This window comes from Strongylocentrotus purpuratus, unplaced genomic scaffold (assembly GCF_000002235.5).
Source record: "Strongylocentrotus purpuratus isolate Spur 01 unplaced genomic scaffold, Spur_5.0 spur5_scaffold_17, whole genome shotgun sequence".
Classification (NCBI taxonomy): domain Eukaryota; kingdom Metazoa; phylum Echinodermata; class Echinoidea; order Camarodonta; family Strongylocentrotidae; genus Strongylocentrotus; species Strongylocentrotus purpuratus.
Window position 1 is genome coordinate 29,500,355 of NW_022145602.1, and position 72,089 is coordinate 29,572,443.

At 37.2% G+C, this 72,089-nt stretch overlaps 1 protein-coding gene across 1 annotated transcript; it reads right to left on the minus strand.

Moving 5' to 3' along the window:
• Positions 1 to 17,891: 17,891 nt before the first annotated feature.
• On the minus strand, positions 17,892 to 32,902 carry LOC115925125 (sphingomyelin synthase-related protein 1-like). Its single transcript, XM_030988358.1, has 4 exons — positions 32,610 to 32,902; positions 24,759 to 24,876; positions 21,638 to 21,788; positions 17,892 to 18,375 (listed from the first exon to the last, which is right to left on the minus strand). The coding sequence occupies exons 1-4, from the start codon at positions 32,900 to 32,902 to the stop codon at positions 18,056 to 18,058; spliced, it is 882 nt and encodes a 293-aa protein (XP_030844218.1). The 3' UTR covers positions 17,892 to 18,055.
• Between the last annotated feature and the right edge of the window lie 39,187 nt (positions 32,903 to 72,089).

Here is a 72,089-nt window from a genome sequence, read left to right on the forward strand (position 1 = left end):
TATACAGACAAGAACAGACAGAGAGGCGGAGACAGAGAGACAACCATACAGACAGACAGACTGACAGACATACTAACAAACAGATATAAACAGGGGGAGTTAAGATGTGGAGTGGTCGGCAAAAGCCAGAGAGACAGAAAGACAGAAAGACAGGCAGACAAACAAAGAGGTATGGATGGAGAGAAAGATAGGATTAGTTAAAGAGTGGAAGGATTAGTAAGAACATGGAGGGTAAGAGCGAGATAGAGAGATGAAACAAACAGACAGAAAAAGAGGGGCAATAGTGACAGTGAATGAGAGAGAGATGGGTAAGAGAGAGAGTTGGAGTGTAAGGATGGATGGAGAGAAAGAGAGAGAGAATGGAAATAAATGAAAATAAAAGACATCATAGATAATTTGTATGAGAGTAAAGGCAACAAGAGGCGTGGGAGTGGATCTCAAGAACGAGAGGAGCATAACAGAATACTCCATGGCTATCTAGATGCCCGACTATTTTAATTGAACGTAACAACATCTTCACTTACACGTGATAATTTTGACAATTATTGGCTTAAGTTAAGCTAATAATTATATCAAATTACACGATACCATAATCTGTCCTTATTTTGCTGAATGGTTCTACTGCTATAATTGCCCATGTTACAACTATTTTCCTAATGCCCAAATGGTATCATATATCACTAATCCTTAAATTACGCAGTCCTTGAAACAGGTCCAAGGTTTAGGTGAACGTTAAACCCCGATAATGGACCACTTTTCGAACAAACACGAAAAAGCATTAACAGGACTATACGTATTGACTCTGCGCTTTTCTTTTGCGATTTACTACAATTAACGATTATGTTGATTTTCGCGTAGAAAGCTCACGTTCACGTTTGCTGAAAGTCTTTAACCCTAATAAGGCCGGGCTATTTGAGGTCTTAGTAGGGCCGGGGGGGGGCCATTATGGCCCCCCCCTTAAGATCTCGGCCGCGAAGCGGCCGATCGCCGCGAAAATTTGCACGCATATCAAGTGAAGTGTATAGAATAATATGATAATTTCAATTTTTTGAAATTTCACTCATTTGCATATTTATGGTAATTTATGCAAATAAAGTCATAAAAATCACATTTTTACCCATAAATCATATATTATTCATATTTAAGCATTCTTTTTCACTACATATATTCATTAGACCATTCTGAATAATAATATGACAAAAAATTTGGAAGACCAGCTTATTTCTTATGTTATCCCTTGTTTTGATAATTTCTTATGTATTTCATTGTTTTTTTAAGTTATGTATTTCATTGTTTTTGTTGTTTTATTTCATTTCTTACTACAATTCAACTATATTGACTCCCAAAACAACCACCTAAACTTTAAACAAGACCCAATAACCCATGTTTGATCTGTTTTTAGGAAAAATGACTTTTTCATATGTTTTATACACAAATCACGAAAATGAGCGATTTTCGGGCTGACATGCAATGACAAAAGGTCACGTGACCTTCTAACCGTAGGTCCGATTTTCAAAAAAATTCTTTTAAAAGTTGCGCAAGACTCGAAAGAAAAAAGTCAGCGAGCGGCGGGGCGCCATCCATATGCGTTCCCGAGCAATCGGAAAAATCGTGGAGGGGGGGGGCCATAATGGCCCCCCCGGCCTTATTAGGGTTAAAAAATTATAATTTTACCGTTGAACTGAGACGCATAATCAAGTTAAGTTGGTTTTTAGACATAGCTCAAGTCGACAATAAACATGCCCGGTTTTCTCCACATTTATATGAAAAACGTGGAAGTATTGCGTAACTGTTACATGTCACTGCCACACAAGAAAACAAATTAAAAGCAAGAGAATATAAGCAAATAAGGGAGTCTTTTATGACTCACTTACAAATTACGTAATTCCAAGTTCATTGGCAGACGTAAGCAAAGAGCTATGTATAAATGATTTGGGTACGAGGGTATTCCACAATGACTAAATTGAAAAGTATGTTACGTAAAGGTGTTAGATTTGGACGCCCAGTAGGCCTGTCTTCATCAGCTCGAGTTTGCCAATAGCCTGCTATTTTCAGACTCGGGATATTATCCCGAAGCTCGAAATTGCGTCTTTAACAGACCGATAGGCTCATCACAAACTAACTCGGACGGGCGCATATTAGCCCGCTATTTCCCAAATAGTGGGATATTTTGGAAACAAGACCAAGATTACTCGGGATATTTTCTCGACCAAATATCCCGCTAATTGCAACTGCAGGCTGAGAAAAACGCAAATTAACTGGCGATCAGGAAAGTTAAAATAGCGGGTTATTGGTAAACTCGAGCTGATGGAAACAGGCCTAGTGATACAGAATTCGTTTGCCTAGTCAACCTAACTATGCTGTTTTGAACCGTTTTATGGAATATCAATGTTTGGTTATATACAGATTATTTTATTATCATGGTCTTCTCTTATTGTTAGTGTACCTACACGTTACGATTGTTACGATGGTATATATTTTGTACTTTTCCCCTGAAAAAGATTACTCAATTTGGCCTTCGGCCTAAAAAACTCTTTTGGCGAGCTTTTTAGTTGTCGAGAAAACTTTTGTTAAAAGACAGTGCGTAAAATTAGTAAATAGGGCCCATATTTATGAATTCTTACTAAAGTTACTAGCTTAGCAAGGTTTGATAAATGGGCATTGGTCTTTTGTGTTAGCTCTGGTGTTGGTCTCATGGTTTCAATGGGGTATTCATGACAAAGGGTTTTGAATAATTTAGGACTCGCGGTCAGAGATGATTGTTTGATGGTTGTGATTTCGTGCTCGCGATAGCTTCAGTGGACATCACCCACCGTCCCGAGACGGGAGCGTGATCCCGACACCTCGTGGTCCAAACCAAGCTCGACGCCGGGCAGCAGACAATGTCAACGAGTCGGCCATCTTGAATTCGCTTTTTACCATTGTGCAAGTGGCGGATGCAGGGTGTTGAAAATATAGGGGTGCCTTTTCAGACCCATTCGAGCGCTTATGGATGAATAACCAAAAATTAATATATATAGAGAGAGAAAAAAAAAAATTTACAGTGATTATTTACATCAACAAGAGTAATAATGGACGTAATCTCAGAGAACACTGAGACATTCTTCCTTTTATTTTGATTTTGTTACCACCGTCTATTTTTCATTCTCTTCCCCCCCCTTTTCTCTCTATCTCTCTCTCTCTCTCTCTCTCTCTCTCTCTCTCTCTCTCTCTCTTTGTCTCTCTGTCTGGCTCTCTCTCTCTCTCCCTCTCTCTCTCTCCCTCACTCTATCACATTCTCTCTATCTCTCTCAGTTTCTATATCTATCTCTCTGCATTCATATCTTTCTCTTTTTCTTCTTCTTCTTCTTCTTTTTCTTCATCATCATCATCGCCCTCAGCTCCATTTCAATGGTCCCCTTCTACTCTATCTCTCACGTTAATACACCTGTTTAACAATTCTTTCTAAATCTAATCAATCTCACTAGCTTAATTAGATAATAAGCGTCTTATCAACTTGTCCTATCCGAAAATTGGATTCCTGTATCTCCTGTTGTGATTATTCGGATTGAAATAGAAAAAACCCGATGTTCATGATAGAAAAAAAACCACACCCCCACAACAAAAGTAAAAGGGATGCCCTGCCTACTAATCAATTCAATACATGACGACCGCAAAAACCATAATTATGCTTCCCTAAGCATCTCATAAACAGTAATACCTGTTGCGCCAAATTATTCCTTGCAATTTCTGGAAATTGAATCACCTTTGTTCGGGTTTCCGTTTAATTGAAAACATCATTTTCACAAAGCATTCTGTCGATTTAGGTGATGGATTAGAATCTGTAGACGCGGTAATAATACAAGGCGAGGTCAAGTTTAGTTCGTCTTTTACATCAAATATCTCCACCAATCTTGGTCATTTATAGAGGTTAATAGTAGAAGAAAATTGCCTGTACTATTAGCAATGCTTCCATGATAATAGGTATTCAATTTCTACTTCGTGCACTCTGAATTCAAATATATAGGCCTTGAATGAAATAACAAGTTAAATTGGATGTGTTTTACCCCATATAATTTCGATTTATTTAGGTTAATATTTGTTCTTTCTCTCTCCCTGCATTTTCTCTCCTCCTCCCCCCCCCCCCCCCCCCCCCTTACTTACTTTTTTTTATTTCACCTCATTCCTTTTACCTTTTTAATCTCTTTATTTCCAAAATTAATATATTATCAACTATAAAAATGAAACCAATCTCACCTTTCTTTTGAATACCCAAAAATGGCTCCTAATTTTGATTGTTATTAATCCATCCAGTTATGCTGGAATCAAATTCCTTGTTAAGCTTACCTTGCGGGATGATCAACACCTTCCCACAAAGGCCTTTAATTAACCTGATATGGCACTAATTGAACTTCAATTGCCCTGCTTCAGGCCTTTTGATATGAGCTATTTTTCTTTCAAAAAGTTCACCCCCAAATATAAGTCTTTTAATACCCACGCTTATCCTTCTCAAGGAGTGAGACCTGCACGCGGTCAAGCTCCACAGGGACCCACCCGGTATGCGAGCTTTAAGAGTCTACCCCTTATACCAACCCGAAAGGGGGGCAATTTCTTCACCAATAACAATTGGTCTTGAAATTTATTAATCATACACGAATAAACAGTTCGAGGTGCTTGCTTCATGGGTATAAAGAATGACGGAGAGGAAAAAAAAACTTGGTTATGTTTTGTAAACTAGATGATCCCTTGAGTAAATTTATTCTTCAAACTGTGCCGTGCGTTTGTTTGAGTTAGAGTAAAGCGAGGGCAAATACCCAATGGCGATGGGGGTATAATGGTCATATATTTTGGGTATAGTTGCTTGGGTATAGCGGACCACGAGAAACCCCCTTTTGTTTGGGTTTTGCCCCCGTTGCGGATAGGGTTATATGGACCCCTAAGAGTCCGCTTGGACCTGAACACCAAAAGGTCTCTTCAAAAGCGCTTGGTGACCTATAATAAACATTTTTCCTTCGATTCTTTTCTTTCTTTATTTCTGTTGTGAAGCTTGTTGGTCAATGGTGGTAGAGGTACTGGTGTCAATGTTGGTAGGGGTACTGGTGTCAATGTTGGTAGGGGTACCGGTGTCGATGTTGGTAGGGGTACCGGTGTCAATGTTGGTAGGGGTACTGGTGTCAATGTTGGTAGGGGTACTGGTATCAATGTTGGTTGGGGTACTGGTGTCAATGTTGGTAGGGGTACTGGTGTCAATGTTGGTTGGGGTACTGGTGTCAATGTTGGTAGGGGTACTGGTGTCAATGTTGGTAGGGGTACTGGTGTCAATGTTGGTTGGGGTACTGGTGTCAATGTTGGTAGGGGTACTGGTGTCAATGTTGGCAGGGGTACTGGTGTCAATGGTGGTAGGGGTACTGGTGTCAAGGGTGTTAGGGGTACTGGTGTATTGTTTCGAATCTTCTATATTGAGTAGTGTTTACGATGACAACATGCAGATTAAAGATATCAGTTTGTTAGAATATATTTTATATTAACCAATGTAATATTAAAGCATCATACATCTCACATCAAAACTACACTCAGGAGTATACAGTTTTCATTTGGGGGCACTAAGTAATAATTGCTGGATGTGAAAGAAAACGCTGAAGCATGTGCCATGGAATTTCAAGTTTCAAAGTTCAGTTGAATTTACGTAGTTTCTTAAAAAAAATCATTAATGACATTAAAAGTAGCACATAAATGTATATCAAACTAGGCATGAGAGCATTACAATATAATTATATGTAATGTACATAATGTATGAGTAGATGTATAATACAGAAGGCAACAATATTGTTAAGAAGGACAAACGAGGGGACTTCATTGAAGCCTGGTTTGTGAGATAAAGTCGTTCGGCCCCTGTATGTTCATTATACTTCACGGTTGTCATGTAAGCCTACCTATATGGTTACCGATTGGATCAATGTGTTTATCAGGTATTTGTGAAACGCCCCCGAATAGTGCTTATACCCGTTTACTCTGAACCAAGCAGCTCCAGTGGTTGAAGTAACCGATCGATAAGGGTGACAATCTACAGGCGGCTAGAGCCGGACAAAGGGCATTCCTGGGTGCCGCCTCGGTGCTTGACAATGGAAGGATTAGGTGCTCAAGCTTGAGACTCGTATAGGCACGCGACTTGGCTATTATTTTGAGATAACGAGCAAATAGTTTGTTGGTATCTCTCGTGTCCAGGGCATTTCTATTGTAGTTGCCCCTCCCCTTTTCCTCTCATTATTCTTTCTATTGACCTCTCTCTGTCTAAACCTCTCTCTCTCTCTCTCTCTCTCTCTCTCTCTCTCCCTCTGTCTCTCTGTCTCTCTCTCTCTCTCTCCATTTATCTATTTACCTCTGCTTTCATCTTACCTCGTCCCTCACTCTGCGCTTGCGCTTCCCCTCTCTCCTATACTATACTCATCATTCGTGTGATATTCGTACGTTCTCTCTCTCTCTCTCTCTCTCTCTCTCTCTCCTTCTTTCTCTATCCCTCTACCCCTCTATATCTCCCCCACCCTCTCTCTCTCTCTCTCTCTCTGTGGCTTTTTACCTACCCCTCCTCTCTATCAAACTCTCGCTCTTCCCACTTTTTGTTTCGCCACCCCTCCCCATTCGCTCTCTCCCTCTTACTCCCTCTCTCTTTCAAAATTGTGATATATTGCTTTAACAATGATAACACTTTACTTTATTTTCCATGACGACGAGTTATCATGGTCATGGTTCATGTTTGCTGTCTGCTTTTACGTTTCCTCTCGTTTCTGCTGCTTTTTTTCAAATGAGTCATAAATATCTTTGCTTTTATTTCTGCATGTATCCGGTCTTCATTTGACTTGTTAAACGACCATTAATTCTAACATTGGCCTTTTGATATTTACTGAAAGACGTCACTCCGTATGAGTACAAACTGGTGGGGAGTAAACAAGATACATTTAGGCAGGAGGTTTGGGAGTAATCCATTCAATTTGTATTGATTAGTCTGATAGTGGTGGTAGAACTGGCAGTTGTTGTAGTGGTGATGGGGTGGGGCTGGAAGTGGTGGTGGTGGTGATGATGATGGTAGTGGTGTTGGTAGTAGCAGTGGGAGCGACGCGTGTCACATGCAGTAATAGGGTCAGTACTAGTAGTGAAAATGATAGAAGTAGTAGTAATAGCAGCAGCAGCAGTAGTAGTAGTAGTAGTAGTAGTAGTAGTAGTAGTAGTAGTAGTAGTAGTAATAGTAGTAGTAGTAGTTGTAGTAGTAGTCGTAGTAGTAGCAGCAGCAGTAGCAGGGGCAAAAGTAGAAGTATTAGTGTCAGAAGTAGTAGAAGAGGTACTAGTAATATAAGTAGTAACAGTAGTAGTAGTAGAAGTAGTAGTAGTAGTAGTAGTAGTAGTAGTAGTAGTAAAATTATCAGTAGTATTAGTAGTGGTAGTGGTGGTAGTAGCAGTAGCACCAGCAGCAGCAAAAAATTAGTTCCTAAGACATATAGTTCGTAAGAACAATAGCCCTTAAAACATGTACAGAACTTCATGTATTCGTTCTGCACTCTTCCTTCTCATTAGAACCGTGCTTTATCCTACTAGATGACATTTCGGAAACGATACTTGAACCTATGAATAGCTAATACCAAAAGAGAATTGGTCGCCGCCATCCATAGTTAATAGTTTCCATTTACCTCCTTAATTTCGTACTGACTTTTCCCAATTAATTCCCGCTTCAAGCAATCAGACGTTAATTGACGAAGAAGCCACAACGAGGCGTCGCCACACGCCCAAAGCAGCTCATGTAATAGACTTGTCGCAGGGGTAATCCTCCACCTACAAAGGAGCACTTGAACTCTGAGGGGGGTAAGAAAGCCCCCCTTTAGAACCGCCCTGATTGCCAGTCGGCCTGAGGTTGGCAATACAACGGATCGCTCAGCCAGCACCCCGGGCAATATCTATTACATCCGGTGGATAGGGGATTGCATCGCTTGTTCTTTGAAGATCAGGATAAGAAGATGGGGTTCTAAACGAGGATAAAATAGACATCATCACAACTCTCTCTCTCTCTCTCTCTCTCTCTCCCCTCTCTCTCTCTCTCTCTCTCTCTCACTCTCACTCTCTCTCTCTCTCTCTCTCTCTCTCGGAAGGAAGGTCCTGTCATTAACCCATACCGATTTCCTCCTCAAATTGGCAGCTAATATCTATATTTTCCATTCTTTCATAGTCAAACAAAATAAAAAGCCGTATATTCAGTGCGAATGAAAATTCCTTAATATCAATTTAAAAAAATGCCAATTTATGCACGGAATTAGTGAATAAAAAGTTTTAGTTTGCGTTGTCGAATTAGAGAATTCAGCTATTACTTTCGATTAAGTCGCTGTTATTCATTAACAGCACAATAGACTGCAACTTAAAAGGATCAAAAGATAAATATGTTATATCACAAAATGTCTCTAAACACTGTTATGGGTTAACATCTTCAAAATCACCTCTCCCGATGACTACAGTACTACAATAAAGACCTACTTGAGTGGAAACCGCTTTGTTGCGAATTTTCATCCAGGGTCGTGACAATGGTCGTGACAATTCATTATGAAAAAAACTTACTAGACGTTATTGGAAGATTGCTTATGAAAAACAGAAGAATAACAATGTATTGTCAATTTTATAATCATGAAAATGCTACGAAACGTTAGCCCCAACCGTGCTAACAGCATATCGATCGAAATGATGCTGTAAACACTTTTCAGAGTAGTCACTTGTTTTGCAGGCACTATGGATTTGAATTAAGAATTATGTTTGTTTGTCTGCCCTCCCCCATCCCTTCTCTCTCTCTCTCTCTCTCTCTCTCTCTCTCTCTCTCTCTCTCTCTCTCTCTCTCTCTCTCTCTCTCTCTCTTATCTTTCCATCGTTCTCTCTTCTCTCTTCTCTTCTCTATATCCTTCTCTCCTCCTTTCTGTAGTATCTCTCTATTTTTCTCCTCTCACAAAAACGCAATCAATTCTATAACACAAACACACTCCCACGCACACACACGCGCACATATTCTCTCTCTCTCTCTCTCTCTCTCTCTCTCTCTCTCTCTCTCTCATTATCTCTTTTTTCACAACCCGATCTAAATCTTTTCTTTCTTTTCTTTCTTTCTTCTTCTAATCCTCTCAAAGGTAGGCACGCGTCTGAGGCCGGGACCATGTTTGCGGAACGGCTTAGAGATTGGTTGTTCCTATTTGCTCAAGAAAAATAACACAAAGTAGAGACGACCTATGAACGGCCCACTTCCATAAAATAAAAACAGGGGATATGCTGTTCCTAAGATGTCTACGATTTATAGATCCGATCGATATAGTCTCTTCTCTATTTTCTAAGGATCCCATTTGTAAGTAAACACGTACGTCATTGTGAAGCTATCCATAACTCGTTCACTGACAAGTACGCTTTTTGACCCCAACATTGAAAGAAAGATATGATTCATGTGTTTGTACGCTACAGGTTAATTTTGTTCGCTTTGTAGTATGTACATCCGGGGTTTTATCAGACATTTTTTTGTTTTTCCTTAAATCGGGTGCTCCCCCTTATTTACATCATAATCGTACTCTTCTCTTATCTTCCCTCTCTGCTCTCATATCCATTGCCTCTTGTTTGTGATTTTCTCATTTCTGTTCTTTTCTTCCTTTCCTCTTCCTCTCCGACTTTTTCTTCAAATGTGTTTCTTTGAATCTTCCTCTTCTTTCGCTATTTCATATGGGATGGGACGAAACAAATAAATAATTCAATTTGATAATTCTCATTGTTATCACGACCGCTGTATTTCTCCCGTTTATTTCTGTATTGATGTTTAACAGGTCAACGTAAGCTGGCGCTATGTAAATAAAAATCCCCAAATCGTCTTTAAATATAAGTTCGAAAACTTCAAATATATTAACTCAACACCAAATATTAAAACTATTACAAGACTTATTTGGGTAAATGGGTGTTTTCATACACATAACGGTTTCTAATGCATAATTTTACTAAAGGTTTATCAATTTTAAACTGTATATTGTATAATTTTCCTAAACAGTGCATCGCATAAGTAATTTGTACATTGCACCTAATGTAATATTGTGTAGTGCGTTTTCTCAACCTAAAGCAGACTAAAACTTTGGAAAGAAATCGCTTCATATCTTTTAGCAAACAACAATTTCAAAACAAAATAGGCATATATAAAATAGTTTGGAACATAAAATTAGCGACAAAGAGTTAGCAAAGACATGAAATATGGACAAAACTGATTCGGCTCCGATAATTTAAAAAATAGATCAGTTTGGCGCGAAAAATCGTCTTATGTAGCAGATGAAAAAATTATTCATTCATCAATTTGGGTTTGGTCTACGCTACAATGTCGAGACAAAAAGAGGAATCAAATCGCACCAGATCTTTAGGGCATAAAGAAACACCATCTTGAAAATAAGAAGGTCACTTTTGTAATGACCTCGCAAAGTCTTTCTTTTGCTAAGCTTCTTTTAGAATCTTCTTAAGTATGTTCCGGTGTGGTCGTTGGGGCCGCTATTTACTCTTTATGATACAACATTCATAGCTTAGAAGATAAAGGTAAGTTCTGGTCATGTCATTGTATTGTGAAAGAAACTGTTTCAAAGCTATTGGAAAAGTTGATTATGTACCAAATAAGTATTGATGTTTAAAGGCATCTTTTAATAGTGTTACATCTGAGATGCAAGGCGCTTCGTGTTATCAGTGTCAGTGATGTGGTGTAATATAATTTTCTCTCTCTCTCTCTCTATCTCTCTCTTTCATTTGTATCGGTCCTTTTTAAAGGTTATTTTAGCGAATTACTCCGTCTTCCTGCATTGAAAATTATATTTCATGTTCATTTTTATTTCAAGAAGGAAATAAATGTATATTGAATTGATTTGCGGTGGCTTACCTCACGTAGAAAAGTTTTATAAAACATATCAAGTTTTGTCAGTAATGATTTAATGTTTTGAAATCAAATAGTTAGAACTGATTACATACATCCTTTAAAGGAATCATACCTTTAAATAGATTCAAACTATGGATTTAAATGTTATTACTCCCCGTTGAACCGTACGTATTCATTTATATTTGACGTACACTAAAGAAGTACATGAACTTTACATATCATTGTGCTTTGCTCATTCAAATAACTTTGTATTAATATGTAGGGTATACGATAGGTTCGGTTTATTCTTGATACTCATTCATAATAATTTGTAATCGACCTTAGTCCTTCATTTTCAAGTAACCACATGTAGCTACAAGCAAACCAACTTTGTATATGATTATTCAAAACACCTTTGTTTGTTACCATAATTCTTTCAACACTGGAAAAGTAAAAAGTGTAATATGAAATATGAGAACATTAAATAAAATGAAGTTATGTAAACCTTTCTTTATATTTCGAATATCGTTTCAGTCAGGACTCATTGTATAAATGTTATACAAGTTTCATTTAAATTATGTCTAACATATTTTTATGGCAATTGTAAACAACCGTTTGTGAGGGGAAAACAATATACATGTACACTTACTTACACATCTACCACGCGAAGGAATTCAATATATCACAGCTATTCTCTTTACTCAATCAGCGTGTTAAACCACAAAGAGTAAAATGTAGTTTATACTTAACGAGGCAAATACTCATTACAACCGTGATATATTGGTACGAACATGATAAATTAATCTTCATATTGAAGCAATGCCTTATTCAATCTTAGAAGTGCATGATTTGTATTAATTACACGGGTTATTACTTTTGACAAATTAGTAATGAATTTTGAAGTTTCAAACCTTGTTAGATCTACACTCCAACGGAAAGAACTGTAAAGTTGCGGTTATCAGGGTGAATGCCGCAAACATGACGCATTTGCAGAACTAATTGTATTTTACGTCATTAGCGTAACTCTTTGCATTCGGCCATTCGAAGTCGAGACATCATTTTTAAAGCGAAACAATTCGATACGGCTCAGGGATCACAAATCTGAACAATCAAATTGTAAGGCCTTGAAAACAAAAACAAAAAATTGCACTACAATGATTTTTCTTATAAATGTTACTCTTGTGAACTAATTTTCTACCGTTAAAATCAGTACCAGGAGATTATGCATGCCAGGGAGAGGGGGGGGGGGGGGGGTAAATAATGAAATGCTCTCCGCCCAAACGTATCAATGCTTCTTTACAGACAAGGGAGCGAAACCATCGAGCTTTAGAAATTTCGTATTTTGAAACCTCAACACTTCAATTTTTATTTCAATTTCAATATCAATTTGTTTTTGTTTCCAACAAAACATTACACATCATTGTTGCGCAATATTAATTTGTAAAAATGCTGATGATACTTATGTTATATAGAGCGAAGTTGATACTTTTTATCATTGTAAACTCCTAAAGATCAAAGGTAAAAACAAAACATATCTTGTTGTTAGAAAAATGATTGCTAATTTGATTTATATTACCTATTGGGGCGCATAGATATAAACTTTTTCTTCTTCATTTTCTCTCCTTTCTCTTTCTCTCTTTCCCTTTCTGTGCCCCCACTCTTTTGCATTTTGCCCCCCCCCCCCACCCCTGCGTCAAATCAAGTCTATTATTTATGTATATGGATAGAAAGAACAAGTCTTTTGAATTTAGAAGGAAAAACAATTCCAGAAGAGTAAGAAATAGTGGAAATACCACGAATCAAAGACACGTCTCAAAGAACAATTGTTTCTGTGTAATAAGTGGACGTAGATGGAGCTATTCCACTGTCTGTCATTCTTTGAGTAGCAGGGCTTGGGCATTTTTTTAATGATAACCATAGTAACCAAAGGATCAAAATCAGCCGACCTATTTTGCTTTCATAATTGCCGATAAGCAGTTTGCATTAATACGGCTTGATAAAGGAAACTGTTCAGATGTGATCTAAATATGAGTTAAGATATATTACTTATCCATGCCAAATGCTAATTGCAATAAAACACTGTCTTCATCCGCGTACTGAATTGAAAACGATCCCTGGACCACAGCCGCTATCATTCTATGAAAAGTATATTCACCAGCGGAATTATTTTATGGGAATTTCTGAAAGATAAGGCCTCGTTTTGTAATGGTGTTAAGTTGCCATTTCCCCCCTACCTCTCCCCCATTAAAGATAAACTTTAGTATTGGTAATGCGATTGCATTGTGAAAGAAAAGGTGTGGAAAGGATCATAAACAGTTGATCATGTAGCATGTAAGTATTGGTGTGCACTGCAAGGTTCTGGAGTCATCAAAATCATAATAAATTTGACCGAGTCTTGGTAAAGTAACAAGCACTCACATAGAAAGCTATATATGGGACAACACACATGGTGTCGGGGCTAATACTACCTTGATTTCCTTGTCTTTCTATGCTCATTACTCAGCCAGTATACATTTTCTTCCAAAATTGTTTGGCACATGTCATTTATTTGTAATCTTGAAAATTCAGTGTAAGTTTCGTTTGATTCTGTGAGAATTTTTTTTTTTTTTTTACCAGTACTGGAGTTTATCTTTAAATGTTATGCCTACGTCGGGATGTTACGGGCGTACGTGAGGAATACCGCTATTATTCACAGTGTTTGTGATAAGTACCATTTATACAAAAATTGAAATCCATCGAAACAAATACTGGATTCTTGTTTTTGACAGTCATGTTATCATTATTCATTTATTCGCTGGTATTCTCGATTCACTGGTGGAAATATTGTTTTCAATCAAAAGGTATTTATTAAGCAAGTCCATCACATTGGTGATTATTATTCTAAAGATGCCCATAGTGGGATATCTCCATGTGTAAAGGATCTGTGGATATTTTAGGTTCATTTGTAGCAAAGCTAAATACGAACTGGTCTTTTGAAAGTAAATCGTGTCTTTCATTTTTCAGTGGCCCTTGTGTCTTTGCATGTCTTCCCATCTTTATATTCCGTCCTCCTTTCTCCTCCCATTTTCTTTTCTTTTCGTGTCTTTCTTTTATCCTTCACGATTTAATCCGGTTTTTGTGGGAGGTGCATTTACAATGATTCGCAGCACGTGCCCAAACATTAACGATAAACCTCAATCAGAAAAAGCTTTTTCAAAGAAAACTAGAGGAGAAAGCTCATCAATTCGGCTGCCCGCATGAAGGCCGTAAGAGCTAGTAACAGCTACAGCCGTCTTGCGGGCAGCCGGCGAGACAGGGCATCAGTAGTGATTGATATAATTCAACGTCTTACTTTATCTACCATCCATCATCTAATTTCAAACGAAATTATCTCCAAATTAACCCGTGCATATTTCATATGTAGAAAATACGGATACTTCTCGATATGACAAACTTTGTCTCTTTTTTTTAATTCCGTGTTGGTAATAAGTTGGGTGTTTTGTGTATGAGATATAATACAATTAGTTGCAGTGAAATGCTGTGAATCATTTGATTGGAAGAGCTCACAGTGAGGGTCTACTCTTTCAGCACATTGAACGGTCTCGTAAAATGTCTGGTGACGCTACTGTTCACATTTTGCAATTTATATTTTCTAAAATGGATTGACAGATTAAATTATAATATCGACCCAAGTTTCAATTTGTGAAAAAGAAAATATACTTTATGTACATTTGTTTTATTTGTTTACAGTTATTGGTTAGGCATTATCTTTCATTTCTATGTACGTTGTTTTCACAAACAAGTAACAGTCTTGCTGATATTATTATTGGTATTATTGGAAGAGGGATAACTTTGAGTTCGTGCGTGTAGAAATTAGCAAATGCCAGGAAAGTAAGTGCAATGCAAAAACACAGCGCACCCCCTCCCCCCCCCCTCCCCCTCTCTCTCTCTCTCTCTCTCTCTCTCCTCTCTATTATTTAAAATGTATTCAATACCAATCTATGTCAAAACGTAACTATACATCTCATTCCCATTCACACGTTTTAACTACTTTATGGACACTGATGGACTTTAACTTATTTCACCCCGTTTACCCTGTCTGCCCTCTCTCTCACCTTATCCCTTTTTCTGTTTCATTCAAGAGATGGTGCATTTGGATGGGTACTAATTGGTAGATTGGCCTTGGGTAAATAAAACATCTTACAGAAAACTTACAACAATTTAATCCCCACATTCAGCAGACACATGGGGCGTCGATAAACCAAAGGGACTGAGAGAAGAACAGAGAAAATCTTAATCAACCCACAAGTATGTGTGCCCAGTAAGTAAACCCGTAGCAGACTAGCAGTTAAGTGTTACCTCTTTAGTTTTATCGTCTGATCGAGAATGCTCTGAATTACGTGAGCAGAGAGTGCAAAGACCATTACAAAATTTGAATCCATATCTGTACAATGTGCCGTTAACGAATGTAATCGATAACAGTCATCTATAAAGTTTCCAAAGTGAAATTCATGAGCACTTTTATTGGGTACGAAATGATAACTTCTCGTTGACTTGTTTAATTTATTTTCATTTAATATTCAGTTTTACTTCTAAACTATGAAAGGGAGGAAAAACAAACAATTTGTTGCCAACTTGATTGAATGGGAAGGGACAAGGGTAGATCAACGATGGTTTGTCCCTTTTGCAGACCTAAAAACCTGAAGCTCCATGAATCCAGTGGTATATAGAAGAGGTCTATTATTAGGAACCTCTCACCAATAAACAAAAAGGGAAACTACCTTTCAACAAATTTACCTTACATATAGAATCCCAGATATCAATCTTCTAGAGTCGAACAAATAATCGTACTTAATTAAAAACTAGTTCGACCTCTTTTTTATTTTTATTATATTTTATTGCCTTCCTCATAAAATTCACATTACAAGAAATTATCGCAGTACGTAATACAAAGCAAGATCTTCTAAATAAAACACTTCATGAATTACATCAATCAATGAACAATGAACATAGAAAAATCTCCAATTAATTATGATTGTACATTTTTTCTTTCATATAACAGTTAACTTTTTTTTGGTCCAGAATTTGATGTGAAATTTTGCAACGAAAGCGGGAGGGGGGGGGAATGAGGGGAGAGCACATTTTTTTAATTTTTTTTTTTTATTATTAAGTAAGTGCCTGAGCTCCCCCATGGCAATATGAAAACAGCGCTAGAGTTTTATTTCATACAAAGACGTTTGAGAACCTATGACTGTAAAATTTCACAAACGATATCTGAAGGAAATATTTTAAATACTCGCCAAATTTCATGGAGTATGCATAAGACTACGAAGGAGACCTACTGCATTTAAAGTCCGTCTGTACTAGTTTGGCTAGGAGGGGTTAGACCTCCCTGCATGGTCACTGACAGGTGGTTACCTCATCAAATCAGCTCTCAATTAACATAAGAAAAAGGGGAACATGGGGACCAATGGTCATCGATTAGGCATTGTTTGCTATATAGAGGGCGCAAGTAGCTATAAGTAGTATAGTAGGGCTTTAACACCTTGTTCCATTAAGAATGTAAGCATCCAGTGAAGATCGAACCTAGGACCCTCTCGTATCAGACTCTCGTAGCCTTCGACAATAAACCAGTGTTCCAAAATGCAGCTAAACGAAAGCTTGATCACGCATCTCGTTGGTAATTACTCAATGTGGCCAACAAATAAAATGTATCATCTGCCCTCTATTGGGCAAATATGTCACATGTCTATTGCTGAAGAGCGCAAACCAGTACCAAGGAGTAGCCAGTAATCATTAATCAATGTAAATGTTTAAAAATCACGAAAGTACCTTAATTTCTGTCCCCTTTCCGCGTACAAATATCCGTTTGACTCTACCCATAAACCATCAAAACGCGTTCCAAGATAATATACTGTGGCCACCCCTCTATAAAAAGAAATCCACCTGTTTATTGTGGCCATGTAATTGGTCTGCCTCGAAAAAGAAATATATGTTGTAGAACCTGTCTAGAAAGGCCACCTGTCTACAGTGGCTTCTTTCTCTGTTTCATGGGGTGGCCTTAATGGACAGGTTTGACTGTAGCTAAGAAATGATAACATGTTTAACAGATGTCTTGGCATATTTATATTTCTCTAATTTTTGACTCACACTGTATATTACTTTAAAAGTAATATACAGTGTGAGTCCAAAAAAAAATACACCTAGAAAATTGCTAATTATTTTAAAAATCATCTATGAACAGTAAATTATTATACATCTTGTGAAAGAGTTTTTTATCCCAAATCATTCGGTATCATTTTTGTGTGGAATGTGTTCACGCTTGGATGAACAGGAGGCATTGTTTGCGAGAGTGAAAAAAAAACTTTTTTTTTTTACTCACACGGTATAACCAAATGAAGACGACACCAAGTCACCAAGTATCAAGGCACTACAAAATATGAAAAAGAATTTCAGCCAAAGTGTCATTTACTTACGGGTGCATCTAGTAATCTACTTACAAGTCACTTTACGTTAATTGAGAGTGTATTTAAACTTGCAGTATCTCTTTATTAGCAGCAATAATAATTGAAGCACGCCCTCTGTATAGTATAGCCACATGGGACGCCTAACATACATGTACAGCACAAAATATGTCTGGTGATGTGTGCATCACTTTGAAAAGAAACTTTCTTATGGTTTATCCAGATTCGTTCAGACATTCACGAATCTGTTTGCAACCATGCTTACAAAGAAATCAACACAATGGTTCTTTCAATGCCCTATAGTACTGCTTAGCGAATTAATGGTCCGATTATGTAATATGTCAATTCCATGTTCGCATATTTCAAGAGATAACAATAATATAAATAATGATAATAAATTTATATAGCGCAGCTTTTATACAAAATATATTCAGCTGCACACAAGGCCATTGCAATCGCCTTAGGTTTTTTTATATTCCTTTATGATAATGATAATAATAATAATAATAATAATAATAATAATAATAGTGTAGACTTATAGAGCGCACACTCCGTGCAGGGACACTCATGGCGCTAGCTCAGCAACAGTTCTCTTTGATACAAGTAAAGTAAACAATTTTGCAATATTTATATAACCCATTTCATTCCTCAGCTCTGCCCGGTGGGGCCCGGTGCCCTCCTTTAGTCTTTGCGACAGTGCTTTTTTTATCTAGCTTTTTTCGCTGGTTCCCTTTTATCAAAGTTATATGTTTCCTTTAAATTTCCCTAATATAGTACTAAGCAAATTGGAGAGCTGAGGGCTTTCATACTCGTTTGGCACAGTGAGGCATACATTACGCTCAAAATACAAAAAGAACGGAAACCATTGAAGTTTTTCGCTGCTCTTTGTTAAGACGTAAAGGCGTGTGAGTGAATGATAATATTGAAAGACTATGAAAACGAGGATGATTGCGATGATGACGTCGACCGTGTAATGTCCCCTACCGATAATGATCACGATGGAGCCTGCGATGTTGACAGCTGTAGTCAGGTAGCGTATAAAGAATAATCTACTCGGTGTATCTGAAGGAAAAACAAGATAGAGTAAAATTAGTTTAGGGGTATTCACATGCTTGCTATTTAAAGGCCCACTGCACTACTTGTAGCTACTTGCAGGCGCGGATCCAGGATTTCTTAGGGGGGGGGCCCAAATGTGAAATTATGCGAGCCAAATATTGGTTCGTAATGGTGACCAGCAGTGACGTAATGCGGGGAGGGGGTGGGTGCATGCAGGGAGGGGCGAGTTCTCCCTCCCTCTTGACGTTTCATTGAATTATTAGAGAAAGAAGACGTTTCGTTATACCGTTTTCGAAAATAATTCTCGTCTAAATTCAGTTTTTCCCCGCCCGCGCAAAGCGCGGGAGCTTTTACGATTCATTAAACCATTAGAGAAAAAAGACGATTCGTCGTACAGTTCTCGACTCTAAATCCTCGTCTGAATTCAGGTTCCCCCCCCCCCCCCCACTCCCGCGCAAAGCGCGGAATCTTTTGCGATTCATTAAACCATTAGAGAAAAAAAAGATTCGTCGTACAGTTCTCGACTCTAAATCCTCGTCTGAATTCAGGCCCCCCCCCCCTCCCGCGCGAAGCTTTTAAGTTTCATTAAAAGCATTAGAGAAAGAAGACGATTCGTTGTACCGTTCTCGAAAATAATCCTCGTCTGAATTTAGTTTCCCCCTCCCCCCCCCCCCCCCCCCCCCCCCCCCCCCCAACTCCCGCGCGAAGCGCGGAAACTTTTACATTTCATTAAATCATTAGAGAAACAAGACGATTCGTATTACCTTTCTCGACTCTGAATCCTAGTCTGAATTCAGTTTTTCCCCTACCGCGCGAAGCGGAATTTTTGACGTTTCATAAGATTATGAGAGAAAGAAGATGATTCGCTGTACCGTTCTCGACTCTTAATCCTTGTCTGAACTCAGTTCCCCCCTCCCCTCGTGCGCGAAGCGCGGAAGCTTTAACGTTTCATTAAATCATTAGAGAAACAAGACGATTCGCTGTACCGTTCTCGACTCTTAATCCTTGTCTGAATTCAGTTTTCCCCCCCCCCCTCCCCTCGTGCACGAAGCGCGGAAGCTTTGACGTTTCATTAAATCATTAGAGAAACAAGACGATTCGTTGTAGAGTTCTCGACTCTTAATCCTCGTCTGAATTCAGGCTCCCTCCTCCCGCGCAAAGCGCGGAAGCTTTTAAGTTTCATTAAATCATTAGAGAAAGAAGACGATTCGTTGTACCGCTCTCGACTCTTAATCCTTCTCTAAATTCGTCCCCCCCCCCCCTCCCGCGTGAAGCGCGGAAGCTTTAAGTTTCATTTAAATCATTAGAGAAAGAAGACGATTCGTTGTACCGTTCTCGAAAAATATTTCTCGTCTGAATTTAGTTTCCCCCCCCCCCGCTCCCGCGCGAAGCGCGGAAGCTTTTAGGTTTTATTAAAATCATTAGAGAAAGAAGATGATCCGTTATACTGTTCTCGATAATGCTCCTCGTCTGAATTCAGTCCCCTACCGCGCAAAGCGCGGAATTTTTGGACGTTTCCTAAGATTGTGAGAGAAAGAAGACGATTCGCTGTACCGTTCTCGACTCTTAATCCTTGTCTGAATTCAGTCCCCCCCCCCCCTCCCCTCCTGCGCGAAGCGCGGAAGCTTTGACGTGTTATTAAATCATTAGAGAAAGAAGACGATGCGTTGTACCGTTCTCTACTCTTAATCCTTGTCTGAATTTCAAAGATGTTCTTTGTCTGCTCCTTTTTATTCCTACGCCCTCTTTCTTTTCTCTCCTCTCTTTTTTTTATTTTGACGGCGATTTTCGGGGACCGCCCCCACAGCCCCCCCCCCCCCCCCCCCTGGCTACGCGCCTGCGGTCAGATAAACATATTTTGATAACTTTTCCGACCCCAGAAGCTCAGGGGCTATAAATTACGGTCAGATAAGCATTCAGGGGCCCGCCTTAGGGCCCCTGGTGGGGTCGAGGCGGTGGAGCCCCCGGAGGCTCAGGAGTTTTAGACATTAAATTACCGTCAGATGAGCATCTAAGGGCCCGCCTTAGGGCCCTAGTTGGAATCCAGGGGCCAGCAGAGCCCCCGGAAGCGCGGGGGCTTTAGGCATTTAATCACGGTCAGATGAGCATATTTTGATGCCTCATTATTTTTTGACACTGGCAGTTAACTCTTTTTTCTTTCTTGCTCTCTTTCTTTTTTTATTTTTCTTTAATATACCTTTTCAAAAAAAGTGGGGGGGGGGGCTCGAGGCTCTCGATCCCCGCCATTCCTCGGGCCCTGACATGTAGGAATCTCAAGAATCACATTTCTTGCCTGGCTGTAAATTTAGGAATTTGTCACATAAAAACGTATAATTTACTAAAAAGTGAGGAAAAATCTCTGAAAATTATGTCATTTCAGCATTATTTGTAATCTACCGTTATGGAATTAGAAATAAACCACGTTTAAATTTGATTTTCCACAAGCCCCCTACCCCCTATCAGTTCGCCAGTATCTCCCCTTTTTCTTTTTTCTTTCCCTTTCCTTCCTTCTCTCTTATTTTTGTGATGGGGGAGGGGGGGGGGGGCAACAGCCTGGGAGACAAGGCCCTTTCGGCCCCCGATCTTTTTCTTCCCCCTTTTCTTTTCTTCTTCCTCTTCTCTCTTTCCCTTTCTCTCCTCTTTCCTTTCCCTTCTTTTCCTTTCTTCTCTCTCTCTCTTTTTTTTTTTTTTTTTTTTTTGCGGGGGGGGGGGCCAAGGCACGCTCGGCCCCCCCCCCTGGATCCGCGCCTGGCTACTTGCGCCCTCTATATAACAAACAATGCCTAATCGGTGACCATTGGTCCCCCATGATCCTCTTTTTCTTATGTTAACTGAGAGCTGAGTTGATGAGATAACCACCTGTCCAGTGACCTTGCAGGGCAGTCTAATCCCTCCTGTAAACTACGGCAGATAAGCTTTAAGAGTAAAATTCTGATCGCGATCAAGGGCCCTGCTGTTTTGAAAAATAAAACATTTCATTAAACAAATAAAAACAAGTTTAATGAAACGGTCATATTAAAGTTGAAGCTCACCCACAGATTTTGCCTTCTTTATTACCCTGTTTGTTTGATCAAAACTCTCTATCGTTATGTAACTAAGTTATAGGAGCTTACAATGTCGAAACATCTTAAACCATAACATCCCAAGGGTAATTCCAATATCCTTCTGTATGTCTCATAGCAATCAAGTCCGGATTACGTTAAATGTCGTTGTCATGTTCGCGCATTATGATGTATTTTTATTTTACGAAAGTATTTAATATACTTACATTCAATAATAAAGAGATTTCCAAGGGTGAGGGAAGTTATATGTCCACTAAACATGTAGTCTCCACACATTTTGATGCCACTTAATCGAGATCCTGATTTCATCCATACTGCAATGGCGATGTTCAGTCGGTTAGCAGCGGTGTCCATTTCCTTTATGAGCATAAGAAAGAAAATAATAACAACAAATAATAACTATAATAATAATATCTATAATAATAAAGATCATTATAAGGAAAATGATGATAATTATAATGATAATGATAATAATGAAAATAATAATCATAATACCCAAAATGAAAATAACAATCATAATACAAATAATGAAAATAATAAAAGTAATAATATTTTTGTTAAATTATAATAATAATTATAATGATAATAACAACAACAACGACAACAACAACAAAATAAGATGAAGAGGAAAGAGAAGAAGAAAAAGATGACAGAGAAGAAGAAGAAGAAGAAGAAGAAGAAGGAGAAGAAGAAGAAGAAGAAGATGATGAAGGAGAAGAAGAACAAGAACAAGAACAAGAAGAGGAAGAAGAAGATTCTTAAGAAATATCTGTTTAATTTAGCTTATAATTGATTGTCATAACCTTTCATGTCTGTACCTTTCCTATCGCACTTTGTATAAATGTATCATGTATGTATTTCATCTCTTGCACAAGCTGCACCTTGATTTGGCGCCTTATAAATCATATGTATTATTATTTTATTATTAAGAAGAAGAAGAAGAAGAAGAAGTGGAATTTAATGAATGAGAAGAGGAGGAGGAAGAGGAAGAAGGAGGAGAAAATAATAAAACTTAAATTTCAAATAGAGTCATTGATACAAACTGCTCACATTCCCGTGTATCTAATGTTTATATTTTTGTGTAAGCCCTTATGTCAGAGTAGTCTACCTGCCCTTAATAAATGTTTATCTTCGGTATTTCAAGATATACGTTGCCTGAAATAATGACCGTTGCGATAGTGCGCATTAAATGTACTTGTCAAGTACATTTAATGAACATTATGCACTCAATGAGTGCATAATGTTTCTATTATTTTTTTACTCTATTGAATTTGAAGCCCAAGTACAAGTGAATATCATAACTAAATGTGTCAGATTTCTAATTCCTGCAATATTCATATTAGGGACGTCACTGCTGGAGCATATTGCTCCGGTTGTCTCATTTTCGCTCGCTGGACGTTTATAGCAGACGGCAATCGGCGGATTAGACGACACGTGGTAGTGATTTTGTGTATGAGATTGCTTTGCTAAATATAAAATACAAGAACATTTTGCATATCTTTAAACTATGATTGATATCTGATAATTAAACAGTTTTTAAAATAAACCTACCAAACTACATAATACAATGAAATACTTGATTTAAAGTAGGGGAGTTTGTTGTGGTGCACAATTGCACCCCTCTGTAAATAATCGAATAGTCCATGGCGATCATGAATATTCATGTTTTTGCTTACCTCGGCAAAATGCTTGCCGATACTAAATGGAAAAATTACGGTGGGGGTTGGCTGAAATGGACATAATGAACCGATCAGAACTGATCTATGATACTTCATGCTTATCCTTCGTGTGCTTGACCTATTACAATCGGGTGTCAAATTGCGTCCAAAGTTCGACTTGTTTCACATGAGTTATATAGGCAATGGCGAGTTAGCGACCTATTTTGACCAAATAACGGTGGGTGAACTTTCAAAAGTCAATGGGACATGAGGGTTCCAATGAAAGAGCTAGTGTCAACGTACGTTAGGGTGGATGTGCTTTTCGTTTAAACAAAAAATGAATTTTTAACGATTTTTGGGGGGGTAAAAGGCAGGAGGCTAACATGTTAGGGTGTGGACTCTGATGATAGGGGGCGTTGTCGAATGAGACTATTCGGAGCCATAAGCAAATAATTATGGAATATTGTTGGCGAAAATACCGCCATGGCCATTTTCGCCCCTGTCCCCTCTTTTCCAGCCGTCCAAACTGCCCAGCCACCTCTTATTTATATCTATGTTTCAGTGTGGTGAAGAGAAGTTACAGGTGAACATCATTTAAATACATACAAATGGGGAAACAACATTTTCTAAACTTGCCTTATGTCCCATTTCAATTGTCCATGTTTATGTGGTGGATCGAAAAATTTCATAGGGGGCGTATATTTGAACAGATGAGTATTTAAAGATGAAGTTGAGTTCTGGTCATGCGATTGCATTGTGAAAGAAACGGTGTGGAATCGACCAGAAAAGGCTGATCATCTAGCATATAAGAATTTGTGTGTATTGCAAGGTTCTGGAATCATCAAAATGATAAGAAATTGGCCAAGTCTTGGTAAAGTTACAAACACTGTACACAGAAAGATGTATTTGGGACTACACGAACACGTGGCGTAAAAACCTACCCCCCGAGTTTTACGCTGTACATGACATATTTAGAATATGAAGGCATTTGAAGAGCCATGCTTTTCAGGGAACATGTCTTATCTGATGTTCTTCCACACTTGCATAATAAGAATGATAACGCTCACAAATTATTTTTCACCTCTTCCCAGAACTCAACCTTCTCTTTAATTTTGTTTCATTACATTTAATTCCACAATAACAGCAAATTAATTTGCATTGACTTTCAGTTTACACAATCATTATGAGCATTACAAAAAAAAAATAGGAATGATACAACCCGAATTCCTTTTTTTTTTTATTGCCATAATATTTATCATTTAACAGGTAAGTTATTGAATGCTAGCTGTACTGAGGAGGACACCTCGGTAAGCATAAATTTTAATTAAGGTGTACATCCTATAACCATTTCTCATAAAGACGGACAGAATTGGGTTAAACACAAATAAACAATTATATGCCATTTAGGGGTGGCACCAAGGTTTGGTCTTATCGAAGGACGGCACATGGCTCAGAAATTTCTGAAATTAGAATAGAAATCTCATAAATTCTGTAACGTTCTAATAATATGTATGCTAAATCTCTGGAAAACGATTTTTTTCAATAGCGTTTAGGGATATATGTTTAGCAAATCAAACGGGTGCAATTATCCATTGCCTGCATCGCCCCTCCTCCATAACACCCTCCCCTCCCCTCCCCCCCCCCCCCCCCCCCGTATTTTCAGACTTACCATTGTGGTACATTCACTTGGGGGCGGTAATACAGGCAATGCAGTGGATAGGATGGTAGCGATCCGCATGATGTAAATAGTTGCCATTATAGCACAGAATCTTCGACAGATAATGGTCCTGCAAAATGAAATAATAATGGCTACTTATACATCACAAAACAAATGAAGATATACTATGTTCCAACCAGGTCCATGTTCTAAACAACTGAAACCAAGTTGGTCAAACCTCGTTTATAGATGAGTCTCTATACGACCCAGTCCATACCCTGCATACCTTGCCACACTCAATGTCACAATTGTTTCGCCTTAAAATCTTTCTAGTATAAATATAAACCATCCCTATAAACACCAGTGTCTTCGTATGGCTGGCATCACGCTACATAACTGCCAACACCATAATCATCTTTAAGGCGAAATCGTAATAAGGCACAACCATAATTCTTCGAGAGAAAACAGAGCTATTTTTTTTGGGAATGAAAGAATTCAAATTTGATGCCCATCTTGATGAGAATGGTTAGAATTCTATGTGTACTTAGGTAAAAATCCTCCTATGGGCAGATGACATCATAACTTGATGAGTTATTTTAAACAAACTCCATTACACATCGCCACAGGTATAATGTTCCTCTGCATCCCTCTTTTGTATTTTGGAATTCAACAGTTTCAGTTTCAGTTTCAGTTTATTTTCATATTTCACACATGTTGTATAGTACATCATTAGGATGCGTTTATACAAAAAAAAAAAAAAATGATACATAAGACTAAGTTGAATGAGGGAAGAAATATGATGGAGCCTAAAGAGAAAGCAATGCTTGTAGGTCATAGGCTCCGGAAGTTACAACAATGACATAGTCTTGTGTATATTAAAAAAACGTAATTTAATTAAATTGAAACTTATTATGAAGAAAAATAAACAATATTCATATGCTTAGCAATATTTGTCTAACATTTTCACTACCCGTACGCAATGGCAATTCTCATAGGAGCATACCAAGATGTCGGCATCAATTGACAGGGAGTGTCGCTGGCTATGTACCGGTAAAGTACGATGTTGTAGAAAATTTAAGTGTAGCCGCGCTGGCGAAAGGACTGGTTGTCAATGACGCCAGCATCTTGGTATGATGGAACAAAAATGAATAGAACATTTTTATATATATTTTTTTTATACACATTTATGTAAAACTAAATATGTTAGCCCGATGAGAAGCCGCCATATCCACCTGTCGTAATCACTGAAACTCAACACCAGTCCATCCTCTTTCTCTCTATCTTTCTCTCTCTCTCTCTCTCTCTCTCAATTGCAAGCCATTCTCTCTCTCTCTCTTCATTATGTTTCATTTATACTGTAAGCTGTTAGTTTAGTTTAGATTGGTTTAGTTTAGTTTAATCGAGGGCTGCAAGCATTTCAAGGTTCATGCTAATTACGCTATATCCCTCCTATATCAATTGTAAAAGTGAGTAATGTTCTCCTATGTATTGTCTATGTTCTATACAGTATGAGTATCATGTATGGTACTTTGAAACGTAAATTATTACACTGATGGACATTATGTATGTTTAAAATATATATGTTTAAAATATGATATTTTTTTTTTCTCTTTGCCTCTTAGAGGTGTTTATTCAATATTCAAACAGTAACATAATTTTGCTTACAATTTAGCAAATCAATGGAACATCAATAATACACAAGTTATTTACTCAAATATAACTAAGCAAGTTCGCAGGAAATTTCATATTTTGTACTTTCAAATGTTCGTTTATTTCTATTCTGTCAGTCATTTCTCTCTTAAATAAGTAAATCAAACTCAAATCTCTATTATCATATCCATACTTATTACGAAAAATAATCATTTTATAAATCGACCAAAAAGCAATAGTCATTATCAAATCGATTTCGGTTTGCGAATTCATTTTGAGTAATAAAACAATATCTATCTCTATTCTAAGATTGAAAGCACGTAAAACTAAGTCCTTTAAATACTTAAAATATGATATAGAAATCAAAAAATCAAATCAAATCAAATCAAATTTGTTTTTAATAGAAAGACCGGTCTAGGAGCGATTGGGAAAGATTGGATAGGTAACCGCTGGTGTATCGTAGAAGGCCAATTAAGCCGTCGGTCATCTGGTTGCTTACTAACAAGCACTCATGTTTTCTCAGCAGTCAGGCAAAATAACCACCACTACACATTCTGTTTACTGTGTGATTTAGGAATCATCAAAACGACAAGAAATTAACTTTGCTGAAAGTCATCTGCATGAGACACAGTGTATATGGGATTACATACACATTTGACGTAAAGTTTGGTCGAATCTTAACGGCTATTTCTCATCTTATTTCGCATATAAAGGTATTTGGAGGACGGTGATGCGACCTTTTCAAGGGACATTCCATTGATGATGTTTTACCAAAGATAAAGAAAAGTAAGAAAGCTCATAAATTATTGCCATCCTTACCAGCTAGATCTCAACCTTTCCTTAAAAAATGGTAATAATAACTAAAGTACTTTCAAAGGTTATGCTGAGTAAAGTTGAGGAAATTGCGTGGTCGGTGAAACCAAGAAGTTACTAGATAACAGTAAGATTAACGTGGATGCTGAGGTTTCATATTCCACATTATGTAAACAGATTGGGAGAAAATGTAACGCTAGTAATAACAATATTCTGATGAAATACACGGAACTTTTTCATATCAAATTTCAATTTCCTCAAACATGAATTCGATATGATGGATAAGTAAGAATTGAAAAGCAATGTAATTTTTTTTTTAACTCTTCAGGAAACATGAAATTGTGTCATCACAATCATAACGCTCGTATTTCTATTTTAAACTCATGGGGATTTTCAAGATTAATGGATATCGGTGCATTTAAGGGATAGAGCAACGACGATCTGGCGTTGCTCAGTGGCTGCCGGGCTCACGATTAATTGGGCAAAAAGAATTTCCGTTTCGGTTCAATAAAATTTGGAGTGGACTATTAGGCTATTATTATTATTATTATTATCATTTATTTAATTTTGTTTGCACAACCTTCGTTTTGAATGGAAAATACATTATATGTCTGGTCGACAGACCATCGTTTTTCCTCATATTAGCTTCCTTTGATGTTAAATATCTTTGAACCATGAGGAAACACTATTAAAAAGTCATTCCCGCTAAATCTATGACCTTGCTTAATTTTTTCTGTATCACCTTTCGTTCTAAACAGTTGAGATCGACACATGTCTATCCGTCCCCCCCCCCCCGCGATCAAATGGCCCAAAAAGGGAAATGAGAAAGGAAAGGAGATGGAGAATGAACGTGAAATAAGACTACCACCACCACCACCACCACCACCACCACACCAACCACAACCACCACCACCACCACCCCCACCACCACCACCACCTCCTCCTCCTCCCTTTCCAACACCCATGCCCGCATACAAAAACAACGGCCCGAATTCACAAAGGAGGTTTGTCGACAAACCTTGGTTTTCGTACGTCATATGACGCGTTTTTACGCGTTTTTTACAAACCTGGTTTGTAAAGAACAAGAGGAGGTTTGGCGAAACAAAAGGAGGTTTGTACAAACCTCCTTTGTGAATTCGGGCTACTATATCCAAAATTTCGCACACGCCACACTTCCTCGCAATAACTCACACTTCTCATGTCCATGCTTCTGCGATTATTTCACGTGGGGGAAAAAGGTGACACGAACCTTCTTTTAAAAATATCCTCAGATTTATCCTTGGTCTTCTCGTTAAACGCATCGTTTAACAATGTAAAATCTGAGATACACGGCCCTACGTGTTATCAGTGACTGTGACACGGTGTGATATTAAAGCCCTAAAGAAAATTCGCTTCAAAATGATAAAGTGCCTCAAAAAAAAATAAAAGTCTTTGAGTGAGCGGTTTTACCATACTCATTTCCCCCAATAGACTGTAGTGTTATGAAAACCGTTAGGAGAACGCACAATTTGAATTCGATTTGAATTATAAATATCTTGATAATCAGACAGGAGATCGGCTTGTAACATTAATGGGGTTCCTGACTGACCTAAAGGTTTATAATTATCCTTGTAGGATGAGCTAAAACCAGGATTTTGTTTCAGAATCTGATACACAGTTACACGATCCCTTTTAAAGGGATATGATTTTTCATGACTGTCGAATCATTCTCTTCCATGAAATGTTCATTTCGATTTCTTTAGCTATGTCCACTGATTTATTGAGCTGATTGTTCACCATACACGCTCCCTGTGTCACTCTGGTTTCCATCGCGTGTAATCCTTCAATCTCGTGTTCGCCGTATTTTCACTTGTGGTAATCCACAAATAAGTTCATATTGTGAGGACAATTTAAACATAACATGTTATGTGAATTTCCAAATAATTTCCAAAGCTCTTTGGAAGCGCATAGAGACGTATTATTGATGGGATATGCGCTATAAAAGAACTGAAGAAGAAACAAATTTCAACTGTCAATATTTTTCCTTATTTTATCATATTCATTATGCTTTATTTTATTGTATATGCTAATAATTTGTTGTAAGAAAATTATTTCTATAGGCAGTACACCTTCAGTTGATTCTCTCATATCGATCGTGTTATCTACGAATTAGTTCAGGTTAGGTCCCTCTTTTTCTTGGACACTCTGTACTCGTGAGTCGATTTTCGAAACATAAAGGATCCATTCTACCATATACAATCAATGAGGTAGAATCCTTGAAACAACATACTCGTAAATATTCATTGTAGACATGGTAGAACTGAGCCAAAGAAAAAAATATATTTCAATCCTCAGCTCTCCCACGTTATGTTGCTACACATACACACACACACACACACACACTCTCTCTCTCTCTCTCTCTCTCTCTCTCTCTCTCTATTTATACTGTTTCGCGCCGTTTATTTTCATTGGTGACTTGTTCATTTATTGTCTTTTTTATCAGCATTTAGTCAAGGTTTTTGATTTCTAACTTGCTACCACGTTCTTTCTTTTCGTGTACGGCATCTGCCTATTTCTATCAAAAAAGTATAACAATGTGTAAACATTAAAGATTAGCTTTAGTACTGGTAATGCGATTGCATTGTGAAAGAAAAGGTGTGGAAAGGATCAGAAACAGTTGATCATGTAGCATGTAAGTATTGGTGTGCACTGCAAGGTTCTGGAGTCATCAAAATCATAATAAATTTGACCGAGTCTTGGTAAAGTAACAAGCGCTGTACACAGACAGCTATATATGGGACAACACACATATGGTGTCGGGGCTGGTACTACCTTGATTCCCTAGTCTTTCTATGCTCATTACTCAGCCAGTATACATTTTCTTCCAAAACTGTTTGGCACATGTCAGTTACTTGTAATCTTGAACATTCAGTGTAAGTTTTGTTTGATTATGTAAGAATTAATTTTCTTTTTTTTACCAGTACTGGAGTTTATCTTTAACAGTTTTGCTTTTATCCAAAGAATCGTTTGCATTTTTTTATTAAGTAGATTTCAGAAACCAAAAGTATCTGAATAGTTATGAAGCCGTATTAATTGCTGCTGACTTAATTGCAGCCATTCAAGTTTCCCTTTTTTCAAGTTATTTATTTTAAAGTGAGTTTAAGATCGGAATACAGTTATAGTGCCATTTCACTCATGATCATGGTAATGAATACAACTAATGCGGTGGTCACATCCCGCCGTACTTGCAAGTGCGTGCTGTCTACGTGCAAAAACGTGGGCGAAATTTGGGTATCCGTACGTGATGAGTACCGCCTCCGTACGGATTTGGGAGCACGCAGACACACCGTAGCACTTTTAGTGCGTGAGGAACTTTCGCTGCGTTCGGGCTGCGTTCGGGCTACTGATTCACCCCAGTGCGTGTGACGTGCGTGCCCGGTACTGCCAACGAGCGCACAACGCACTGACTCCGTGCGTCTTTTAAAGGCGCACGTGATAAGTGCGTGGTCCGTGCTTACTCGCCACTTCCCCAGTTCAGCTATCCAATGAGCACGCATAACTCACGTGGACCGTACCGAGTAAGCACTTACAACGCACGTTGTTCGCACTGACTTATGCAGTATATAGTCTCTTCAGTGGAATGGGCGGCATCTTGAGGCAGCAACAGCTGGGACTTCTGGAGAACATCGGAATGTCGTCCTATATAAAAAACCGAGTTCATCGCACGTTCACGCACTTACAACATGCGAGTGAGTAAGGACACCGTACGTGAGCAGCACTTGTAAGTACGGCCTCCGTACGATAACGTGGCAACCGCACGGAGACCGTACGTTGTAAGCACGTTGTAAGCACGTACAACGCACTTACCACGTGCGCAACGTACGATGCACGCAACCGTTCACGGCCAGGCGTGGCGTGCGGGCCACGTACTTACACAGTGCGTGTGACGCGCGTTGCCGGTATTCCCTCCCTGCCTCTGCCACTCCCTCCCTACGTTTTCAGAAAAACGTGGCGGCCGTGGCCTCCCCAAAAACCGTACGGACTAAAAACACGCACGGTGGGATGTGACCAACGCTTAAGTCAGTACACGCAAGCGTATATCAACAACATTCATACACACTTTTTAACATTCCTGAGGTGTGTTATGATAATGTTTTTTATTATAAATATTATTATTGTGGGTGGTGTTACTAATGTTATTTTTGTAATCAATATAATTGTTTTTGTTAATATAGTCATTTCTTTCATTTTCATGATTGTTATCTTTATGATTATTATTATTGTCATTATTATTATTATCATTATTGTTATCATCATGATGAAAATTATCATGATGATTATGATTATGATTAATGTTAGTAGTATTATCATAATTATTATTATATCATTATTATCATCAGTATCATCAGCATAATCATCAATGTATATTATATAGTATATTTCATGTAGAAGTACTGTAGTAGTGGTATCATTCTGATTCTTATTATCCTGATTATCTTTTGCAATACGTCTAGACGATAAACTCAAAGGCATGACAACTGACAATTGTCATGAATCATTGTCTTTAAGCTTACCATTATATGTATCTGGCTCGAATTTTGCTTAGGTATTTGGTACTGGATGATTAATAGCAAAATGAACTTGTGTCTTATTTATTCTAGTCTTATTCATTCTAGATCTAATGTTTTCTGACTGTTTTCAAAACATATCTTTGTTGTCGATCATAGTTTTATGTAGCTTGATATCTCATGGTAATTTTGAGGCAGAAGCAATCCCATCAACGATTTCTGAATTGTAGCGACAGACAATCGTTCGTCTTCGCTGCTCTACTATGACTAGCAGTATTAAATAATTTTCCGGATAAATTCGTTGTACAGTTGATTCCCCTCGGTTGATTCTTTTGTTCAGATTATTTGGCGGGGAGAGATAGAAGTGAACGGTATCACGCTTAATGACGTTAATGTGTTTGATCATGTTTTCAATAACAAGATCAAACACATGATAATAATCTATTATGTGCTATTCTATGTGGCGTACACATGGCAATCACATGGACGATGAATGATCATCAGTACTGGGTCTAATGAATTAAAGGTAAAGACCAGTTTTGGAAACGCCCCCCTCTCAAAAATGAAATGGTAGCTCTTATTACCAATCATGTAAAAGAATATGTTTTGACTAATACGTGATGATATAATTTTGCCAAGAAGCCGCCTACTTATTGATATATTTGGTAAATTTGTTTATCTATTTGGACGTGATAGACATTACGCACGTGTGCGTAGTCCCATATACATCTTTCTGCTACCCCCCCTTCATTTTAATTTCATTTTTTTTTCTTAAACCCCCCCCCCCCCCTTGAAAAAAAATCCTGCGTACGCCAATGCCCCTACCCCAATTATATTTGAGATCCCAATTTACCTGTGTTTATGAACGACGCAGACCAGAATCAGAACGACCCCGAGTACCATCGTGCAGACCTCAGCCCCTTGCGTCCCCCAGGGGATATAGGGCACATTGTCCATGATCGCATCGGGGAGGGGCGGGTGGACACGCCTGTCTGGGGCCGCCTGGTGGGTGACTGTGACCGCATAGCACATGGAGAAAGACACAAGGTTCAAGTACAGGCAGCTAACCAACGTCTTCCAGTATTCCGGGAGGAGAGGTTTTTCTGTCTGTTGATGGTGACGACCGTTCTGATAATCCGACGTCATTTTGATCGAGACGCCCTTCTGCATTGCGTTGGATTTGTGGTTTGATATAGGATCCATTCTGCGTTACACACAACATAATAATAATAATGATATCTAATATTAAGAAGCGCTAAAAACAATTAGTACCATAGCCAGACGCGGCGGAGCGACTTCCAAAGTGGGGGGGGGCACCAACAAAAAAGAGCACTTTCTGGGGGAAAAGGGCACCTACAAAGGGAAATCTCAAAGCGAAAATAAACAATTTTTAGACATTGGTATAAATTATATCCCTAAAATTTGAATACAATGTCATGGATGATTTCAATATTTGTTTCTCTTTATACATCGTATAAAATATTGCTTTTTAAAGCATCATACCTTGCAGTTGGGTGTGATGGTCGAAAAAATCATTTGCGAGCGAAGAAAAATATAAGATTTGGGAGGTCACAGTGCGAAAAACTACATCTTATAAAGAGGAAAAACCAATCCTCATCGGGTTATAAATAAGCATATTTTCATAACAGCAAACTGAAAAGACCTTTGATAAGTAACCTAATTATAACATCTATAAATGTGAGATATTGCTCTTAGTCGCTTTAAATTAGGGGCACGTTTAATGATGAAAGGAGAGGGGACACTTATCGAAGGGATAAGACACTTATTAGAAAATAAAAGAAGCACGTGTAAGAGTACAAAGGGTTATTATCAGAAGTGAAAATGGGGCACTCACCAGGGATGAAAAGGCACTTATGAGAATGGAAATTGGGCATTTGTCGACGGAAAAGAGGCAACCATCAGATTTTGATAGGGGCATTTATGAAAAAGGGATAGGTTCCTCATAAGAAAGGAAAAGGGGAACGTATCATTGTTAAAAAAGGTTAATTATCAGAGGTAAAAAGGGGCACTTATCGCACCTGAAAAGGAACAAACACCATATATGAAAGAGGCACTTATGAGAATGATAAAGGGGCACTAATAATAAAGGGAAATGTGCATTTGTTGAAAGAAAAGGAGCACTGATCAGATTTTGATAGGGGCATTTATTGGAGGTGAAAGGGGGCTTTTATGAAAAGCGGAAATTATGAAGGAAAAAGAGCACTTATCAGGAGGAAAAGGGGGCACTTTTCAAAATAAAACGATTGTCTCTCAGAATTGAATAGGGTAATTTACCAGACATGAAAAGGAGCACTAGGTGGAGAATGAAAAAGGACTATTTTCATACTATGAAAATAGTCCTTTTTCATTCTCCTACTCCTACTACTTTTCACCTATTAGGTGAAAAGGGGCATTTATGAAAAGGCGAAGGGCTCTTTATTAAATGGGGGCACTTATCATAAGGAAAAGGGGCACTTATTAGAAAGGAAAGGGGGCACACGTGAAAATATAAGGTGCGCTTATCCGAGTTAAAAAGAGATAGTTATTAAAAGGGAATGGGGCACTTCTTACAAAGGAAATGGGGCAATTGTCAAAGTAAAAGGGGCACCTCTAAGATCTGAATAGGGCAATTATCAGAGGTGAAGGAGGCGCTTAACAAAAGTGAAAAGGGGCACTTATGAGAATGGAAAATAGACACTTATTGCAAAGGAAACTGGGAACTTGTCTGGGAAAAGAGGTACGTGTCAAAATAAAAGGGGCCTATATCAGAGGTGAAAAGGAGAGGGGCACTTTTAAAAATTAACAGGGGCACATATAAGTAATAGGGGCACTTTTTATGTAAAAAGGGGCGCTTCTTACAAAGTTAAAGAGGCACTTTTCCAATGGAAAAGGGGGCACTTTTGGGTACTTGAAAAAGTGGGGGGGCACTGTGCCCCCCCCCTGCCCCCCTGGGTCCGCCGCCTCTGACCATAGCGCTTACAAAATAATGCAAATATATAAAAACAAGAGAAAAAAATGTACAGTCTCACATGAAGTAGATCACGTTAATCACTGGGGAAAGGGTGAGATTTCAGGGATCTTTGGAAGGTGGCAAGACAGGTGATTTCCCATATGGAAAGTGGAATGCTGTTCCAAGTCTTTGATGCAGCTATTGCAAAATGTTTTTCAGCTAAAGCTATGGTCACAACCTCAAAAGTAGCCTGCTCTACGGCCGGCCGCCGAGTTTTAGCCAATTTCGCTCAGGCACCGAGCGGCTGCCACCCGGGCAACGCTTGTTTTTAGAGCATCGCTCGGTCGCCGCTGAAGGCGCGATAGCTCAGTTGGTAGAGCAATGGTCTCGTAATCCGGGGACCCGGGTTCGAAACCAAGTCGATGCGCTAGTGCCATTTTGGTAAGGCATTAATCTTCATTACCAGGTCCCTCGGAGAGGACATAAAGCCATCGGCCGGCTGGTTGCTTACTTATAGGCATTTATGCTTTCTTAGCAGTCAGGTAAAATAACCACAACCCCCACCACCAATCACTCTTATAAACTGTATATGTATATACAATAACTGTGTACGTTATATATTTCTGCGCTTCGAACTTTCGTGCCTCCGACCTTGTGCCCGGTTAAGTTGATTATGTAATGCGGGCTTATTTTTTGGTGTAGCATTGAAAACTATGCAAATGAGACTGCCCAAAGCATATCGGTAGTGACTGTTTCATTGTAGTTTAATTATTATACATTACATACACTCAACTTTTTAACATTTTTTGGCCTGCATGGCTGATTTTTTTTTCTCCAATACATACACAAAAATGCTTGAATAAGCATTATGGCGATGTAAATGCCCTATTTGGTATGCATTCATAAATTGTGCTTTTGACCATTGTTACTTTCATGCCTCCGACCTTGTGCCCGGTTAAGTTGATTATGTAATGCGGGCTTATTTTTTGGTGTAGCATTGAAAACTATGCAAATGAGACTGCCCAAAACAAATCGGTGGTGACTGTTTCATTGTAGTTTAATTATTATATATTACATACACTCGACTTTTTAACATTTTTTGGCCTGCATGGCTGATTTTTTTTTCTCCAATACATACACAAAAATGCTTGAATAAGCATTATGGCGATGTCAATGTCCTATTTGGTCTGTATTCTTAAAGTGTGTCTTTGGCCATTGCTACCTTCGTGCCTCTGACCTAGTGCCCGGTTGAGTTAATTATGAAATGCGGGATAATTTGTGTAGCATTGAGTAATTTTGCAAATGAGACTGCCCAAAACAAATCGTTAGTGACTGTTTCATTGTAGTTTAATTATTATACATTACATATATCGACTTTTAACTTGAATGCCTGGCCGAGTTTCGACTGATTTTTATTTGTTACTATTGGGCAATTTTGGCCATCAATACCATGCTCGGTGTTTCATTATATCATTGTCGTTTTCACGAAACTAGTGTACTATCGCTTGTTTTTTGTTGATGGTTTTTCTTGTTTTAAACGTAGTGCGTGGCGACCATGTCTGTGGGCGTGGCCCGCGGTTCACGGTTAGATGATCAGCGACCCTCACCCGCTGGACTGGTTGCCCTGCCGGTTGTCAGGGAGGGACCAACGAGTAGCGTTTGCGCTGCTCTGGCGTTTCGTTGCCTGGTCTGGTGGCTGGCGTATCGTTGGTATTTCGCGCTCCATGATGACGTGATTTAATGTTATCATGTGGCGCGGTCTCTCCGCGGTATGCTGGTTCGCCGGTGTCTGGCGGTGTTTCGTCGGTGTGACGTGGATCGGCATGATATATGTTAATTCATTTTATTTCAACTTAACTATTGCTTATTTGTATTACTTATGCTAAAGCCAAGGTATTATCATACCCCCCTGTAAATCCCTATTCTCATGTCAATCATAATCCAGTCCTTAATGCTGAACGTTGTTTCCTTCTCACCCCCTTAGGTATAGCACATAGGCTTACCCACCTTTCTCTGTAACTTAAAGGTAGTACGTTTCGAAAACAATTCATCACTGTAAATTTAAACGATAACAATACTCAAAAAAAAAAAATAATAATAATAAAACTTTCTTAAATTACAAATTTCTAAGTTTTTTTTTATTTTTAATTAATGACCACGTTTGAACGCTGTCACCGGCCCCGAGTCTGTCTGATAGTCACGCACAAGTGAACATCATGTACACCCCCCTGATTTTGTTGGTTTTTGCCGACACCCATTATAAATGCACTTCCACTCTTACACGCACATGCACGCACCAAACACATAGTATTCATTTATACTGGTCGCAATACCACATTTGTAATCTTAATGGCTTTAAATGATATTCTGAATGATCAAGTTTATACACCCCAGAGTAAATATTATACTACTAGTGAATTTAATTCAAATTTTAATTCAACGGGACCCAATAATAACCTTCACTGTTTTAGTTTATTAAACATCAATATTCGAAGCTTACAAAAGAATTTCGATAATTTTGAAGAATTTTTATCTATCCTAAACACATTTTCATTTTCTTTGATAGGACTTACCGAAACCTGGTTACACTCAACTTCTCCTCCAATATTCAACATTGAGAATTATGAATTTATTCATTCAGACCGTAAAAACGGAAAGGGGGGAGGTGTCGCTTTTTATTCTCGTAATGATGTACAATTTAAAATAAGACATGATATTCAACTGGAAGGAATAGAAACATTATTTTTAGAAATTATTGATGATAAACATAAGAATAGAATCGTTGGGGTAATGTACAGACCACCTAACAATGTAGCCGACACATTTTTTGATGAATTAGAATCATGCCTTGAATTTATTTCTAGAGAAAATAAAGATGTATATATTATGGGAGACTTTAATATCGATATATCCTTACCTTTTACCGTTCTTGGCCAACACTTCACTAATTTATTATCTTCATTTTTTTTTAAACCTCTCATTAATAAACCAACTAGGATTACAAACTTAACACATACTATAATTGATAATATTTTCTCAAACGTATTAGATAATAAACAGAATGGAATAATATATTATGATATTTCAGACCATTTACCAATATTTACGATAGGTCCTAATGATAAACACCTACAAATTCCCAATAAAGAACATACAACACGACGTAAAGAAACCAAACGTAATATTGAATCCTTAAAGATAGACTTGAGTCAAGAAGATTGGTATGATATTTATTTTGAAAGAGATGTGAACAGTTCATATGAAAAATTTATAAACAAACTTCTTTGTCATTATAATAAAAATGTGCCCCTCTCAAGAATTAAGTCAAATAAAAAGAAAAATAAACGACCATGGATTACTCAAGGTATACTTAAATCAATATCTACCCGAATTCGTTTATATAAAATCTCACTTCGATCACCTACAAATGAAAATCAAAATAAATATAAAAAGTACCGTAATAAATTGACTTCAATTATTCGTTTATCACGCAAATTATACTATGGTAATAAAATTGAAAATAATAAAGATAATAATCAATCATTATGGCAAACAGTTAATGACATTTTGGGGAAGAAAAAGGATACTCCAAATAATATTGAATTTAATGATAATGGGCATCACATAGACCAAAATGATGTTGCTGAGGCATTCAATAAATACTTTACTATAATATTGGACCGGATTTAGCTTCCAAAATAATCAATGAAAAGAACGATTTTTTAAAATACTTAAATAATAACGTTAATCAATCCTTATTTTTTAATCCAACAAATATTCAAGAGATTTTAGAAATTGTTCGTTCATTAAAAAGCAGTAAATCTAGTGGCTACGATGAGCTAAGTGTATCTTTATTAAAACAAATAATTCACTTCATAGCTTCCCCGTTATCACATATCTTTAATTTATCTCTTTCCCAAGGGGTTTTTCCCGACCCACTAAAAGTTGCAAAAATAATTCCGATATATAAAAAGGATGATCACTCTAAAGTTTCAAACTACCGACCAATTTCTTTACTACCAAGCATTTCAAAGATATTAGAGAAAATAGTATATAAACGATTATATTCTTTCTTAGATATCAATAACTTTTTAATTCCTAATCAATATGGATTTAGAAAGAACCACTCTACTGATTATGCTATTCTACAATTATGTGACAAAATAACTGATTCCCTTTCTAAAAAAGAACACACTGTAGGCGTTTTTATGGACTTATCGAAAGCATTCGATACCATGGACCATCGCATATTAATACATAAATTAAAAGCATATGGAGTTAGAGGGATTGTACTTTCTTGGTTTGAAGACTATTTGCGTAATAGACATCAATATGTTATGTTTAAATCTACAACATCTAATATTTCCACCATAGAATGCGGAGTACCACAAGGCTCCATATTAGGTCCCCTACTGTTTTTAGTATATATGAATGATATTGTTAATGCATCACCACTCCTAACATATGTTCTGTTCGCAGACGATACCAACGTATTTTATTCGCATAAAGACTTAAACATTCTCATTACAACCCTCAATTTAGAACTAAATAAATTATCATCTTGGTTCAAATCCAATAAACTCTCTTTAAATATTAATAAGACTAATTGTATTTATTTCAAAAACATACACTCTAAACATGTACTTCATTATGATATTTTTATAGATAACATGCCCATAATTGAAAAAGAAGTTACAAAATTCTTAGGTGTAATGATTGATTCAAACCTAACTTGGAATAGTCATATTAACAACATTTGCATGCTAGTCTCGAGAAGCATAGGCATTTTATATAAATTAAAATATTATCTATCACAAAAGTCACTATTTATGCTTTACAATTCCTTCATTTTGTCATACATATCTTATTGTAACATAGTTTGGGGCAATAGTAGTAAGATGAAAATTATGTTAATATATCGTCTCCAAAAGAAAGCACTTCGTCTTTGTACACATTCACATTATTTAGCCCATACTGATCCAATATTTTGTAAACTAAAAACATTAAAAATCGCTGACATTCACAGTTTTCAAACTGCAATCTTTATGTATAAATGTTGGATAAATACTATACCTTTGGCATTTCGAAATATTTTTGTTTACAATAGTGATATACATTCTTATCCCACACGACACTCATCCGATTTCCACTTAACAAACCCCAAAATTATTATGGCCTATAAATCGATAAGACATCATGGTCCAGACATTTGGAATGCTTTACCTGACAATATTAAACACTCTACAACTCTTTATTCATTCAAAGCATCGATGAAAAAATATTTAATATCTACATATTCAAAAACATCATAAGGGTCTCAGAGGTTTTGATTGTTTATTTAAATTAATTTTAGATGACCAGTTCATTAACAATACGAATCGAATACTTACTTCACCTGCACACACCCACTTGCACACACTTGCACATTTTTCTTCTTTTTTCTTTCTTCTTAATTTCTTTCCACTTTTTATTCAGATACTTTCTGAACAAAAATCTTTATATGTGACTCTCTATTTCCCTACATTCTCCTAAAACAGCGCCATGTACCCCCCCCCCCCCCTTCCCGGCTGCTATCGCCTCAAGCTTCTTTGCTTATGATAGTTGGCCTCTGCATTTATCTTGATTATTTTTACTTACCTCCATACTTTCAAGCTTTCAATTATGTATTTTTTTTTAAAAATATTTTATTTTGTGTGTATTAAGTTGTCACTCTTGATGTAAATCAATTATATTATATACTATTATTGTTATTTGAATGTTTTATATTTGATTTATCAATAAATGCAGAAACCTCTGCTAAAAAAAAAAAAAAAAAACTTCATTCTTAAACAAACCGTACTATCAATTATCAGCTTACCCTCTCACTGCCTATGTCGACTTGATGTAGCGAATATCAAAATTGATATGACGAACTAACTATTCCTTTTAATAACGTCAATGTCGTGAAATAAGCAATATTCTACAAAAGCATTTAATCGTATGATACCATTATCATTATTACAAATCCAGGTGGAAAAACAAATTCCATGCGTTGAGAAGTTTTCGGAGAACATACGAGGAAATGGTCTACATCAGACACAGCACGGACGCCTCCTGAGTACGGATCGCTTGAATGCTTTCGCTTCTAAACCGCTCACGTGCGATCGCTTTAACAAGCTCACGTGCGATCGCTTTAACAAGCTTACGGGCGATGCTGAAGGAGGGGCGTAGGGTGTATGGCCCCCCATCCCCGCACACACTTTTTGTTAAATACACAAGCACGTACACCCCCCTCCCACACACACACACACACACACACACACACACACACACACACTCCGGGACCGGAAGGACCGCATTGATGTTCCCAAAATCTCCGGTAGAGGGGTTCTTTTCACGCAACAAAGTCCGGCTCGTAATACACACAAAATATGCCCGTATTGACTTTAACATACACACCGGACTTAAAGGTACTATGTCCCTTTTGCAGCCAACCTCAAATGCTGTAGAACTTTGCAGGAATTATGAATATGTCATGTATGTCCTATCTGTGAAATTTAAACGTTAGCAGTGTCCTCATATTCAAATTATGCAAGGAAACCCGTTTACTTGCTAGACTTCACTGTCAGCCACTATTGACTGACTGGCTTTTTTTCTTCTTTGGTAATAACATACATGAACAGAGTTGTAAAGGGTACATGAGCATTTTTCTACATCAATAACTCACTTCTTGTGATGGCCAAGATTAAACTGATTGAATCTTTGCGCAGCATAAAACGTATAACCATTCGGTACAATAATTAATTGTCTGAAAATCAAGACTATTACTTTGGGGCTCTATAGCCCTAAAGTCAATTTGACAACTAATAGTCGTTATTTTCCCACTTGAAGACATTTTCAAGCCCCACCTTTTTTAGGGAAGTTCTAAATTAGTATTATCTTTCAAATACAGTTGGAATTTAACTTTTTCATTTTTTTTGGCCTGCAAATGGGACATAGTACCTTTAAGGGGTGTTTTCAAAGGGAGGGAACATGAATAAGCGTACCCTTGGGGGGGGGGGGGTACAAACGCACTCCCGTGCCCATACACTTACCCACGTTCACATCCTCACACACCTTTGGAGTAGGTAGATTCATATCTCTAACGTTAATGTTATTAACTGGTTTTCTCTCTCGCTCTCTCGCTTTCTCTCTCTCTCTCTCTCTCTCTCTCTCTCTCTCTCTTACTCCCTCTATGGAGATTCTGAAACCTTTTCAGCAAATTTAAGCATGTAGGGTCGATCCTTGATAGGAAATTTTCTCCGTCTACTTACTTCTTTCGATGTATGGAAATTATTTCTTGTTTTCAGAAGATTTAGTTTGAGATCTTCTCTCCTTAATCAATAAAGATCTAATGGCGTGCGTCCTTCAGTTCTAGTACTTCCGATATGCAATACAAAGGGGATTGTAATGGGCTTATAATGCGTCAATTAGGCCTCATTTTAATTGTTTAATCGAAACTTATGGGGGAATATAAATAGAAATCGTTTTAATTCAAAAAGCAGAAACAGATATTTAATACAGTATCTTAAAGGTACTATGTCCCGTTTGCAGGCCAAAAAATGAAAAAGTTTAAATTCCAACGGCATTTGAAAGATGATACTAATTTAGAACTTCCCTAAAAAAAGGTGGGGCTTGAAAATGTCTTCAAGTGAGAAAATAACGACTATTAGTTGTCAAATTGACTTAGGAGCTATAGAGCCAATAAGTAATAGTCTTAATTTTCAGCCCGTTGTACCGAATGGTCATACGTTTTATGCTGCGCAAAGATTCAATCAGTTAATTTTGGCCATCACAAGAAGTGGGTTATTGATGTAGACAAATGCTCATGTACCCTTTACAGCTCATTTTATGTATGTTATTACCAAAGAAGAAAAGAAGCCAGTCAGTCACTCAATAGTGTCTGCAGTGAAGTCTAGCAAGTAAACGGGTTTCCTTGCGTAATTTGAATATTAGGACACTGCTAACGTTTACGTTTCACTGATAGGACATACATGACATATTCATAATTCGTGCAAAGTTCTACAGAATTTGAGGTTGGCTGCAAAAGGAACATACCTTTAATTGAGAGCTTTTCAAAGATAATTGAAGGGGAGACGAAGCTTACCGAAAATTCTCATTTATCACCGCTGAAAAACAAACAGTGGAATTGCACTACATTGTATGCAAGGCGTGAAAGCTTGAGCATATAGGGAAAAAATATGTACGAGTGTTACAGTAATGATTTAATTTATTTCCCACACAATTTTTAGCCGACAATTACAGTGTAATGTTACTTCACGTGAATGTTTCCAGTCAGCTATCATTACGCTCTATCAGACGCGGCCTGTCTGACATGCATTTCGAGCGAATGCTTGATTCATAGTATGCGTTTTATATTGGCTGCGCTGAGAGAAAAGCAATGTAATATATTTCAGTGGCGCGCTCGTTAATGCCATGAGAAGAACGGACATAGACTAGGGGACCAGAAAGAAAAGAATAAATAGCCTATAATTCTTGTCTATAAAAAGACATCGAGGAAAAGCTGCATCAACACTGTCAAACCACACCAAACAGCAAACGCACATCCGCGTTTCCTAAAGCTAAGTTTTGCGATGTTTGTACATGTTGCAGCAGGAGCGGATCTAGGGTGGGGGTTCGGTGGGGGGGGGGGGGGGGGCAAGTGAAAAAAAGGGGGGGGGGAGAAAAGAAGAAGAAAAAAAAGAAGAAGAAAAAAAGTAAGACGGTAAAACGGCGCGATTTTTGGAAAAACCTGGATCCGCCACTGAGTCAACACCCCCCCCCCCCCCCCCCCTTGACAAAAAGCTAGATCCGCCCCTGTGCAGTTACCAGTCTAGACGATCAGTGCAAAATTTCAATAAAATTCAACATTATATAAAAATGGAAATTCATTGGTCCCCCAGTAAATTGTATGATTGCCTTGATTTGGAACTGTCAAAAACCGAAGTGGTATGGAATTTAAACTATCTCATTTAACCTCCTTTGATTCTCTATTTGTTATAACCAGTGAGTACTGGATAATCTAAAAAAAATTATATGATTCTCCTGTTGTAATTTCATATTGAACATTTGTTTATTTGAGGAATTGTCAGTAATTAATTTGTATTTCCTTTTCATTTAGAAATGGTACATTGAGTATATTTTCCAAAGATTGCTCTGTAAACCATTTCGATCCAAATTTGTGGATTTAATTTCAATAAATAATTTGAATTTGAATTTGTTTGTAGCATCATATGTGGGAACAATGCGGGTAATAATAGTTGGCTCACTCCCCCATCCTCCCTCTCAGTCTGTCTGTCTGTCTGTCCGTCTGCCTGTCTGTGCAGATAGATCACATATTACGTACTCAATATTAATGTCAGAGTGCTCCAAGGCACCTGATTGCCAAACGTACTAATAAGTCATACAAAACAATGTAGGATATATGGGGGTAACATCCGTCACGTGCCCCCCCCCCCTTAGAACTCAAAAAAACTTACCTTAGGTAAAAACTACAAGATATCCTCCTTTTTTTTCTTTTTCTTTTCTAGATAACCTTTGTTTTGTTTGTTTGTTTTTTTTTTGGGGGGGGGGTGGTCTTTTTGTTGGGGATGCTTGTCTGAATTTTTCTGAATATCGGCCCTCTCTTTTACAAAAATCCTGCGTCCGATCTTGAATAATGCATCTAATTTCGTTTTACCATAGACCCGTCTACCGTAGGAAGTAGTAGGTCCATGGTATAACACAGGTACATTCTACTTCATCGTAGCTAGGATAGTTTTAGGGGGAGGGGTACAAAGGTTATCGTTTTTTGCAGGGGCACTTGAAATTTGTGTTGTTGAGAAGTAGCATGTAGTATATACTGCAATTCTGCAAGCAAGTGTAGCATTGAAATGCAAAGATATGGAATCTATGTTTGCCAGTACATAAACCTAAATATCCATTCCAAACATCTCGTGGGCATGATTTTCATCCATTGGCAAAAAAAACTTCAAAATTTAATCTTTAAAATGAAACCAAAATCGTGTAAATGAGCAATTCTCGGGATGAAACTCAAAGGTCGGATTACCCCATGCATTGCTCTTTACCTTTCCAAGAACCAATTATTTTATGAATATGTATGAAAACTAGACGCGAATTAGTAGGTGCTGCGCACTGACTATATATAATTATATATATATGTTTTTTTTAAACCGAAATCTAGCATAAATGAATGTTGACATGCCATTTTCAAAACAATGTTCTTCGGTGAAGGGCGTATGGATTAATTCAATTAAAGTATCATTGAAAGTACATTATGTTTAAGTTTTCAAAAGCACAACATTAATTTCAAACTGAACACAGTTCGCTCACAATAATCGTTTGTTTTCAGGTATCATTTCTCTGGGATGCACTGGACAACATACATCAGAGGAGGGCGCCAGTCTATTTGTTTAAAAAAGCCAAGTTCACTTTTCACTCTCGAAAGAACGGTGTTTTCTAATCCAAGTTTCTCTTAGAAGTAAAATGACACATACAAAAATATATATGTACATTTACAAGTGTCTTGTGGCGTCTCAATTTAATAGGGGGTGACAAAACCCTATTTTTTGTACCCAATGTTTATTAAACAATAATTATTATGTCATAAAATGTTTCGCTGGGGAAAAGGGTCGGAGCCCCTGAAATGGTTCTTGTATAAGCACTCAAGTCTGTCAGACTTGACACTCCAAGCGCTCCACAATTATTACCCTTTAGTATGGCTGCCATTGTGGCGCCCTGGCATTTCAATTTCAAGGAATTAACTACTGCCAGGTACCTATGTACCTCATCTGGGTGGATTGTGGTAAATGTAGTTTGATGGTTTGTCAAAGGTTATTAGTACCGCGGCCGGGACTCGTACCGCGAACCATCTGATCCACAGTCCGGTGACTTATCCACTGAACCACGACACCTCCGCTTTTCATTCCTATTTTATTTTTGTACTACCATTATTATTCATAATTTGTAACAAGTGATGACCCTATAATTGTGATAAATGTTAATTTTCTATGTTATGATATTGAAAGGCAACGATACAAACCAGGAAAGTTACTTGAAACAATGCAAATGTTACATGAAACAATTTGAAATGTTACACATATCCTGGCATAACATAGATATATAAATGACAATGATTAATGATTAATTTATATGGAATAGAGTACCGAAGCTGTGACGTCATAAAAATCTATTTTTAGAATTTCTCAATTTTTTCTTCATTTTCCAAAAGAGCATCAAAAATAATGTCCAACTGTCAAAACCAATTGAATATGTTATGTATTGGCTGAGATACGACCATCTGAATAAATAAATGTCCTATAGGAACTCAGTCTTATATTGCTCTGGCTCGTAACGTTATGAATTTCCAAAAATAGATTTTTTTTTTTTTTTTGATGACGTCACACTTCACTACTCTATACATCCAAGTTAGACCGGGGGTCGAAAAAGGTCCCTATTCGAGTTCATCACCCGAATCATGTATAAACACGAACAAGTTAGGTAAAAATTCAACCATAATGATGTTTTTATTTATAACAACATTCATGAAATTGGTGTGCGTACAAAATTCAAATTCAAGATTGTAAATTGTATTGATTAATAATGGACTTATTATGATGTTCTGTTATATACAATGTAATTTTCATAATAATATCTATAATGTTCTTTCGGTAACTGTGTTAATTTATTATGGGCGTTCCCAACTCAAGCTATGCTTTCCGGGTTTTCGCCTCCTTCCGTATCTGAGTTATTTACGGTATACTCTATGTTGAAATAATTGTTACATATATCATGTATATATACATTGTGTTTTATATTGTGCTGTTGAGAAGGAAATAAATGTTAATAAGATACAATACAAAATGTTAGCTTTCTGAAATGTCAGTGTTAATTTATTCATTTAGTTTTAGATTACATATTAATGTCAGATTAACCAAGTCTAGAAATAGGTTTCGGAGTTCTGTTGCAACACATTTGTTTGACAAATCATGAATGAAAATTCATTCAAAAGAATTTGTATACGTGTATGAACAAACGTTCTATTTGATATCTGATTCATTCATTATTTTGTATATTATTGTAATATATTGATAAGTACTTTACTTAAATCAAAATACCTTGTGAAGGAGTTAGACTATATTATTATCTGGCTCATTTTACCAACCAATAACTTCTTTATTGTATTTTGTATGAAATGTATTATACTTATTTGCTGTTGGTAAATAAATCAAATAAAATCACTCAATCTTTAATGATTCGCCACTATTTGTATAATATACTTAGGTAGGTAACATGTCAACACAATTGATTCTCATTTGAAATAGTGCATATTGGAATAGTTATAATTTATTTCATATTGTTCGCATATACCCTGTACTTTTTATCTGATTTTGTAATGTTTGTTGTCATATTTATATCTCATAAAACAGTATATGCATGTAGATTGTGAATGAACTTTTCTAATAAATACGAATACAATATCAGGTGGTGTAATTTGCTCATGCATTCATTATGTATTACATTATTTTTAAGGTAAAAACAAGATCTTTGCGATCGTACTAGATCACATTGACATATTAATCCATTTGCCTACTTAAATTAAGTTTTATTCATAACTGTGTTCATGCTTGTCCGATTTCAATCAAACTCTTCCTTTTAAGCTTTCAAATATTATGTTTGTCAATCATGTCAGCTAAAACCCCGATACTCTCCCTCGGGCTTTCTCTCTCTCTCTCTCTCGCTCTTTCACTCTCTTTTCCTCTCTTCCTCTTTCTCTCTCACTCCATTATTATCTTAGCTCTTATATTCCTGTTGCTCTCTCCCCGTTTCTATTATGTTGTCTTTAACATGTTTTTCTCTCTTCCTTTCTCCCTCTTGATCTCGTTCTCGTTCTCTCTCTTCCCCTCCCCTATATTTCTATCTTGGTCTCTCTTTCGTTCACTGTTTCCTTATATTTCTGTCATTATTTCAATTTCTCGCTCTTACTACAGCATAATTTTGAGAAAACAACAGCCATTATATTTAAACCATTTACAAGCTGTTTCCAAAATACAGCACATAGAAAATGAGCAAACTTCGTCTTCCCCAAACGAATCTGCGGCACAGTGTGTTTAATAGCGCCATCTCTAGTTGCATTCAGTTAGTCGTATTTTCCATGTCTCATATGTCCCTCTAACGTTGGTGATGCAGTGCCTCCCTTCGACACTTAGTGGGTACAACCGTCATTTTGGGCCAATCAGCGTAGCTGTAAATACAAGAACGGAAGATGCGATATCATAACAGGTGCACGTGTGTAGCTCAATCAGCTGGCAAGAAAATACTCCAAGTGGTTGTAAATCGAGAGGAAATCCGTAGATCATCGTGATGATATCGTGATATTACCAAGGATTTTAGAGGAATTTTCGCCAGGCAAACTTCATTTATCACGGAAGGACTTTCCCTAGAAGCTATCCAAGATGTTGGAAATGTAAGTCTTTGTTTTAATGTTTATAAATACGAGTAAATTGAATGCATGTTTGTCCTGTATGTCTGAAAATGATTGTTGACATGTGCAAGTGTTGACAATGAAAGTGTCATGCATTGTTGTGTACACGGATCTGATGCAAGACCGTGAAAGTTATCAATGTAGGCCTGCTATTCGTTCAATTTCAGTTTTAATTGTTAAAATAAAAGGCAGACAGGACAAAATTCAGGGCACTAATATTGTCATATCTACAGTAAAATACAATATAACTGGAAATATGGTTATGAAATGTACATTGACATAATAAATTCCCATTGCAGATATTGAATGACAGTGATGTCTGATGAGGGTTAATTTTTGTTATGTTTTTTGTTAATTTTTGTTAATGTATTTAATAATTTTGTGTAGAATTACATGAGTAAATAATAAATGAGGAATTCAGTTCAATTGATTTGTTCACATGTTGTTTGATGCATATTTCCCTCAATTTTATTTAAAAATTACTCTTGACTTCCCCCATTTTATCTGACCATAGACGTAGATCTGACACTGCATGAACAGCTAATATGAGCTGTCATTTATATGACTACTCCTTGGACCAGCAGAGAACACTTTCAATGGGTGAGAGGGGGCAACCGGCTTGTGCACGTGCTGCCCCCCCCCCCTCCCCCATTTTATTTTATAGATTTTATACTCTGTCTCATCTGGAATTCCTGAAGTACACAATGTAACCTTTTTCAGCTTTTGAGACTGAAAAATTTGTAATTGTTAAAAACAATTATGCAGAATCCTGGACTGTCTATGCCTGCATATTATATCATAGTATAAACATGTAGGATTTTGGTAATGACAAGCTATAAACTTTGGTTATTTTTTAATGTTAATTTCCATACCAAAAATTGAATTTGAGAGAATCTTTGGAGAGAGGTCATTACATTAGTCGTTAGCATTCAGATTGACTACATCAATTGTTGCTACATGTAGGTAAAGCAGATTTAGGACATTCTTTTAATAGTATGAAATAAAATGTCGTATTGGAGATGGTGTCCAATTCTAAGGAATATTTTTGCTTCTTAACTTTTATTCAACAATCACAAACACTGCTGGAGTAGTGTAGGTAAGGAATCATTCTTGGATACTCTTCTTGTGAGTTGGTGGATCAAAATTTTAAGAATAATCTTTTGGAATTCAACTTGATGAATGTGATCAGGAGTGAGTGGAAGCTGGATGATCATGTCGAACGTTTTGAAAACATTTCTGTTGACTTCACCAGCATGAAATTGATAAAATAAATAAAAGTAGAAATTAAATAACAAAAACAGAGTAAAAACTAACACTACTTATATCAAAATTGAGAAGAAATATTGTGGAATGTTATCCTTATTTGTATAACAGCAAAGTTTTTGAAATGTTCAATGATGTTGATTAATTTGAGAAAAAACTTTCTCTTAAATTTCATACAGCAACTGCTACAAGCCCAATCAGAGCACAACCTGAAAATTACAGGAACTCAGACTTTCCATCTTCCATCAATGAATGGAACCATTTGGATTACAGCACCTTACAGCACCTTAAACTCCACATGAACCAGCACATTCTGTAAGTACCCCAGCGCCCTTTTTCAACCAATGCATTTATGCCCAGTAGGGCCCTGCATCGTATAGATCCAGATCTAGATCCAGAACTACTGACACTGCTATCCAAATTAGTACAAGAAAGGAATTTATGCTGAAACCAATGATTTTAAACATGGTAACTCCTTTGCTTTGCCACTTCACAAGTTGGATAAAAACTGAGGATATATCTTGTGGATTTCATTTGTGATTCTTCAAAATGATGTTGAATTTGAGGAAAACATGTTTGTTATTAACTACATAAACAATCACCAACATTGCCAATTAATGTATGAAGGAGATCAACGTTTGAACACTTTGCAAGTTGGATCAAAACTGAAGAGAAATATTGTGGATTTTGTGTGTATTCAGGAAGTACAATTTGTTGCCTTTCTCAGATCAGTCACCAGCAATGATAAAGTGTTGCAACAGAGGGATTTATAAAATGTGTGGAACTCTGTCAGTTGGATCGCAATAAGAGAGACATATTGTGGAATTTGTGTTTATTTCTTCAAAAATGATGTCCAACTCTGAATAGGAAGCATAAATATATCACCAACACTGCTTTTTAAAAGTTGTGCAGGAAATGTATTTCTGCTAAAAAAGTGTCTTCTGCAATGTCTTCCAGCTAAGCTGTGGGATCAGAACTGTCCAGAAATCTTACATTTATCCATCTTCTAAAGGTGTGTCAGTGAAGCATTTGAAAGCTGAAAGATGATGTCCAAATCAGCGAAGGTGGGACAGAAGAAGCCAGGAGGTGGAGGAGGAGGAGGAGGAGGAAAAGGAAAGGTGAGGTTGAAGGTGAGGCCTTTACCAAAGCTTCCGGATAAGCAGAGGCCAGCAGGGGAACAGAAAAAGGTAAAAGAATATTAATATTTCTCTTTGTCAGTTAAGCATATGACTAAAAAAATTGGAGCTAATCTGTTTATAAATCAAATGCTGATTATATTATATTAATAGAAAATCAGCAGTCTATAATGGTTGAGCAAAATCAGACTGACATGCAGGATGGAAAAAGTTCTGATTGACCAAACACATAGTTATTATGCATGCGACTGCCCTGTTTGTTGTAAAATATGTGATCAGTAATATATTTTTCAGTACTTAAAAAAAAATATCCTGTAGACATATCATTGCTTTGGAAACATGTTTCCTATATACGATGGAACAATTATCTAATGACAAGCGCAGGGTCATGAATTGCATCTTTGTTTACAAATCAAAGAGAGAGAGAGAGAGAGAGAGAGAGAAAAAAAAAGGGGGGGGGGGGGTTGAGGGTGAAGGGGCAGAGATACATCCATTGAGGAGTTATACATGTACATACATCCATTCACTTAAATCGCTTTATCATGAATAAACAACAACTGCTCCTTAAAAAACAATAACGCCCATTGCAGATTTACTGTCTTATCTTTTATGTGGTTATTGATTATAATTCATGTTTTTAAGGAGATTTATTGTTTACCATAGCCGGGTGTTGAATTTGCTAATACTGTGTACACACAAACATGTATGTCTACATTGTGATGCTTAGGGTGGTCACTACCATATCTATAACACAGTCCTTTCTTCAACATAGCCGTCACCAGCCCTTCCGACTAAAAAAAGATGCGTCGTAAAATTATTGATTGCCGTGCAATTAATGCATGCACGGATGAAAGGACTGGGCACGTTTAATGACCCCACGGCGTGGCGTAAAATGCTCAATTGCTATGCAAATTTGGCACCTCAGTAGCGCATTTGCATGGGTTTGGGCGGATTATATTTCATCTCGCCCCTCTCTTCTCCCGTACCCCAGATATGCCTCTTCATACCAATTTGAGGATTAAGGGGGTAATTGTAAACCTTTGTAGACCCAGAGGTGTTTAGTAATGAAGGTTTCCGATGCTTTCTTTGAAATTTGCAATTTTTTGTGAGGGTGTGCTGATATGATTGAGAAATGGGGGCAAAATATATGAAAATGAGCCTTGCTATACAAATATATCGGGGCTCTCTTCACGCAGGAGGCATTGATGTATAGGTGTTATGAATAGAAGGGATATTGTGTAAGGTTCGTGAAACAAAAACAGAATGTAATGTCTACAAAGCAGTTGATTGATTGGAATTATTTGTTGAGCTTTACATAATGAGGTTTTTTATTGGTTTTATCGGTTTTATGTCAATGCTAGTTCTTTTACAAGAGATGAATGTTTACTAATAAAGCAATTCATTTGATTCACTTTGTGTATTAATCCATTTGAGGCAATAATTACAGTGATGACAAAAAAAGTAATTAAACTCTGTTGATTGAAATATGGGTTTTATTTAAAGGTGATAAGTAGAATAAACCAAGGAAAGATAAAATAAGAGTTTAGATGGTGGGGGGGGGGGGGGGTGGAGGGTGAAAAGGAATATCGGCATTTTGCCTAGAATGCTAGAAGGAGAAATGGAATGTGAATACATGTAATATGAAGAAAGAAACAAGGAGGAGAAATTAGAATGAAGATGAAGCGAAAGAGAGGTGGACAAAAAACTCAGGGATGTTACAATAGTTCTCATATTTGTTCAGCCAAATTGATGTATAATTTATCTACTTCAATAGTAGGTAGGTATAATTTTAATTGATATCATGCCTTTAATTTGAAAGTGTCCTATCAACTGTTACTCATCCAGGGTGTGTATTGCACTGTAGCAAGCCTTTCATTTAATAACAGATTTTACTTGTAAGATCCATGATTTGACCTAGCTGTGTTGTGTACTCTCTCAGCCCCTAGTTTGATCAGATGCAGACCTGAGGGAATACAACTCCTTTCAAGGAACCGAGCACACAATGTACCATGGACCCTATAGGCATGCACGTAAGACCTTTTTATCAGTATGCATCGGAATGGTCAATGCATGGTCCAACTAACTAGATATTGAAATTAAGGAAAGGGAAGTTTGAGATGAAGAATCTTAATAAGAAATGTGTTCCATACTGAATTCCAGAGTTACTCAGAGCCAGTGGACTAACACATGCCTTGCCTCTAGTTTTGTCTCACCAGCTCCTTTATTAGTCTCAGAACTGATTCCTACTTTCTCATCCCAACCTGCATCTTTTTGTGCGTGCCTCCTCTGTCATGTAGTGAGAGAGAAAAAGTAGTTTAAACTCACATATCCCTGGTTTGATATTAAAAAACAAAAACAATCTGGATGTCAAGGTAGGAACCAGTTTTTACTTGGCATGACATTTTTATACTAATTACTTAGCTTATAATGCAGCTACATATTTTTTATTATTAGCTACAGAGTACCTGTTCAACATTTGTTTGACTTGCATATTTAACAACCCCTACCCTTCCCTTGAAGGCAATCTTGAATACCTTTATACAAATTATACAAAAGGTGTCGCACCTAATGGCAATATATATTGTGCCCTTTCTTACAAAATCTAGGAACAGCCCCTTCCTATTAAAAGAGAAGCATTTTCACTTATAAGAAAAGGTGTTATGTATTGAGATGTGAGAGATTGAATGAGGATTATAGAATATGTAATAAGAGCAGAAGTAACATATTTACATGAAGAGAAGGGTACAGTAGATAAATTCTAAGAGAATTAGTTACCACTATGAAGATTTGAGAGGTATTTTTTATTGGGGGAGGGGGGGGGGGGGGGGGGGAGGTGGTAGACTAAGAATTGAATTGAATGAAAAGAAAGGAATGATTCCTGAGCGATAGTTTCAGGATAATCTAATATATTCAGTATGGAATAGAAAAATGTTGCCAAGGCTGGAAGCATGAGAAACTAATTATCAAACATGAATTCCTCTTCTCTCTCAGTAAGAGTGGTACATGAATTCCTCTTCTCACTGAGGAAGAGTGGTACAAGTCTTGAATAATAATGAGCACTTGAACCTTAATGACATTCCACCCCCCTCCAAGGCAACATGAATTAAACATTCATGTTCCGTTGCCTTGCAACAACATCCAAATCTGCCTCATCAATTAGCCTGTGAGGGCATGTCGTTGAATGTTAAATGGCTGTTCAGAATGAAACAACCATCATGAAAGGAAATATCAATGGCCCTTGATGTCGTGTGTGCAGACAAATTACTCTTGTTGGTTTTAGTGCATTTAACAGGGTGTCTGAACGTAGAGATTATATCGACTGCACGGTGTACTGCACCCTATACTGTAGGCTGTGTACTTATTGGACACAGGAACTGACAGAGCTATAGGCTCGGCTCAAGACTTGAGGCTATAGAATTATGTTGAGTGTCACATTAGATGCTGTGCCTGCAGAGTCTGAGTGCAGACTAGTTGTGTCTGGCAAGACATTTGAATTTGATGATACAGCGGGCTTGCTACATGTGTTTCTGTTTTGCCATACTCATTATTGATTTTCTCTTGTTGAAGAATATTTATCTAATCATCAAAGGGCAAGATAATTAAGTCCTGTGTTTTCTACCCTTCAGACCCATCTCAAGATTCATTTGCTTTCCTGTATAAGTACTTAAGCCAGTTCAGGCAATGATCAATTAGACAAGTGAATTGCTGCAGGCTTCTTTCATCAAAGATAAAAGGGTTATAAATTGGATTAGGAATAGGTTTGCAACTGGGTTTTAGGTTAAGTTTAGTATACATGTAGCGACTGTTAATTGGACGGATGAAAATATGATTAGGACTTAAGTGCATGGTGCAATTTGTCTTTGGATCATGTGCTGTATATAACCTCTTTAGATTAATTCTCTATATCTTGTCTGCCTTTGCCCCCCTCCATGCCCCTCTTCAGATTAATTCTGTATACCGGTATCTTGTCTGCCTTTGCACCCCTCCATGCCCCTCTTCAGATTAATTCTGTATACCGGTATCTTGTCTGCCTTTGCACCCCTCCATGCCCCTCTTGCAAGTCTATCTCTGGAAGATGAGGCCTAGCATTACCCCTCGATATCCGAAGGGTAATCATAATAAATAAAATTGATCCGTTTCGACTGGTTGGATAGGCCAGAGCGAATAAATGCTAGTGGGGTTTCGGTACAATGAGTTGAATTAGCATATTGTGTTCATAATTACACGAGGGAACATAAGTATGATTGTGTCTATATTCAGTTTGAAGTGTTTGTGCATGTGAGTCCCTAGTGGACACCTCCTCCACCCCTCCCCCCGAACCATCCATCACAACAACAACTAAAGAGAACAAAATTATAAGACAGGGCTTGAGGACAATGTGCTTTCTCCCTCAAAAGTCTTTGCCATATGTAAAGAGCATTTGTTTAATGTGATTTCTCTCTGTGGGCCATGATTGCATAAATTCCCAAGAATACAAAAGATTAATTTAAAAAGGTACCCCCACCCCCCCCCCCCCCACACACACAAATACAATTTTGTTGATTGCATCCTTTTCTTCCAACCCACCCCATTCCGTCTGGCATTTAAAAACATATTGCAAATGAAACAGTATATGCAGTGAAACCTGTCTATAACAAACACCCAAGGGTCCATGAAAAGTGATCTTTATAGGCAGGTGGTCTTTATGTGCAGTTTCCTTTAATAAGGTACATGTACATGTTTCAATGAGAAACCATTTTTCAAGGGAAACAAAAAATGTGGTCTTTGCATATGTAGGCAGGTGGTCTTTCTATACAGGTGGTCACTAAAGCAGGTTTGACTGTACATTGCTGTATAACAGAGGAGCAATTTCATACAAGAAACAAAGAAAATTTGACGGATGAACATGGATACATAGCCTATGCATGCCTTCATTGCTAAATGTGTGTGGAGCTCTCTTTTTCCTACCCTTTTCTGGGACCCCCTCATTTTCCCTGAATACTTGTTAAGCACACTTTACCAATAATCACCTTCCCCATGGGGCCTCACTATGTTGGCAATGTGCAGTATGATACTCATCTCTTGTACATTATCCCATGGGGCCTCACTATGTTGGCAATGTGCAGTATGATACTCATCTCTTGTACATTATATGGAGTATGATATGGTTTAGGCTGCAGTATGTGGTTATCAGCTCACCAATCTTTTCAGTTGTGACCATAGGAAGTTGGGTTTTACACAAATTTATAGGTAAAATTACATTTAGCATGTATGAAAGTAATCAGAAAAGTTACAATTTTCCACCTAATAATTATTTGGAACTAATTAGAGGTCATGTGCACACGATATATATCTTGGATATTAAAAGGTTCTAATACAAATAATTGTTAGGAGTTTAGGCCCATATTTCTTGCAAATAACCATTTCCCATGACAATCTTGTATTGGGGGTGGAGGAAAGGGGTAGTATTTTCTATGGGGCGATTTTATTTTTTCCCAGACTAAAAAAAAATTTCTGGAGGTTTTGGGGGCAGGTGTTTTTTTCATATTAATTACTGACATCATCATCAAATTTAGTTTACCTGAGGATTCTATGACAGCCACTAGAGATGGAATCAAACCGAATAACGAGGAAAATGACACTTGTGAAGCGCATTCGGTCATTCTTTTCTTGTTAATCTGGGTAGGATGTGGACATCCAATAAATTTCCTATTGGGCAAACTAATGTTTTCCCTAGAGCTTTAAAAATCAATCTAGATTCATTTTTGAATCAATTTCAACTATTTAGAAGGTGATTCCAATGGCCTTGTACATCACCTTTTAAACATGCAAACATTACAAAGATGTATTATTAGGTCCAAACATGATTTTTATAAAAGGGTATACTATTGAAATCGCTTTTTTTCTAAAGTAGTTGCTATTGTGTTGCAATTTCAATGCCCTACTATATCCCATAGAAATCATGATCAGGTCGTTTAAAACGTTATTGTAGCAATGTTAGCCCATTTCACTAGGTGATGCACAAATCTATGGAAACAGCCTCAGGATTATTTTTTGAAAGTCCTAATTGCTATCTTGTTAGCTTTAATTGAATGAAATCTCTCTCCTCTACTGTTCTATTTTGTCCCACTCCTTGCATTCATTCATTCATTCATCCTTTTCTTTCTCATCAAGTCTGCTTATTCAGATCTACTCTAGTTTTATAATCTAGCTTTATAACCCATTCAGACTACCAACATTAATTGTTTAGGTGTACACACATACAAAAACAGTAATAGCTACACATCATTTGATTCATTTGTTCTATTCTGAACATCGTTAAATGAAGCTTTGTATCTTATAGTGAAATGGATGACTGAAAAAATTTACGGACAAAATCTAAGAAAGTATCAGTCCTGATCCACTTTCACATCATGCTGTACAGTCAAATCTGCTTTAGTGACCACTTGTCTACAAAGACCACCTGTCTACAAAGATCACATTTTTTGTTTCCCTTGAAAATGGTTTCTCATTGAAACATGTACTAAAGGAACCTGTCTACAAAGACCACTTCTTGTGTTTCCCTTGGCGGTCACTATAGACAGGTTTGACTGTATGAAAATTATATAACTGTTCAGTGCTTATAGTGAGTGTGCACTGATGATCGACCAGCTGTTTTTCAGTACTGACACACATTGGTCAGCTGACCTCTTCTGATCTCAAGACGTTTCTTTATACAATGTTTAATCTCATTATACAACATTTAATAATACATGAGTCATTTTATAACATGTTTCAATAATTATGTCCTATATAAATGTGTCACTGTGTGAACTGGCTTTCCTATTCCCTCTTTCAAGGTAATTCCAGTGCAAAATTGCTTTCTGAGCTGACGTCTGCTTTTCCCATCATGTCTTCATCGATTTTCAGGGTAAATTTCAGGCTAATTAGAAGCTGACGATATTGGCAATTGAAGTTTAGGCGTCTTCCAGATGCGCTCTTTGGATGTACAAAGAAAGGCATGTACACAATGCATTATCAAAACATGCGCACTGAACACAAACAATGCACTTGTAAAGCATCCAAAGTTGAAAGGAAGAAAAATAATGCTTGTGAATTTAAATAAAATGAGATTTCTTAAACCTATTATTTGTACTTGCTGATTATATTTTAAGCTAATTTGCTTATAAATTGAGTTCTGTTATTTCAAGAGAAATCAGTTAAAAGTAAGTTTGAACTGTTCACTATAAAAGAAACCTTTGCAGTCATGCAATGTTTGTGAATTTTGCATGTGTTTCAGATTTGTGACAGTTTATGCTGCAAAGCACTTCAACACATTTGATACTGCACTACACTTTTGCAATTCTTGTGCAAGTTTCTTGCGATGAAAAATTGAAAATGGGCGTTCTGAACAATGAACAAAAATGTTATATGTAAAATGTTTCATGTTTTACAGTACTCCTTCTTGCTATAAATTAATTGGTTTGATAACTAAATGTAAACTGACTACGGTATGTTCTGTAAATCTTATTCACTAAATGCACACGGAAAGGTTTAGTACTTATGTTTGTGAAGTGCTTTGATAGCTCACTCTGAGTTGAATTTGGTTTGCATCTATCCCCCTGTCCACACACAATGTTTTCCGTTTTCTATAGAAGCTATACTGTTTTGCGATAGTGATACCGTTTCGCGATAGTTTTACGATGAAAATTGTGTGTGTGGACGCTCACTAACGATACGTCGTATAACGAAACTAGTCTAACGAAACGCAGGTTTGGGCATCGTTTTGAACTGAAGCTCAATAAAGAGTCACGCCTAATCACGCCTAATCACAGAAAATGTTGTGTGTGGACAGGGGGAGTGTAACTAGTGTAACTAACTGGGCGGGGCTTAACGTGACCTCGAGCGAAAGGAGACCAGACCTCTCATTTTTCGCTTCCATTTCATGACCGCAGTAGCAAACTGCGCACCTATACGACATATCGCTGTTAAGTTTCAGGATTACTTTCTTCTGTGTGTGGACACTCCTGGAATGTATACGATGATTATTTATACGACGTTTCTTGTGTGTGGACACTTTGAAATTAATATGATGATTCTTTATACGACGTTTCGTTATAGAGTTTCGGGATAGATTGTTTGGTGTGTGGACACGCTGTCTGAAATTTTAGTTTGTTATTGCTAGAACTCAAGATTAGGAGAAATGTTATTGTTTAATCAATTAGGATAAGTGTCAAAATCTGCCCATGCATAGGCTAAGTTGGCATCTACATGTAGGGTAGTGTTGTCTATGAAACGCAACAAAACTTATTCCTCGGCAGTATCGAAATACAATTCCAGTACAAAACATTCAGGTCGCCAAATAAAATGAATGAATTATTCAGTTCACACTCGGTCTACCATTCACTCTGTGTTATAAGCTGTCATGTAGTCCCACCATAATGACTTCTGTGTGTGCCTCCTCCACGATGATGGTGACTTGCATATCCATTGAAGTATTATGATGAATTTGTCTCAATTACGTGCTACATGTCTCATCCGCTATACAATCAAGCCGCATATTTCAAAATTTATTTTTGATGAGTGAGTCACTGATGCAGTACATGTAATGAACTTGCTCACAGACAATGGCTATTCAAGTACCTTACTAGGGTCAAGCAGTCACATGGAGGGGTACAGATAATTCTATTAATTTTTTGGAGGGGGAAAAGGAGGAGGGAGGGACGGGGAGAGAGATAAAAAGAAAGGGAAAGAGAGAGAGAGAGAGAGAGAGAGAGAGAGAGAGAGAGAGAGAGAGAAGGGGTGGGTGGGTTGGGAGAGAGCTTTATCAGTTGCTTAATTGAAAAGGTGCTATATAAACAAAAAATCTTCTTCCTCCTCCTTTGCTTTGATCCTCCTATCGTTCTTGTTCTTGTTCTTTTTATCATCATCATCATCATCATCATCATCATCATCATCATCATCATCATCATCATCATTAATATTATTATTGTGCCTTCTTCCGGCAAAGAAAGAAGAAATTAATTGAAATTATTATTATTGTCATCCTCCTTAACATTTTCATAATTTGTATGATTAGTATCATCATTCAATAGAGAGAGAGAAAGAGAGAGAGAGAGAGAGAGAGAGAGAGAGAGAGAGAGAGAGAGAGAGAGAGAGAGAGAGATACATCTGTCGCCTTAAAATATGATTTATATAATGACATCAATATTTAAACATTTTAAATTGCTTTCTATTTTGATTTATTTATGTGCCGATCTTTATATTTTATGTACAATTTTCCAGTACATTAGTAGGTTAAATATTTGACAACTCTTTTCTTTGCACTTCCCCTCATCTTGGAATTCACCAAAGACTGTGATTGACCCCATATGGTGTCTATGGGCAATGTTTATCTTACCTAGTAACCCTTTAACCTTTGACCTTTGACCTTGACCCAGTCCATCATAATGTTTAGACTTTTAAAGGTAATTATAAAGTTTTGGGAAATTTTGAAATTGGGTAAATAGTGATTCTTTACAATTTTGATATATGTGGATGCCCCTGTGAATGTATTGTAAGCACTAAAAAAATTAGCACCTAAAAACACTTCTGCTTTTGAGAAAAATTGAATATAAAAATTTATCAGTGCTCCTGGTAAATTTTGATAAATTTCAAATAGCGTCTACGACCATATAATATGGAAGCTTTGACCCTGAAAATTTCAGAATATGTAGTTGTGATATATGATTACCAAACAGGAATAGCTTATCAGTTGATATTATATAGTCAAGAAACATTGTTTTATAGCTGAAGTAATACCTTAACCTTGAGAGGGAGCTATACAACATAAAGAGTTTATTATCTATAATCTCATAACTTCAGACTTGATTTCAACCGCGACAACGATCACTGAATATTGTAGGATCGCATATGCTTCCAATATGTTCATTTGAACCGAATTCATGACACCATACCAAAACTTTGTATTACCTTTAAGTTTTGTGAAATTAAGTTATAGCTATAAAGATGAGTAAGGAATCTTCAGTATTGAAGGAGGCAGATTATCTTGAAGAAGAAGAAGAAGAAGGAATTTAAGCTTGAAAATTGCATGGCAATTCATGCAGTTTGTAGCAAAAGGTGGTTTTGGCATCCTTTGTCATGATGATGTTTTGTCAGGGTCAACTTGCCTGAATGTTGTTGTATATAGTATGAGAATTGTTTACAACTGCTGTGTTTTCCAGACAACAGAGTTCCCTTTTGCCATTCGTCCATCATATGTGTTGTGTACACCAAATTTCTTTTCCTAATGTGTGAAAAGAAATATGATGACAGATAGTTTAAAACCTTGCCTCTGTCTTGGCAAAATATGAGCTTTGTTTGGAAAATATATGTGTACCCTCTCCCCTTTAGGCCAGTAAATATCATATAGGCCCAGGAATAGAATCACTCTTTCTTTCTCTTAGAACTTTAAGGGATGTTTGTCCTTTTCCCTTTATTTATTTAGCATTATTTCAACAAGTTAGCCATATCACTTTATTTAAACTTTAAGTACTGTTATACTTAGGGCCCTGTATATTTGTATATACTATTACATATCTTTTATTTAGAAAGAGAATTTCAACTGCTTCAACATTAGTTTCAATATTTCGTAGGATAAAACAAGAAAATTTCACACGCTTGAAAAGTGAAACTTTTTGAGGATGTTTTTTTGGAGGATTCTTGCTACAAAATAATTGCATCAAGGTTGGCAGAATACTTAATATTTGGAGTCCATGAAAGTATTATGCAGTGTAAATGGTAATCCTAAATAATTCACAAAACTTGTAGTTTTACAGTAGTATCAGAAGTTAACTTGAGCATACTTGAGGTAAATGTAAGTACACTGAAATGACCAAAAGGCTTTGTATGTTTTGGGAATCTTTCAAAAATATGAAACACATGGCCCTCAAATTGGAATGGAAAGCGAGATAAATCCTGGGGAATTGGTTTATATAAACAGAAGAGTTGCTAGCCCATTAGATAGTGGATCACCTTTGGTCCTTCCCGCTTACACTTTGACACCAAAAACTTTGGTCCAAAATCAACTCATCTGTTCCTCTTTTTGGGGTTAAATATCTTGAGGCAATGCCCACATGTGCACTATCATAGTGGAAAGGTGGGATGGGAGAGGACTAGTTTGTGGACACAAGCTCTTGTGAGTTGTATTGTCTACAGAGTGTCTGCACTGTGAGACTAGGCTGACATCATAGTGCATAGGCTTTGTACTTTTATAGCTGACATAGCCAGAGACTGACAGAGCTAGGCTCTGCTCAAGACTTAAAGAAGTGTGGTAAAGTGTCAAATTAAAGGTACAACCAGTTTTGGAAACGCCCCCTCTCAAAAGAATGAATGGAAGCTCTTATTACCAATCATGTGAAAGAATCTGTTTTGACTATTAAATATGTAATGATACAAATTTTGCCGGGAAACCGCCTACTAATTGATATATTTGGGAAATTATTATATCTATTTGGACCTGATAGATATCAAGTAGTGCTGTAACATCACGGATATCTCCAATTCCGTTTAACCGCCAGTCAAAACCGGACGGTTTTCGGTTAAACGATTTAAAAAAAAAAAAAAAAAAAAAAAAAAAAAAAAAAAAAAAAAAAACGTTTTTAAATTTTTTTTTTTTTACCGACTCTGTCGGCAACTTTTATTTAACTGCGAGGTGCATTTAAAGGGGCCGATTTGTGCTTGTGAACTTGTCACAAATAATAGTAACAATGTTGTTTTTAGAAGAATGTGTAAGATCATTAATGTAAATTAAAAACAGTAGAGGACCTAGGACAGAACCTTGTGTAAAAGTTGGATGAATTATTATTATAAACTACATATTGAGATGATGAGATCTATTACAAAGATTACTTTCAAACCAAGATGACAGACAAATTGGAGTGTTGTTCTAGTTTTGGAGTGGTGAGTCAACACACAGATTACTGAGCTGGGAGACATTGCCAGGCATAGTGCCAGGTGGAGGGGCATAAATCGAAACTTTAAAAAAAAAAAAAAAAAAAAAAAAAAATCGGGAAAACGAAACCGTCCAATTGAAAACGGAATCCGCCATGGGCGGTCGGATACCGGACGGTTAAACGTTTGACTACAGCACTAATATCAAGCACGTGTCGCGTAGTCCCATATGCATCTTTCTGAGTACAGTGCTTGTAACTTTACCAAGCCTGGGCCAAATTTCTTATCATTTTGATGCTTCCAGAATCTTGCAGTACACACTAATACTAATATGATGATCAACCTTTTCTGATTGATTCCACAATGTTTCTTTCACAATGCAATCGCATGACCAGAACTGGTCTTTAACTTTAAAGTCTATCTGTAGACTAACATGGTCCTGTGACAATACACCCATTCTCTCCAATAAAAGAGTTGCTGTCCCTCTAGCTCTTAACAGGTGATACATGTATACACATGTAGGTCTAGTCTAACCTTGGTCTAACATGTAAATCATACTGTGGTTACCGGTGTCTACATGTACATGGCTTCAGAAACCTTCAAATTTGGTGATCTACTTTTGAAGCCGCTGAACTTTCTACAAAAATCATAAGTAAGAAAGAAAGAATGAATTGACAATGATATAAACTTGGCAGCTGCACCTGGGCTGACATCCTGTATCTTGAACAGAGGGGACCTTTATCTAGTTCTGAAGTTATTATAGAAAAGAGATCTTGTCTGTTCAGAGTCAGAAGGGTGTTAACTCTGTGTTAAAGATGAAGTTGAGTTCTGGTCATGCGATTGCATTGTGAAAGAAACGGTGTGGAATCGACCAGAAAAGGTTGATCATCTAGCATATAAGAATTTGTGTGTATTGCAAGGTTCTGGAATCACCAAAATGATAAGAAATTTGGCCAAGTCTTGGTAAAGTTACAAACACTGTACACAGAAAGATGTATATGGGACTACATGAACACGTGGCGTTAAAATCCTACCCCCGAGTTTTACGATGTTACAAGACATGAAGGCATTTGAAGAGCCATGCTCTTCAGGGAACATGTCTTATCTGATGTTCTTCCACACTTGCATAATAAGAATGATAACGCTCACAAATTATTTTTCACCTCTTCCCAGAACTCAACCTTCTCTTTAAAATACAATGAGTTCATGCCCTTTTGGCTCCAAACAGACGAATTCATCTTGAAATCTATATAAATATAAGGGGCATTCACACGAAAGAAAAGTTGTACAAAATTTGTGAGCAATTGTATCAGTAAGTGGGCATACACACAAGAGAGAAGAATAGGGGCATTTAAACTGAAATCAAACCCTGTATTCCCGATTTGTATCACATGCAAACGTTTTGTGAGAAGTTGCTAAAATGCTAGGCTACAGCCATAATGGCAACAAAAAGCCAAATCAAGAATTCAACCTTTGGAGTATGTCTTTTTAAAACTCTTGCTGGAACTCTGTTGGTTTTTGCAGTGCATAAATGCACGCCCTCAAAACACTGGTAAATTATTTGGGTGTTAGCTCATGAATGTGACTTCCACATGTGTACTACTCCTCATCCCAAAAGCTGCAGGTTTCAACTTAACATGTTTTTTTTCTTTCTTTTTCCAGTAGTGGATATGGCTTTTGATATTGGGTTTCATGCAGTGTAAAAGAGGCCCAGTCAAGCGATTACAAAGAAGGCAATTCTTCTCAAGATCAACATAAACATTTCAAGAGCTCTTGATCATCGATGGGAGTGGTTCTAAACATTAGGACCATTGTCTTGCTCTTGAGCAAGTCTGGGAGTTCCGATGAACTTTTGTAGGAGGGTCATCTCTCTGGGGTCATTTTTGTGTCATTGGGATCATCTGTCAAGTTTAAAGGTTATCTTGGATTCTAGCAGGGATGGAAAGTAAATTGTAAAGATTGTAATCAAATTGGAATAGTATGATCCACATTACAAATAAATGATATTTACTATATGAGTATAGATTGCATACACACATGCCTATGAGTCGAGCAGTAAGCACAGAAAGGCAAGAGAATATGAGCCAGTTGAGAGAGAGAGAGAGAGAGAGAGAGAGAGAGAGAGAGAGAGAGAGAGAGGAAGAGAAATGAAGAGGGGAGGTAGTAAGATATAAAAGGAAAGAGAAACTGATAGAGAGGAGAGGGAGTGAGAGGGAAAGAACAAGAGACAAAGGAGAAAGAGGTACTCATAGCAAGAAGAAGAGAGGGAGTGATCAAGATAGACAAGCAAGAAGAAGAGTAAAAGCTTGTCACTTAGAGAGAGAGAGAGAGAGAGAGAGAGAGAGAGAGATAGAGAGAGAGAGACAGAGAGAGAGAGAGAGAGAGAGACAGACAGAGAGAGACAGAGACATGGACAGAGAGAAAAAGGAAGAACAGAAGACCAAACCACTCAGCAATGCTCACCTCCTCAGATCAGAGTGTATACTTTTATTACCTCCACAAGATGATGAATGATACCATGCAGACTACATTCATTTCTCAGAATTCATCTGTGGCAAGATACTATCATCTCCCCTGTGTGTATTTCATGAATGGATTAATTCATGAGGTCACTGAGTGAGGTCATTGACTGCATGGGTAGGGGAATCCCCTGATAATGACTAGATTGGAATGTGGAAACACAGTCTCCCTTGTATGACATCAGTCAGTGGTTGGCAATGTGAATATGAATGTTATCTTTTCATTTACCAGTACTTTGTATGTAGGGTAGATGCTGCACAATTCTACAGCTTTTTAAGTATAATGAAAGGTCTATGTCAGACCATGACGATTTGTAAGGTTGTTCCCTTTAACCATACAATTGGTCATTTATTTCTCATGGTTGCATGAAGCCTAAGGTTTAGTGTATGAAAGATGTGATTACCAAATTTCTATAAATCTCAAATGGGTTTTATATAAGTCAGTTGACTGTACACATTTGGGTATAACTCTCCCCTTTGTTGTGTTTTACTATAGTACCACAAATCTTGTTTTCTCATCTTTTTTCTCCTTTTGGCTGTATTGTAAATACAATGTAGGAAATGAATAATAATGCTATACTATGCATCCTGAAAACAACCGCTGTTCAGCAAATTATATTTCAAATATCTTATGTGTAGGAGTAAATATGAGAGTTTGTTCATATTTCTAAATTTTCATTCAAACTTTCATCAGTTTGTTTCTTAGATTTTCATCTTTCATTTTGAATAAATTGCTGTCAAGGTTGAATTGATTTTCCTTTGGTTTTAATTGAAATTGAAGGGGCTGAGATAAGTGCTACAAAGCAGTAAGGTGACGTCTTATGCAGTAGACAACAACATAAGATTTATATGCATGGATTCTGAAGGGTGCTCATGGCAATCTTCTCTTCTCATGCATCTTCTCTCTTCCCGTCCTTTAGTGCCTTTCTGGCCCCCGAGTGGTAGACATTGTCATTTGCATGCAGTCCCAGTACGGTTCTCAGACACTACATAAATGTATGGAGTGTTAGAGGGCAAGGGAATAGCAGACAAACACGTTGAGGGTAAGCTGGGAAGGGATGGAGAAGGGATGGGATTGAGAGATAGGCGGGAAGAGAAAGAAAGACATTAAGAGAAACATATACTGGTGAAGGAAACCATGAGAGAATGAAGAAGTGAGAGAGAAGAGAGAAAGACATAGGATGATAGGGGGACAGATAGATAAAGAACGAGAGCGAGAGAGGTATAGTCAAAGATAAAGAAAAGGATTTTTAATGGGGATACATAGACCATATAGAAATGTTGTCATTCCATATGTGTCTCTGTGGAGAACAAGGGAATAACAGACAAACAAGTTAATGGTAAGCTGGGAGGAGATGGAGGAAGGGATGGTGAAAAGGGATGAGGAAGAAGAGATAGGCAGAAAACACAGGTCCAACAGGCAAATGGAGAAATGGATGAAGGAACAAAAGACAGCTGACAGATAGAAATACTGATACTACATGCAGAAGGGGAGAAGATAGAATGAAGAGAAAAACAGGAGGAGGAGAGACACAGAGATGGATGGATAGAGACTAGAGACATTTAGGAAGAGATTTGAAAGGGGAGGAAAGGAGATAAAATTGACATACAGCATATAGCAGAGCAGAAAAGGGAGGAGAATAACAAGACAGAGGAGGGGAAGAAGAGTTGGAGAAGGAAAAAAAGAAGGCGGATGATTTAAAGGGGAGAGAGAAAGGATTGGGTTAGGTTTACTAGGGTCTAAGGTTAGGTTTGAAGTTAGGGTTAGGCATAGTGTTTGGTTGATAGTCTTGGAAATTGGCTCCAAAGCAATTTAATTGAAGCCATCTAGGGTTGAAATGATAAAGGTTATTGATGATAATGATAGATTATGATTGATATAGTAAGAATAACATGTGTAGAGTATATTGACGATAAACTGATGATAAACTGATGATAAAGAAAATGATCACACACACATAAATCTTCTTTAGATAATAAAGAGATATGGTTTGAAAATGTGTTTGGGTAACATGTGGTAGACTAACTGACGAGGCATATTTATTGATATGTACATAGCCTATATATAACTGCTCATTGAACTGGTGGCATTCAAACCCATGTCATGCTAATTGCGTCAATTATAGAAACATTTGGGTTAATAGCTCATTTGTTCTGGAATTTGTCCCTCAGCGAAATGGACATGCCATGCCAATTAGATTTGTGGTAGATATAAATAGCCTGAAACAAATTTCATGACATAATCATTTGAAAATGAAAGCAAAACAAACAACAACAACAAAAAGAATAAAATACAACATATGAAATATGGAATACAGATTTAGTGATATGGAATACAAACTTCCCCTTCCCCCAAAAAACAACAACACAAGAGCAAAGATCAAATGAACAAACAAAACACTATACAAAAAAAAAATAAAGCAACATTACAAAATATCTTTTTTAAACCGGATTAGACTTAATGCTCTCCTGGTTCCCAGCAGATGAATTAGTGTTCACTTCATAAAGGAAAAGACAAATCCACATTTGCTAATTATTCACATTATAAATTGGAATTTCATTTGTAATAGAAGTACAGAAGTGCTCAATATTTCTATGGTAGAGAGATATGTAACAATGTGAATGCACCCAACTATCCTGATGAGGGATGGTGAATGCTGCCCTCTTGTGTCAGATGTTAGCTAATTTGAGAACGAATAGGATGAGATCCATTGATACAAAGATCTCCAGATTCTTCCGCTGTAGAGATACGATTTAGCGGCAGACCACAGGGGTGACCCTGTCCCCCCCCCCTCCCCTTCCCCAAACTGTGTGAGACCTGTGTTCATTTTTGCATGTAGTTCATAATTGACAAGTGAACAAAATACACGGGGGCTCGGGGCGAATTAGCCCCCGAAATGCCTAAAAGAGCCCCCGAAAATCAGAAAAGAGCCCCTGTAAATTTGCATAGAGTTCAATGCAAAACAAATTTTAGAATGTTATTTTCATGCAGGCAAGCTTGAAAAGTAGCCCCCGAAAAATAAATATTACATTTTTCCCTGATATAATTCACAATGACAAAATCGTTGGTAATATTGGGTCGTTGACTACCTTCATCAGAATTGGCAAGAATGTTTTCGTGAAAGTGACGGTATGAAAGGCACTGATGTTGGTTTTATAATTACTCTTTAATTCTCTGGCTCTTGGAAGATGTGATGGTATTTAGGTTGAGGAGGTGGAGGTACTTTAAAAATCTGGAGTAGGGAGCCAAAAAGGGATGTCTTTGTAGCCATTTGCACACTGTGTGTGAAATTGTGAATGAGCCAATAGTGTGAACAACTTCAGAATGGTGATCTGACATTGTCCCCAATGACAATTTCTCTCCCTGTATTTCATTAAACATATAGGGTTAGGGTTGGGGTTGCAATTGGTTTTTAGATTAGTTTTGGGTTTAGGGTTAGGGTTGGGTAGTGTTGGGTTCAGGGATTAAGTTGATGGGTTTTGGTCAATTCAGGTAACTGCATCAGATGAATTGTTCAGGAGTATGTGTTGTACAACCCTCTACAACATTTAGTTTGTCAAAATAAGGGCTAAATATAGTTTTGCTACTACTATTCATTGACCCTTGATTCTCGAAGGAGTTATCAGATAGATTGAAGGGGTGAAAGTACTTTTAATCTGGAGTAGTGTGGCAGTAGATCTCATTACATTGACTGTTTGCTCATCAAATGAAGAGGTGTGAAAATCAAGTGTAAACCTCTGTTATTAGGTTTGTATAGAGGACAGAGGTAGGGAGGATGATTGGATGTTAGGTTAAGCATAGGTATCCATTGAAAGAGAGTCTACTCTAGGTTTGAGGATGAGACTTGAGAGTTGGAAGGAGGATGGGGGTTGGGATTGTTATAGATGAGATAGGGTATAATTTGAAAGAGTGTAAACATATCTTTTTAAGTGTGTTTAGAGGGTTGGATTAGTGAAGAGGATGGGGGTCAGGGCTACTCATCTAGTTTAAATTGGGGGGGGGGGGGGGGGGGGGGGGGGAGGGTATCCTTTGAAAGAGAGTATGAACCTCTGTCTTTGGGTTTGTTTAGAGGATGAGAGTTAAAGGGAAGATGGAGTTTGGGACTATTATGGGTCAGAGTGTGTATCCTTTGAAAAAGAACGTATTTAGGTTTGTTGAGAGGATAGGAGTCAGGGAGGATGATTGGATGTTTGGGTGAGCAGAGATAGATTGAGGTATCCTTTGAAAGAGAGTAAACTTCTCTTAGCAATATTTGAGAAAGATAATTATATAGGAGGTTGTGATGGTAGGGTAGCGGGGTATCTGATGACTTTGATACTCTGGTCTAAACAGTGTCATGTAATTTAAGATAGAGATTTTCAATTGAGGGATGGTATATAGGCTACCCCACTTTCAGACTACCAGAATTTAAATTTGTATTACCTAAATTACCCTATTACATGTAAGCTAAATAGGAATTGTGTATAATTATTGTTGTTGTAATTGATTATTTTCATGTATCAGGCATAAATGTTAATTTCTATTCCGCCCTTTTCCTTCTTTACTAAGTGCATAGGGACTTTCTGTGATATGCGCTATACAAATAATGTTCATTATTATTATTATTATTAATTTTACCCTAGTCTGAACTTCCTACATGTATTACAAAATGCTAAACAACGATTCTTTATAATGCGTTTCTTTAAATGAGTTCCGTTTTCACTTTCATTGCATCAGACAAGGAAAATGCAAGGCAATGAAAACATTTAGTACATTATAGTATACTGAGGAGGGACTGAGGAGGGACTGAGGAGGGACTGTTTACGTACAAGGCTAATAATATATCTATGATGTTTGAAGAAAGGTCATATTTATGACATCAATTACGACCATATCATGGGACCATATACATCATGAATGTGATGAAGGGGAACCTATTAAAGGTTGGTGATTAATTGCTGAGCATGATGGAGATGCCTTGGAAGGATGTAGCGTTAAAGGAACCCCAATATTTAATGAGTACTAGTAGGAAATTTTCTAAAAATTGCTTTTCATGCTCTAATATGAAACAGAAAGAATACATTTGAAAGAAGAACCTGTAGTTCATTTTATATTTAGTGAAAATACACCTCCCAAAGACCCCTCTTTGGTTTCCAGGTCAGGTTATTTTGGAGTGGAATGGTTGCCCCCCCCCCCAAAAAAAAGGAAGAAATTAATAATCATTACGGACCTTTTGGGGCTTGTCAGAAAAAAAATTGAGGAAAAATTGCTCCCAGGTGCCTTCGGGAACAACCCTCCCCTTGACTTGTATGGCCATATAAATGTGTTTCTCTCATACCATTATCTACATTGAAAGTATGATCAGAATTTCGGTACCTCATTTCTGAAATTTTGATGTCTCGGTGGTAGAGTATTCATAATATTCTGATTTCTAAATAAAGGTGATGCACCTGTGTATTTTGCTTGTATGTTCATCTATCTATCATGCTATCTTCTTCCAGCTCGGAGGTTGATTGCAACATTTTTCCACACACCTCCGTTATCTGCCATTCTAGTACACTCTTGCAACTTGTCATTCCACTCCAGGGGGTGTTTTTCAAAAGGCATAAAATGGAAATTCAAATCATTCATATTTTTAATTATCAAGGAAATTTCATGTTCTTGATGTGGAATTTATGTAAAGTCTAAAACACTTGAAGTTTTGCTTTTGAATATATTTCATGTTAAGGCTACGAATGGCTCTCCATAACATTTAAGTCCAAATTCGAGTAACGTTCGACTTAGGATTGAAACACCCCCAGGTCTTCTCCTTCCATGCAGTTTGTTCATGGTTTGCCTCATAGACTAGTGCCTTCTACTTCCCTACTTTTTCTTACATCAAATCTCATAAGAGATTGATTTCTTTTGATGTGACCAAAGTATTATACCAAATATTTTGACTTTCTTATCTCGCTAATCATTAATGCTGGGTTTTCTAGCCAGCAAAATAACATGGTGCTGTTCATGTTTGATATATTAATGTGTCCTTAGTCTGTTCCTGTCTTTCTGATTGTGCTCAGCTGTTCCACAAAAGACGAAAAAAGAATGAGATAGCCGCAATTTCGTTCACTTCTATCAGATCTCAATTTTTTCTCGAAATCGACCACAGGATAAAATTTTATTATGAGTTTTGTTTTCAAACTAAATTTCTGTCTCCCTCCTGAGATCCTTTAATCTTTTTGTGGCGTTCCAACCCTCGATAGACAGAGCACATGAATTAATTAATATAACCATATGGCTTTCATTCCTTCGACCTTGGCAGATTAATGAAAAAACATTAGGATAAACGCAATAAGACTATATTTGATTGTAGCCAAATGGCAGTGATTACAGTAACCTTGATGGATGAAATTAATTATTTTTCTTTCATGTAAAATATTAAATTAAATTTCTGGAACCTTTTTATCAAAAATGGTAATGAGCTTAACTCTCAATTGAACAGATGGCATAATTGCGACTGATGACTACTTTAGGCTGGTAAATGACTTTTCAGGGGCAGATAGATTACTTTTCTGGTTGATAGATGATTAATTTTGAGAAAAAAGCGCATTAATTAGGATAAAGGACAAAGGATAATTGAAATGTGACATTGACATTCATCAAATGTTAATTGCTGATGGATGCTACCTGCTAAGAACCAGAGTGGCTTGTATGTTTTAACATATAGTTAGCACCTTTTTGCACTGAATAGATGACATTGGGATGCAAATAGTACAATTAAATGAATGTAAGTCTGATATAATGTTGTGTTACTATAATTTGTAAAATAGCCTTATCCACAAAAGGGTGGAAATGACTATTTGTTTAACATCATTCCTTTTCAGCCTGACTAAGTTTAATTTGTTTCCTTCTTTTAATATTAATGATAATACGTGAGATTTATATAGCGCCATTATCCATTTTAATTAAATGCTCAAGGCGCTTTAAAATACTCTATCTCTCTCTCCTTTTCTTTCTTTGTTGCTATGCCTGTCTCTTTATAGACTCCTTGAACCCAGTCTTTCTTGGAAGAAAAAATACATTCTCCTACCTGTATGAACCCCTATTCTGCTCATT

What these genes read in the sequence shown, in the direction of transcription:
- LOC115925125 (XM_030988358.1), bottom strand. Translation starts at nt 32,902, where the DNA reads ATGACGTCGGATTATCAGAACGGTCGTCACCATCAACAGACAGAAAAA. An exon ending in TGCGTCGTTCATAAACACAG is followed by an intron (nt 24,877 to 32,609) that starts GTAAATTGGGAT and finishes TTCATTTTGCAG; the next exon opens with GACCATTATCTGTCGAAGAT. An exon ending in AAATCTCTTTATTATTGAAT is followed by an intron (nt 18,376 to 21,637) that starts GTAAGTATATTA and finishes TTTTTCCTTCAG; the next exon opens with ATACACCGAGTAGATTATTC.